The 72089-nt window shown below is 42.9% G+C and overlaps 1 protein-coding gene across 2 annotated transcripts; it reads left to right on the plus strand.

Annotated features, from left to right (window-relative positions):
• Nucleotides 1-6590: 6590 nt before the first annotated feature.
• On the plus strand, nt 6591-57184 carry RBM27 (RNA binding motif protein 27). Of its 2 annotated transcripts, none has more exons than XM_077326973.1 (21): nt 6591-6756; nt 13450-13568; nt 14703-14827; nt 19255-19346; nt 20827-21038; nt 21734-21991; nt 23334-23564; nt 32875-33009; nt 37384-37533; nt 39560-39737; nt 40973-41126; nt 41507-41776; nt 42046-42189; nt 43755-43877; nt 45100-45174; nt 45309-45473; nt 48856-48960; nt 49529-49720; nt 51888-51974; nt 52476-52586; nt 53939-57184. In XM_077326973.1, exons 1-21 carry the CDS (start codon nt 6698-6700, stop codon nt 54023-54025), a joined length of 3072 nt encoding a protein of 1023 aa, XP_077183088.1. In that variant the 5' UTR covers nt 6591-6697; the 3' UTR covers nt 54026-57184. The 2 variants fall into 2 exon arrangements, with proteins under 2 accessions (XP_077183088.1, XP_077183089.1); XM_077326974.1 differs by having other exon boundaries at nt 39590-39737.
• The last annotated feature ends 14905 nt before the right edge of the window (nt 57185-72089 follow it).

The following is a 72089-nucleotide window of genomic DNA, read 5'->3' on the forward strand; positions in this document are numbered from 1 at the left end:
CTACTCCCATCAATTTGTGATCCAAGAAAAATGAATTATTGATGGCATTTGATCAATTTACTTTCAAGAAAGTTATTTCACAGCTTCTAGTAATTACAGGCTTTTCATTCAGATATTAGTTTCCTTATATTGAGAGGTTTTTTCACAATGTTTATACCAAAACACATTTGCTTCATTAATTCCACTATCTTCTGAGGTGACTAGAGCTGTACCTTGCAAACAGATATCCAAGGATCCACTGATTTCCTTTTTCTAATTAGATTTGGTTCTGCCTTCTCTTCCTTAAAAGGATTCACCTGACTCTTGGGCCTAATTTGGGAATATACACCAAACTACCCAAATTCTCAGTGCCAAATAACTGCTCTAGACACTATGTGGTTTAGCTCTCAATAGAAAACATTTTTTCAGTAGAGTTTCTCCTCAGGGGTATGTTTCAGCTAAATTTGGTCAGAATCAGAATCACACCTCTCTCAACCAGTCTCAGACTGAACTCTCAACCAGACTGAGTTCTCTTGAGCCACCCAGCTGTGACTGGCCAGCCATAGAGCTCAGAGCAGCCTGAATCCCTAGTTCAGTCTGTCTAGTGAGAATTTTTAACCCCTCACAGACTGTTGCTGATGTTTCAGCACTTAGAGGTTTATTTTTTAAGTGCTGTCCATTACAGTGGTCATCAGATGAGCTGCTGTAGTTAAAGAATACACATTTTAATATTTATAATAACACATGCTTTCTATTACAGGAGCAAGTGTAAAACAAAACACTGTCCTACCTGAAAGTTTCTTCTCTTCAGTGGGGAGAAGTCCTCCATACTGATTAGGTCACACCTCCTACTGCTCCTTGCAGAGCTATCCAAATTAGAATGCCTTTTGGGATTAAGCACCAGCTCCTACACCAGTGAAAAAGGTCTTTCTGATACATCAAATGAACAAATATGCATTGCTGCAGGTGTTTTCGGGTTTTTAAAAAACAGTTTTTAAAGGGAAGCACGAATACAACAGTTAATTGGCTGTTCTGTTTGGTTGACAGCCAGGAATGGGAAGAAGCGTGAAAAAATATCACCTCCTTTGTTGCGATTTCGGTGAGACCGGAAACTTGTGCATTATGAGAACAGCGCTAGTGAGAGAGACGTTTTTCCAAGAAAAATGGCTGTTTGCGCTACCGAGACCTGCCGCTATTGATTGCAGCACTTATCAATAGCGCTCAGATTTAGCAACATTGCCTGTTGTGCAGAATGGCCCCCACACTCCAACCAATAATGGTCAAGCCAAAAAAATGTGATGAATCATTTAACATCTCTAATGGTTGAATTTATTAACAGGAATATCAACATGAAAACCAACTCCTTTTTATAGCAGATCTGCTTTTCTCTTTCTCTTTGTAACACAACATTTTGAGGAGGGTAATATATATTGTAGAACTTCGCCCCACTGAAGAGAAGAAACCTTCAGGTAGGACAATGATTTATTCTCCTTCAGTGGGGGAAGTCCTCCATATTGGTCATGTAACCAAGCTAAATACGGTGTGCTTATATATATATATACTAGCAAGAAAGCCCATTGCAACCAGGAATACAATGTGTTCTAGGACCCAGGGGACACTGGCAGGCACAGATCTCTCTCTCTGTTGCAGCAGGAGCCATAGGAGGTAATCAGGGCTGTTTGTAGCAGGGAATGAGGGCTCGTTTGGGCAGCTTTCTCTGTCTCTCCCTCGCTGCAGGAGCCATAGCAGGTAATAAGGACTGCTTTGAGGTTTGGCAGGGCTCTCTGTGTCTTTGTCTCACGCTTTGGGTCCTGCAGCATCTGAGAGCAAAGTGGCTAGTGTCCAGGGAGGGAGGGCAGGAGCTGTAGGTGCAGGGCCAATCAGGCTGCACCCTGATTGGCCCTATTCCAACTCAGACAGCCAGGACACTCTCCACTCCTAGGGTTGTTTCACAAATATTAAGAGGAACAATGGATAAGGATATCTTACAGATTCAGCCCAACACCTGTTTTAAGACTCGTCTGCCAAAGATTCTTCCTCCTGAGCCTCAATTTTGTAATGTCTCACGAATGTAGTAAAGGAGGACCATGTCGCTATCCTACAAATTTCCTAAATCAAAGCTCTGAATTTAACGACAGCCGAAGTAGCTGCCGCTCTGGTTCAGTGTGCTGGGATATTTTTTGGATGGCTCAACCCTTGTGAATCATAAGCCTGCTTGATTCACAGTCTGATCCAATTACATACTGAAGACTTTGATACCTCATTACCAATGTTTGTTGTGCCATACGCCACAAATAAAGCATCTGTTAATCTAAAGCAGGGGTCCCCAACTGAGGCCCACGGGCTGCATGTGGCCCCTGACCTCTTTCTGTGCGGCCCACCAACCTCCTTGACTGCTGCTATGACCCTCAGGACATTTTCCCCTCAGACCCATACTGTTCTTCCTGCCTCAAGAGGCTCCATCTACTGCTGTTCATCCTGTCCCTATCTTGCAAAAAAGACAATAGCAACATTGTTTGTTTGGGTCTCCATGGTTCCTTCTATCAGCCCCCTCTTGTTCTTATATCCTCCATAATAGCATTTTGGCCATTCTAGGTGCTTTGCTAGCCTGCAAAGCTTAGGCACCCATACCACTCAGCCCCCTCTCCATGAATTACCATGTTGAAGCTATGTATAAAAGGAAGGTAAAGTCACTATGCAAATGGGTTCATAAGATGTCAGGTATGCTTTTGCAAAAAAAAAAAAAAAAGGCAGGAAAAGGACAGTAAAAGGCCTGGTATTTTTACAAAAAAAAGGATACAAAGTGTTTTGCATAATGAACATTTCTAGAGGCTCCACCCATCAAAGCAAGTGGCCTCCAGAGTTACTGGTGAGGTTGCTGCTGCAAGCAAAAGCATTCCTCCTTCCACAACAAGAGCTGGTTGTTCTGACTTCTGGCCTTGCTTGCCTCTCCTCCCATCTTCACTCCAGTTAGGAGTCTTCTTATACATTTATGATTGCAGGAGCCGGTGAGTGGCCTCCTAAGTACTCTCTTAGCAGGGAAGCTTATGGCATTCCCCTTCTCACATCTTCCTCTAGCCGAGTTCCCTCCCTTCTCATGATTGAGGCTTGGCTGGCAAGCAGTGATGTATATGTGCACCCTGCATAAATTTGAAGACAACTTAATGGCATTTCATGTGTTCCAGATGGAAGGCTTGCCCACATTCATTCTTTCTGTCCACTTACCCTTCTTTGGAGGGCCCCCAATTTTTAACGTATTAAAATTAAAACATATTAGCAGGTGTATACCTAAATTTCAAGGGACTGTGCTTATTAAGAAATATAGTATTCAAGAATCATAGAATCATAGAGTTGAAAGGGGTCATGCAGGCCATCTAGTCCAACCCCCTGCTCAACGCAGGATCAGACCAAAGCATCCTAAAGCAGTGGTCCCCAACCTTTCCGAGGCTGGGGACCGGCAGGGCATCGGGCCGCGCCCCCGCGGACCGCGCCCGTGCGGGCCACGCCCGCGGATCGGGCCGCGCCCGCGGGCCGCGCCCACGGATCGGGCTGCGCCCGCGGGCCGCGCCCACGCCGCGCCCGTGGGCCGCGCCCACGCCGCGCCCGCGGATCGGGCCGCACCCGAGCCGCGCCCACGGGCCGCGCCCGCGGATCGGGCTGAGCGGGCGTGGCCCGCACAGGCGCGGCCCGGCCCTGATTCCCTCTCCCCGCCTCCCGCAGTAAGAAGCTTCCCGGGCCGCAAGCTTGCGGCCTGGGAAGTTTTTTACTGCGGGGGGGGGCGGGGAGAGGGAGCCGCGGCCCGGTGCCATGGCCTTTGAGGCCCGGCACCGGGCCGCGGCCCGCAGGTTGGGGACCACTGTCCTAAAGCATTCAAGGTACTTAGGATTGCAGCTCTACCATATGGTCAGCCAGATTCACAATAAATTTTGTTTTAAATTGTTCCTAGCCTGTGTAAGGAGCCCAGTGCTTATAGAACCTTTGAATAAAGACTAGCTTCTTAGCACCACATGTGTCTTCAGCAGTTCTGTTCGAGAGGGTCCCTTCTAATAGAGCAGAATCAGTCATGGTTTGTGACATATTGAAATTAAATAATACACTTCCAATGCAATTTCACTGCATTATCCATCAGGAAGCCTTATGTTGTAAGAGGGGGAAAGCGTGATGCGTATTGTTGTATCCAGCATTGATTACATCATGGCCTTGCTTATCGTCAGTTTCAAAATTTTCTCTCACAGCTAGATGCAGAATATGGGGATGTATCTTACCACACAGAAGTCAGGTGGCTTAGCAAAGGCAAAGTCCACAATTTTTTTTCAGTCTTCATCATAAAATTGATGTCTTCTTTAAGGAGAAAGGAAAAGGTCAAGAAGCAGTTTCTGACCCTGAATGGATTTTTGATTTTGTTTTCTTAATGGTTATCACAGAGCATCTGAACACATTGACTCTAAGGTTGTAGAGGCAAAGAAAACTTGTGTGTGACATATATACTGAATTGAAAGCTTTTGAAGCAAAACATTTTTGTGTGTATCTTCAAACCTCTCGTGCAGCAATGGACTAAAATTTGAGAAGGATGGGAATTTACAATTCAGTGATGAAAGACACATCAAAGCATTGAACCTACTGCAAGAAAGGAAATAGGAATGTTTCAGAATCCATTTGCAGTAGCACCAGAAAATGCAACTTAGAAAATGCAATTCAGACCAACACGGGCTACCCACTTGAATCAGAAAAGGCAAGTAACTTTTTTTCAGATGGAACTAATTTATTTGCAAGTCAGTTACCATCTCAGGGACATTTACAAAGAAAATAGTTTGTTAGCTTTTTATTCTGGTCTAACTGATATATTTATCAACCTAAAGAAATTTGCTGCAGGATTGTGTTCACAGTCTTTGGCGCCACATATATATGTGAACACACGTTTTCCAAGATGAAAACTATGAAATTGAAGTGTAGGTCAAAGCTTACAGATTAACATTAAAATGACATTGAAGTGTAGGTCAAAGCTTACAGATGAAGATTAAAATGACATTTTAAGAGCGTCTGTCACAAACCTTGACTTGAACATTGGCTAACAGCCACAAAAATCACACTGACTAGGTAAGCATGCGTACCTAAACAAAAATAAAATAAACCCATCGTTCCAAAATTGATTTCATTAAAGTTAACATTTCTTCATTTACCTTTGAATGTTTACTTTTGATCTAAATACATAGGTTAATAATTTTGTTTCATTTTAGTTTAAGATGTGACCCTCTTTAGGCACTGGGCACGCTAATGCGGCCCCCATGTGGCAAAAGGTTGGGGACTCTTGTTCTAGAGAATCAGCTGACATGTTGACATCACTTCTGTTTCTTGTCTTATTCCTGACCTTTCAGGGATGCCAAACAGTGACCTGACACCCCTACATAGCCACCTGGGAACAGAGTAAGGTTGCTAACTTTTGGGAGGACAATTCCTAGAGAGGCCCAGCTCTAGGTGGATTGCAATTACAGTTGCCAGCTCTGGATTGGGAAATATCTGGAGATTTGGGGGTGGAGCTTGGAGAAGGTGGAGTTTGGGGAGGGGAGGAACCCCAGAAGGGTATAATGCTGTAGAGTCCAAAGCAGCTATTGGGGGGGGGGGGGGGCGGGACTGGTCTTGGTAGTCTGGAGATCATCAATTGTAATAGTGCAAGATCTCCACATGACACCTAGAAGTTGGCAACTCTAACTGCAGAGATGCAGGTGGGCAAACCTTCAAATAGGTAAGAGAGCAGGTGCAGTGGACAGCGCTGAATATGATTCCTCAGATGTAAGTCCCATTGCAAGTTATCATAGAAGCTATTCCAATAAATCCTTATAGCTTTTTATTCCAAAGCTGATTTTAAATATATATGTTGCTTCTCCTACATACAAAACACCTTCCAAATATACTATAAAACAAAGAGGAAAAGAATTACAACATAGGCACACACGATTTCAAATACCGCATGCTCCAGTCAGGTTTACGAAATGCGACGGAGTTTGCAGTGTGATTGATCACATTCGATGCTCATTTGCTCAATGAGACTTGGTACTAACTAAAGGCACCCTTCATGTACGTTTTAAAAGCGATCTTTTATTTACTTTGAATAAGCGATGGGAAACACTACGGGAAAAACGATTGTTGTGTGCAAGAAACTGCAGCCCTGTACATGGCAAGTATGGAGGGCGAACCGTTGCGAGAAAATACACTCTGCACGTGCTCAGGGGTGTTCTATCTTTGCACCGCTTCCTCTGACGCACAGCCATTAAAACTCGTCCAGGCAGGGGTTGCGCAAGTCCGGTCTTCCTTTCTAGGCACCCCGCGCGAGAGCTCCCTCAACTCTTCCCCCTCTCACTTTGGCGCTGCTGCACCACAAGGATTTCACGCAGGCTTGACTCGACCTAACCTGCTGAGGCCTTCTAGCTGTGACCCCCGCCCCTTACTCCTAGCAGCTTCTGATTGGCTCGAATGCCTAAGTGCACCGTCCTGCGATTGGCTGCGTCGTGAGACCGGGTGCCTGTCCCCTCTCCGGCACCCAGCAGGTTCGGTTGCGCCCTCGGTTGGCTAGTTCCTGGTCTGATTCTGGGCCTACGTTCAACGAAGCGGGGGGAGGGGCGGGGGCTGTCGCTGGTAACCAGCAATTCAGCGGCGCGGGGGAGACGGGAGCGCAGCGGGGCGATGCGGCCCGGGGTGTAGCCGTTGCGGCGCCATCATCATGATCATAGAGAACGTGGACGCGCTCAAGTCCTGGCTGGCCAAGTTACTGGAGCCAATGTGAGTGCGGGGTGGGGGTGGGCGGGGGGGACGGTGCTCGTGGGCGGAGAGGGGGCTGGGGGCGAGGGGAGCGTTGAGCCCCCGAGGGAAGGAGGGCTGGGGGGGGGGGGCAGTTGGAGTTGGCGGCCACGGGGGCGAGGGGACGCCTGGCCTCGCTGGTGTGTATGGAGAAAAGCACGCTTGAGGAATTGTTGCGTCTAGAAGGTTGGGGGTTGTGGAGCAACTTGGATGTGTCTGTATGTGAGGGAGAGGGAGAGAATGGCTGCTCTGCGTTAGACTGTCCGGAGTGCGGCTTGGTAGCTAAGGCAGGAGAGGGGATGGGGGAAGCACGTGAGAATGGGCGACTCAAAGTTGGGGTTCAGGGTCTTGAGAAGCCACCTCGCATTTCTCGGAGCGGCTGATCCTCGTCTTCTCTGTGGGATTTCACCCTGACTCCTCGCTCTTCGGAGAGCTGCCGAGTAACTGATGGCTCAATAAACACGTAAATACGGTCCTGTTTGCCGCTTTTCAAAACTTCTTGGAGCACAAATCGTTGGGCTAATGATGTCCCACTGCTAGAATTCTGTTGTCAGGACAAATTATTGCCCCTATGCACCCCTCCGTAATATCAGAACTAGCTGTGAGTTGTAGGAAACTAAACTGTTCCCAGAATAGGTTGCAGTTGATATTATTTTCCAGTTCTGAAATTCACGGTTTTGTAAGGCATGTGGTGGGTTTTTGTGAGCCCCTGTCTCTGACCTTGGATGAACCCTTGTACAGTCTTCAAGGGTGCACTTTGAGTCTCCTTTGACAGGTGTCAAGGCTTCTGAGACATTATTTCAGCGTACTGAAACCAACTAGACTAGTATCCTGCCAGTCACTGCCTAATACAATGCATCTCAGTTTTAGACAAACAAAGGACCCGCAAAAACTTTGAGGGACTTCTTATTTTCCTCTTCTGCACTCTTCTCTCCCTCTTCCAGGCAAGCGTCATTATTTCTCCTTTCCCTGCCTCATTCTGCCTTCTCACCCATTTGTCAACTTTTGCTTTATCTGCCTCCCATTTTCAGCTGTATTTATTATTTATTTACATTATTTATTTATATTATACCTTTCTTCATAGAGAAGGCCAGAACAGCTTGGTGTTGTGGTTAGGAGCACTGACCTAATCTGGTGGGCCAGGTGACCTTGGCTCATCACAGCACTGATAAAGCTGTTGGGCCCAAGCAGTAATACCAGGGTTCTCTCAGTTTCACCTACCTCACAGGGTGTCTGTTGTTGGGGAAGGGAAGGTAATTGTAAGCCACATTGAGACTCCTTCTGGAAGACAAAAGTTGCACATAAGAACCAACTCTTGTTCTTCATCTCCACTCCTTTTTGTCTTCACAGGTACCCTAGAGAGTAGATTAAGCTGAAGGCATGCAACTAGCTCATGGTCATCCAGTGACTTACACAGCCAACTAGTGATTTGAACCTGGGCCTCAGAGACCCTAGTCCAAATCGCTAGCCACTGTGGCTTTTGTAGGGTGGCTACTGTTAAACAATAGCAAACAACCAGGCCTAGGTCATTCTTGCCAGTTGGGTGATAGCAAGTTGCCTGGTGATTGTGATTGCTGCTGGGCCTTACCCCAATGAGTCTTTCCTCAAAAGCCAAAACAGCCCCCCCTACACACTTTTAGTGACACAAACCAAGACTGGAATGTTGTGGTTGCTTAGCAACAGCCATAGAGGGCACCCCTTTTTAAAAGTTACCAGTATACCTTTTATTGTTTTTTAACCTCCCAATGTATTTTTTAAAATTTCAGTTTTTTCTTCAACTCTGGAGCATTTTTCAGTTCTGGGTGCCAGTCACTGGATTTTAAGTAGCCTCAGGTTTTTCTGGGTTGAGAATTAGAATATACAAGTGGGGACCTATATGGGGTCTACAAATATTTGTGAGGGAAAATATAATTTCTTTGTTATTTCCTCTTTCCCTTCCCTCCCCTTCAACTATTTCCTTCTCTTCTTCTTGCTCAGCAGCCAAACCTACCTTTAATCTACCGTCCCTGTCTTGATCTTTCTCACTTTCTCTCCCCCAACAGCTTCTGGCCAGGAAAACCCCAGCCCCCACAGGTGTGGGCCATATTGAGAATTAGATATGTTGGTGAGAGGGATTAGGAAAAGTGCCTATATTAATCCTGGGGACAAATCTGCTGATTATTAGACTGACAAGTCGTTCATAACTAGAATTATGGCTGTACAGTTGTCATAGTGTCACACTAGTCTGGAGTTTGTAATCTGATACTTCTGTCAAGCTGTCATTTAAATATCCTAAGCATCATGGTATTGAACTTAATGGCAAGTTATAAAAAGTTCTAGACAAGATCAGTGTTCCTCTAATTTTTCCCTCCTGCAGAATGGAGCAGTTTACCTCCTGAGCAGAATATAACTGCTATAATCTTAATATGGATAATGGGCAGTGCAAGGCCCTGTGAGGCTCCAGATTACTATTGAGCAGCCACTCTTGCAGTATAGACAGAACATTGGATAGGATTTGTAAATTGTCCTGATTCCTAAATTCTTGCATCTAGCTAAATTCTTCCTCTGGTTCTTAGATTAATATTCCATTTGCTTTCAAGTAGGTTCTGATTTCAGTGAATTAATCTTTCTACCAATACTTTTATGGCAAATGAAATTACTTCCCTGAGGAAAAGATGATCCTGAATTATATTTATGTGAACAAGTAGCCTTGTTTGCATTTAATTTGTGGATTTTGTTATGTATTTTTTTTTCATGTAGAGATATAGAAGATTAATTTACAAATGTTTACATAGTTCTCTGAAGATAGTGCTGATTACTCAATATTTGTGTGTTGTTGGCTTTAGTGTGCATCATATTCTTGACAATGTTAATTTATCACTCAACAATGCAGTAGCATATATTATGCTAAATCTTTAGTTGAGAAGCTACTGTGGTGTAGTGGTTAAGAGCGGTGGTTTCTAATCTGGACATCCAAGTTTGATTCCCCAGTCCTCCACATGCAGGCAGCTGAGTTACCTTGGACCAGTCACAGTTCTTTTAGAGCTCTCTCAGCCCTACCGACATCACAGGTTGTGTATTGTGGGGAGAGGAGGGAGAAATTATTTGTAAGCCATTTTGAGACTCCTTTGGGTAGTAAAAAGCAGAGAATGAAAAACGGCTCTTCCAACATCTGAATAATTTTGACACTTCATAATTGTAGGATATTGCCATACCTAAAAAAGTCATTAACTACTTTATAGTATATTTAATTGTGCATAGTAGTCATAGGACAGAAACACTTGGTTAGAATTTGCTCAGAAGGATATCAAACTAAAAGTCATAGTTAAGAGTCTTGCTGAAACCTACTTTTTGATCATTACATACACTTTGTACATTTACATCTTCAGTTTTTGCTTTAGGACTAGAATCGAAGTAAGTTTTTTTTTAAATACAAGGTTCACAGACGTATAATATATGCAGATATATAATATATGCATATGGAAAAAAGTACTTTGTTCCCATTCATGGAGGTTTAAACTGTCTTGCATTGGTTCTTATACTGAATTTGACTGTTGGCCATTACTGTGCCTTCTGGCTGGCAGTACTTCTCCAGGGCCAGCACTTTTTAAACTGGAACAAAAAAGTCACTTTATATTAATTTTATATTGCATTATATTAGCAGAAGCATCATTTTGGATTGCTTTGAAATTACTTTCAAGTACCTTTTGGAGATGAATGTTCTTGGGAGGTTTCAGGAGTAGCTTTCTGTGTAGAATGGCTGCATGGTCTGAATTTGCTAGAAATCAAATGTAATTTCAGTGTCTACATTCTGTCATATATATCTCTTATCCCTTAATGGCATATAAAACATTAAAACATTCATCAAGTAGAATACAAAAAACAATACTAACTTGTGTCATTTATCATAGTAGTAATTGTTTTATGATATTTCCTACTGTTACAATATTTATTTTAATAGAAACGGGGCCTTTTCACAGTGTTGTGTTATTTCCACTAATAATTTTCAAAGTTACTAGAATCATAGAATCATAGAGTTGGAAGGGGCTCCTGGGTCATCTAGTCCAACCCCCTGCACTGTGCAGGACACTCACAACCCTATTGCTCATCCACTGTAACCTGCCACCCCCTTAAGCCTTCACAGGTGTTGTGTGGGTCAGGATGTACTGACAGCAACCTGGACAATCACAGGTAGATAAACCATTTGGTCTACTCCACGTATGCATCTGAAAAAAATGTATAGGATACTGTAGGATATTTGAAACAGGTGACTTGGCAAGGCTGGAAAGTATCAACATTTGTACACATGCTTTGGGTTTGAAATCTGTATGTTTGAAACATGTTTATGTAGATTATTTAAATGCTTACACTTGAACAAAAGATAAAGTAACACTGTTAATGAGAAATTTCTTACCCTACAGAGCAGCAATATCTCTCCATCCTTCTGTATGTGATGTCTGTCCTCTCTTGTGCTTGTGGTGCTTAAATTATGGTAGAGATGGGCTGAGTTTGGTATAGTGTATGAAGTAATTCCGCTGAATGTAGGAAACTAAGCTTTTGGGAATCCAGCTTCTGTGAGATGAGAGCAAGGATTCAGTCTGAGTAAAACCTCCCACAAGTTGTAGGCTGAGAAGAGGCTTCTGTTGAGGTAAGGACACAAGAAAGCAAGCAAAATTTACAAAGAAAAAGCTGAATAAGAAATAGGTGGAGGATCATGTTTGAGGAAAAGAGCAAAGAAATTTTAAAACTGGGACAAAAAAGACCTTATCAGAGAGAAGAAACATCAGTCAAATGAGTTGTATGCTGTTGTGAGGTAATATTAGAGAAACTCATCAAGGACAGAGTTGTTAAATAAGCCAGAACAACAGAACCCTGAAAAGTTAAAGCTTGAGAATATAATAGATGGTAGAAGTATCAACTTGAGAGTGGCTCTGAGACAAAACTCTAGATGGGGCCCAGCTATAGGATGGGCTGTGCACTTCTGGCAAAAATGCAGTTGGCAGGCAAGGGGAAGAACAATAGGGACCGGGAAGATAATGTTTAGATCAGCCTTTTTCAACCTTTTGACAAATTAGAAACACCTGAAATATTTTTAATGTTTTAAGGCAGCGGTCCGCAACCTTTCGGCTGCCGCGGACCGCTGCTCCGGAGTGGGGCGAGAGGGCGGCCCGGGGGCCCGCGCACGTGCGGCAGCCCCAGCAGAAACACGCATGCGCGGACTGCCGCGCACGCGCGTTTGTGCCAAGCAGGGGCGCAAACGCGCTTGCGCGGTAGTCCATGCACGCGCGTTTGCGCCGCCGCCATGCTGGCAGCCGCAGCTCCCCCTCACGGCCCCTCCGGGCCGCCAGCAAATCGGCCGCCAAAGCGGCCGATTAGCTTGCGGCTCAGCAAGCTTCTCTTCCCCCCCCTCCCGAAACAAGAAGCTTGCCGGGCCGCGAGCTAATCGGCCGCTTTACTCGCGGCCTGGCGAGCTTCTCGCTTCGGGGGGGGGGGAGCGAAGAAGGAGCTGCGGCCCGCGGGTTGGGTACCACTGCTTTAAGGAACCCTGGAAGTGGTGACATGTAAGATGCAGGAGCCAGCCAAATAATCAATTGATCATTTACAGCAGCGTTCCGCAACCTTTTTTCGTTTGCGGACCGCTGCCAAGGGATGGGGGGAGAGGGCGACCCGGGGCCTGCACAAACGCGCATGTGCAGACCTGCTGCACACGCGCGTTTGCACCGGGCGGGGCCACAAACGCGCATGTGTGGCAGTTCTAAGCATGCGTGTTTGTGCTGCCGGCGGCCACGCTTCTCTCCCCCCCCCCCCCTCCCACAGTAAGAAGCTTGTCGGGCCACAAGCTAATCAGCCGATTTGTCGGCCGATTTGTTCGCGGCCTGGCGAGCTTCTAGCTACGGGGAGAGGGAGTCGTGGCCCGCTGCCAAGGCTCTCACGGCCCGACACCAGGCCGCAGACGGGGGTTGGGGACCACTGATTTACAGTTTCCATTGTGGAGAAAGAGACTAGGCCTGTAAAGCAACAGGGGAACTGGACTCCAGTGATGTCTGGTGATGTCAGCAGCCATCCAAACTTCTATGAATGGCTGTATAACTCCTGGGGAGTTCTTATGTAACCTGGTTGGGAATCCCTGATTTCTGGTAGGGAATTCTACCTGTTGGGGTTTCTGCTATGGTTCCTTCATTGTAGCATTGCGACGTAGCAGCTCTAAGAAGACTGTAAGAGCCAAAGAAGCACTGGGGTTAGAGATGCTGAATTTCGTCATCCAGTTATTTGACTGCAAGGTTTTAGTCTACTAATAGACTTTAAACTCTTAGCAGCTATAAACTAAAAATAAAATTACAGCTTCCACTTATGAGGAGAAAGTGTGCAGAGCCTTTGAATCGCACTTTCTGTCCTGTGATATGTCATGTCTTGGATTTATGTTTGTATGGTCTTCCAGTTCTGTAATCCTAGTTCTATTATGTTTATTGGATAGTTTATGCTGTTTGAACTTTTTTCAGTATTTTGTAATCCATCTTCAGTCTCAGCAAGAAAGGTAGGTCATTAGCACTCCGTGCCAGAGTCATAAGCTTTTTCCCACCCGGGGACTGCATGCTCATGTGCTTTGATGGTAAGCAGGAACATTTAGATGTAGGTTTTACTAAAATTATTTGAGGCTCTTAAGAAACATATTCATAAAAATAACTTTTTCCTTAGATGTGATGCCGATCCCTCAGCCTTGGCTAACTATGTTGTGGCGTTGGTCAAGAAAGACAAGCCAGAGAAGGAGCTGAAGGCTTTCTGTGCTGATCAGCTAGATGTCTTTCTACAAAAAGGTATGTACAAATTCGTTAATGGCAGCATGTTGTTCACATGTAAATTAGGAAGCTAGATATGCAGCTGAGTTGTAGAATGCCAAATGCTTCAAAGTTTTTTCCTCTAAAGCATGACTATACTATAGTCATAAGGAAATTTAACAAATGTAGGAGTATAAAAGATCATTTTTTGCACAACACGGAAAGTTAAATTCATTCATTCATTCATATTTATATACCGCCCTCCCTGAAGGCTCAGGGCGGTTTACATTTAACTGAAACTATACATGAAACCATAAATATAATAACTATAACATTCATATTATTAATTGATATAACCAGGTAACAGTATAACATAACAGCATAACAGTATAACCTTACAGTAGTAACTCAAACAGGTCCAGGAGTCTTAGTGGGATTCTGGAGGGTGGGGGGTGGGCAGGGGCCCTGCAGATGTTGGTTGGTTGGCCTGGCCTCAGCCAAATGTCTGGTGGAAGAGCTCCCTTTTGCAGGCCCTGCAGAACTGTTTTAGTTTCATCAGGGCCCTGATCTCCTCTTGGAGCTCGTTCCATCAGGTTGGGGCCAGGACAGAGAAATCTCTGGCCCTGGTCAAGGCCAGGCAAAGTTCTTTTGGGCCAGGGACCATTAGCCAGTTGGTGGTGGCGGAGCGTGAAGCTCTTTTGGAAATCAAAAGCATTGAGGAGGCATCTATAAATTGCCGGAGGGGTAGCTGTATGGCAGCAGTAAAAGCAAAAAGTGCTATAGTAATTTAGAAGTTAACTCCTACTGTGCACAAATTAGTTAATCTTTAAAGTAGCACAGAACATCTTGTAAATTATGTAATAAAAATAGCCCACCAAAAAGTCTAGAATTTGATTGATGGTCACTACTTGAAATATTTTAGAGGTAATATACTGTGACTGACTTGTTCTTCTTAATTTCCATAATATTTAACTCTGGTATTAATATTTTGTTATCTTTGTGCTGAAAATACTTTAGCCGTCATTATAAAATGCAAATATTTCATAATGGTGTTCACATGCCTCCAAAACTTCTCAAGTGAAAAAAAACAACCCTGACAAAATGAGCCGAGGGCAGGAAGTTTTCTTAATGAGTTGACCTTAATCAATCTTTTTTGCATGCTTTTTCTGCCAGAAACATCAGGTTTTGTTGATAAACTGTTTGAGAGCCTATACACCAAGGATTACCTATCTCCCAATGAACCAGCAAAAACAGAACCGAAGACTGCAGGACAAGGAAAAGAAGAAATCAAAGAGGAGGTAATAAATTTCTCTGTATCCTGCTTGTGAGTTAACCTGCCTTTATCTGTAACCACTCCCGTGGTATTAAATAAAACGGTAAGGGCAATGTGGGAGGAGAAAGGGCGGGCTCTGTCCGGGATAAAAACTCGGAGGGCCCAATCAGGAGGCATGAAGTGGCTCCTGCATGGATACTCCGAATGTCCATCCAGGGCCAAGTAGCCAATGGGGAGCCTCGCAAAGCGCGGCTCCCCATTGGCTGATTGGCCCGGCTGGGGAGTCACTGCGCAGACACAGAAGGATGGCCGCGCGGTGAGTCCTCCGCCCGGGTTCTGCTCCCACTAGGGAAAGGAGCAGGGATGCCGCATCGAAAACGCGGCGTCCCTGCTCGTTTCCCGCCCCAGGTCCCTTGCTCAGGAGCCTTCTGTTGGCCCCAGGCCACCTTCACAGCGTCCACCGCAAAGAGCCTTCTGCCGGCCCCAGCCACTCCCTCGCAGCCTCCATGATGCTGCGAGGGAGCGCCTGGCCATGGCAGAAGGCCGCGCTGCCCGCTGCCACAAGCCTTCTGCCGGCCCTCCCCCCACTCCCCCTCCCAATTCACTCGCGACTCCCCCCCACGGACCCTTCAAATACCCCTCTCCCTTTCCCCCACTCCCCTCCAAGTCCACCTACCTCCCTGGCTGCCTTCCTTCCTTCTCCCTTGCTTCCTCTATTTCTCGATCTCTTCCCCCCCAACTCCCCCTCCCAGTTCACCCCCCCTCATGACTCCGCCCCCTTATGGACCCTTCAAATACCCCCTCCTTTTCCCCCACTCCCCTCCAAGTCCACCTACGTCCCTGGCTGCCTTCCTTCCTTCTCCCTTGCTTCCTCTATTTCTCGATCTCTTCCCCCCAACTCCCCCTCCCAATTTGCCCCCCCTCGCCACTTCCCCCTTCACACACACCCTTCTCCCCTCCTGCCTGCCTTTCTTCTTCCTTCCTTCTTTCCTTCCTGACTTCCTCTACTTCTCCATCTACTTCCTGCCTCTTTCTCCCTCTCACTTGCTCTCTTTCCCCCTTCCTCTCTAACACACTTCCTGCCTTCCTTCCTGTCTTCCTTCTATTAATTCCTTCAACCACCCCTTTTCCTCCATTCTCCCATCCCTCCTTCCCTCTTCAACCTTCCTTTCCTCCCTTATTCTTCCCTGTGCTCTAGCGCCTGCTGTATTTCAGCTACAGCGGGCTTAATTTCTAGACTATATATAATGTACTGGATATTAAAGCAAGCATGAAACAGTTTGAAAAAGTGTGAATATGTTACTTAGGTACTGTATTTAAGCCCATGATTAAGACAGACTTTAGCAACAAAATACTCATACAGAGGCCAGGTTAATTGCTGATTTTTAAAAAATGAAGCAAAATGAGCTGTTCTTGTTTGTGCTTGAATCAGCATTGGGGTCAATGGACTAAGTTGTCGACTGGGCCTGTATCCATATTAAACTAATAAAGGTAAGTGGCTAAAGTTAGAGCCCTTGCTGACAGATATTATCTCTGCTGCTAAGAAAAGAGGATGACCATGCTGTCTGACTTCAGATCTTCAGTTGTTCAGCCCCTGCTCCAAAACCCAAAATGTAATGTTGATTCTGCACGTGGTCATGTCTGTCGCCCTACAGTGTTTTCATGGCAGACTCAATACAGGGTGGTTTGCGAGTGCCTTCCCCAGTCATTACCGTTTACCCCCCAGCAAGCTGGGTACTCATTTTACCAACCTTGGAAGGAGGGAAGGCTGAGTCAACCTTGAGCTGGCTGCTGGGACTGAACTCCCAGCCTCATGGGCAAAGCTTTCAGACTGCATGTCTGCTGCCTTACCACTCTGCACCACAATAGAGATGCAAAATTTAGGAAATTGTGAATGAGTAGGTCACCAGGAGGCAAATTACTATTTCTTTGTTTAGAAAATTTATATTCTTGAATGAAACTAAAACAAAGACATGTAGGGGCATAAAGGCATAAAATAAACATAGTCTACAAGAGTATTAATTTAAAATATCTTCAGGCTCTGAGCTGATGATAAAACCCCTTATTTAAAAGCCAGGCTGCCTGTCTGCTATGGAACTTCCTTCCCTAGAAAGACTCACTTAGGCCTGAAATTCTTCCAGATACTGATATGTTTATGGGCTTTCAATTACCAGGGTTTCAACAGGTAGTGAAGGTGTGTTATATTATATATATTATATTATTTATATTTTGTGTGCATTATCCTAAAATATTTTAACTCTGCTCAGCATTTTTACATAATGCAAAAGAAAAAAAAGCTAAAGTTCTTTATTGGTAATCTGTAAAATTAGAATAGTGCTATGGGGACAGTTTTCATTGGGAAACAGTAATATTTTCTATGTAATCTTTGTTTAAATATTTACATCCTACTTTTCTCCCCAAGTGTCTTACAACTTTTCCCCTCTCCCATCTTCCCCTCACAAAAACCCTGTGAGGTAGGTTAGACTAAGAGGTAGTTACTGATCCAAGTTCACACAGCAAACTCCCATGTCAGAGTGGGAATTTGAGCCTGGTCTCTTGGCTCCAAGTCTCAAGCACTGATCTCTGCATTGTTAAATGTCACTTTACAATAGCAAAAAGAAAGTGCAGAGACTCACTGCATCTCAGGACAGAGTTTCTCTTTCTCAATCTATACAGTGCAAAGCACAGTGGTTGTTAGTCTGGGAGTAGGTACACTGGAATAAAGTACTGTAGTGTAGTATTCTCTTAGCTTCAGATGGGCTGGCCTGGTTTAAGTGATGCACACATTACTTGTAAAGAACTTTGCTATACTTAGATAAGGTCAAATGAGAGATGATATCTTTGCTTCATGCAGTTCTGCCCCACCCCCATCTCATAGGCATATATATCCTGTAACATTAAAGGGGAGTTCTTATTTCTAGTTCTGAATGTTTTCTTTACTATAAAATGACTAAATGAGGAATACTTCAGTTATGTTTTGGCTTTTGGTCTTTCTGTGGAATTGTTTTATATCCTCTGTCACTGTTTTGCTGTGTCCCCCCCCCCCCACAAAGATTATGAGCAGATATGACTTGCATTATACGATGAAAGTTAATGGCTTTGAGATTGCAAAACTAAATTACTATAATGCATTCTCTATAGAACTACTATCAGTGACTGCAACTTCTCTGTTTATGAAAACTAATAACCCTGAAATATCAAAGCTATTTTTAAAAATTCTGTATAAAAGCCAGTTTATTTAGTTCAGAGACTAGGGAAGCTGTGCACTGTGTAGGGAGGGAACAGGTTTTGTTTGGTTGTGGACAGTTGTTAGATGAGGATTAGAATGCTAGCTTTGATTTTTTAAGTCTACTGAAAGAGTGGCTGCAGTGTTGATTCTAAATTGTGCAAATTCTCCCCATGACAATCTGAGTTTGCACTGGCCCATCAGTACAATCCAGAATCATTCCATTAAGTACATTATAATGAACCAGCTGTGTTTGGTAGAACAGGTTTAGCACTTGTAGTTGCAGAGTTTCAGAATGTGATAGCAGAATGTTAAAAGGGAGAAAATAAATATGTAAATTAATAAAATAATCCAAACGTAATTTTTAGTATGCTTTTCCAGGGCTGACTTCTACTTTTTTATATATAGTACACAATGTGCATTTTCTATAATCCCTTATTCACAGTGTAAAGAAAAATAATGGACATGCTGTCGTTAAGAGCAGATTCTGAGAACACCTAGCATAATTTCACATCTCAATTGAAACTGTTCTGGGTTTGCCTACATGGAATATGGATTTCTATTTTGAGACCGTGTAAAGAATAGATGACCCCCTCCCCAGCTTATAAATGGGAAGCCATGTGACAGAAAGAGGGGGAGCTAATGTTATGATCTCACAGGCGTCATTGTGGACAGTAGAATAAGAGAGACATGAGCAGGAAGCACAAGTCACCAGGTGATATGCCACAGTAAGAAATAAGCCAAAGGTCAAATGATGAAAGAATCCTTTCTACCACTGAAAGACCTCCCAGCATCCTTTTGTTCCTCAGCATGTGAAAAATAGGAGCAAAGAGGCAGAGTACCCCTGCTTTCTATGAATGCATTCTAGCAACAAGTCCTCCCAAAAGGCCACAAAAGAGGTATCAACTCTATAGGTACTTCCAGCCCACTTGAGTGACCTAATCCAGAGGCAGTCAACACGTGGTCCTCCAAATGTTCATGGACTACAATTCCCATGAACCCCTGCCAGTGTTTGCTGGCAGGGGCTCATGGGGATTGTAGTCCATGAACATCTGAAAGGCCACAGGTTGACTACCCCTGACCTAATCTACAGGATGAAGACTACTGTTTTTTTATCACATTCCTCCCACTTGTGAATTTTAGTATCAGATGAAGTGTCCAAAACCTTTTTTGTATTTCTGTAAGGGACAACTGGTATGAGATGTTGGTTTTCTATTTGTCCTTAGACATTTCAGGAATCTTTTGAAGAAGATCGAGAGGGCAAAAAGAAGAAATATACTAGCCCGCAGAAAAATCGTTCTGATTCTAATGAACAAAGGTTAGTGTTATTTCATAAAGTAACCTGGGTTGTGCTTTTTTTTGGGGGGGGGTATTCTGATTAGAAATTCTTGCTGTTTTTTTTTCTAAATCCCTTTAAGAAGAAAGTTACTGTGGAAATAATTTCCCTATGTGGATCTGCTGCGCCCAGAGGACCAAACGACTCCCATACTTTGCAACCTGTCTATTCCTTTGATAGAGCACTTCCAAGAACAGGCAGTCTTCCTAGTTGTTTTTGATCCTTGTTATGTTTAGTCATTTTAAATTAATGCATAATCATACAAAAATAGATTCAGTAATCAAACAATGTATATTATTAAAAGTAAGATTAGTAATACTGTTAGCAGAGAACAGTGGCCACATGAAAGTGCTTTCATGGCCTGTTACTGAAAGCTGCATGAGGAAGCCAGTTTGGTGTAGTGGTTAGGAGTGCGGACTTCTAATCTGGCATGTCGGGTTCGATTCTCCTTCACGTGCAGCCAGCTGGGTGACCTTGGGCTCACCACGACGCTGATATAGCTGTTCTGACTGGGTAGGAATATCAGGGCTCTCTAAGCCTCACCCACCTCACAGGGTGTTTGTTGTGGGGAGAGGAAAGAGAAAGCGATTGTAAGCCGCTTTGAGCCTCCTTCGGATAGAGAAAAGCGGCATATAAGAACCAATTCTTCTTCTTCTCTTGGATGATCTTGCTGGGGTGGGGAATTTTGTAATATAACTGTAATGTACTGGTGCTGTCAAAGCTTCTTTGAAAAGTTCTTCACAATGCCAATCTGAAATTGAGGGCATGGCCCAAGAGTGCCTGGACAGAATGTAGGTTCCTTCTTTATCTTCTTCTGCCTCATTTGAGAGTTCGTAAGAACTGAAAGTGATTTCTTTGTTCCAACCTTGGTCACTCTTTGAAATATGAAAGCCCAAGTATCTGTGGTGCTTATTGGTTTTGGAAATGTTTTCAATTTACACATAATGGCTGTGTGAAACCTCTGCCACTCTGTTGTCATTTTGCATGTCTCTTCACAAAAGTGCCTTTGAGATTTGAAAATTAATCCCAAATTTCTTGTACTTTAGGAAGTCAAGAAAAGTACCACCTTAATTTACAGGCATGGATAGGTGTCTGGGGTGCATTGTTTAGGCCCTTGAGTGAATATTACTTAATGTTTCTGATGTCACAGAATTTGACTTGAAAACTCAGTATTTGAAGTAGTTGTCTAGCTATTCCAGCATAAATTCACATGGTTGGTTTTCATGTATCAGTGAGTATCTTTTGGTGGTAAAAAGAACTCAAGGAGTGTAGTGGCTCTAGGACTTTGGTAAGGCTTCTGTCCAGGATAATTTTATTCTATTTGCTGTTCAAATTTTTTTTAGATCTTCACATGAACAAGTCTTGTTCTGTCCTGGTTTTGACTTTACAAGGGCAAGTTACAGGTATTTCAAATTTTTTTGCATTAAAAAAATCAGTTTTGCTTTCCTTTTTTTATGAATAGAATGCGAGAAAGAAAAAGAGATGATGGCAAATGGAGAGACTATGATAGATACTATGACCGGAATGACTTGTACAGAGACAAATATGATTGGCGTAGAGGAAGAAGTAAGAGTCGCAGTAAAAGCAGAGGACTGAGTCGAAGTCGGAGTCGCAGCAGAGGTAGAAGCAAAGACCAGGATGCAAACAAAGAGCGGGATACAAACAGAAATGTTGGTGAGTTGCCAGCATATTATAACTGATCCTAGTTTCATAGCAGCTGAGTTAAAAGCAGTTGGGAGAACCCCCCCCCCCCACACACACACACACACACCGGTAACTCTTGCTTTTGAAGAGAAGTGTGTCATTTCCTTGATCTGACAACTTTAGCACAATACTGGAATTGACGTGGAGAAGTAGTGATTTCTGTCTTCATTAAAGCAGGCTTAAGGCTTTGTTCTGTAGAGTAAGCTAGTCAAGGGATTTCTCTCTCATTCTTAATTTGTTCTCAAGAGTATTTTGGTACAACTATGCCTTCTATTATACTTTGCCTTGCTGGTAGAGACGAGTGCTGTAAATTGCTGTGTTCTTTTTAGCAAGGAAGAGGTTTGTGGTTTTGATTTATTGCTGGATTCTATTAGAAGTATTTACAAGTGCAGCAGGCTTCTGGGGAAAATCTGTTAATAGAAATTATTTACAAAAGTGAAATTTATTTTTTCTGAAGGAAGGTGATTAAGTTGTTGTGAGTATTGCAAACAGACAACATTCTCTTCTAAGGATTATACTGATCTAGCATTGCAACCATTAACCAGACTTTTTAATAAACCAAGCAGACAATGTGGTGTTAGTTTCTTAATGTACAGTTGTCTTGGGAAATATAAAAATGCTGGAAAAGTATAGAAACTTACCAAATTTGGGTTTTTTACAAACAGAACACAGAGAGAGAGCCAAATTCAAATGTGAAAGGAGTGACATGGAAAGCTCTTATAACCCAGTATCTTTGGCTGCCACTAACTCCACTGAGCAGTATTCCTCTGGTGCACAGTGTATTCCCAGTGCTGTTACAGTGATCGCACCTGCTCACCATCCTGAAAACACAACAGAAAGCTGGTCAAATTACTACAACAATCATTCTTCTAATTCGTTTGGCAGAAATGCTCCACCAAAAAGACGTTGTCGAGATTATGATGGTAAGCCTTCCTTCTGTATTCTCTTAGTGGTCCTTCTGTTTCTAGTTTTACGTGGGTGTTTCACTTTATATCATCTTTTCAAGCCATTCTTGTATTGTCAGTTACTACTACAAATTAAATTTAAGTATATAATCATCACATTTGTTTTTAAATAATACTACATTTCATAGGAATGGGGCCCTTTTTTGTTTGGTTTGTGATTAGATTATTTTTATTTCAGCTTTTTACCCTAACTGGAGTAACCGTTACTCATAAAAATGGCAGATAGTTTAATTAGTAGTTATGCTGGGTAAGCTTTTATTATCTGCAGGGGGATAATCTGGTTCCCTCACTTGGAGTCCTGTGTTCAGTTTTGGGCACCCCAGTTGAAGAGGGATGTTGACAAACTGGAATGTGTCCAGAGGAGGACAACAAAGATGGTGAGGGGTTTGGACAAGACATATGAAGAAAGTTTGGGGGAGCTTGGTCTGTTTAGCCTAGAGAGGAGATGACTGAGAGGGGATCTGATAACCATCTTCAAGTATTTAAAAGGGTGCCATATGGAGGCTGGAGCAGAATTGTTCTCTCTTGCCCCAGAAGGACAGACCAGAATGAATGGGATGAAATTAATTCAAAAGAAATTCCATCTAAACATCCGGAAGAAGTTTCTGACAGTTAGAGCAGTTCCTCAGTGGAACAGACTTCCTTGGGAGGTTGTGGGTTCTCTCCATCCTTGGAAATTTTTAAACAGAGGCTAGATTGCCATCTGACAGAGAGGCTGATTCTGTGAAGGCAAAGGGGTGGCAGGTTACAGTAGATGTGAGTGTCCTGCATAGTGCAGGGGGTTGGACTAGATGACCCATGAGGTCCCTTCCAATTCTATTATTCTATGTCTATACCCCAAGCCTGCTTTTGGGCCATTCTGTGGGACAGGCATTTTGCATGTTTTCCATTTAGTTCCTTCCAGTTTGGTGGAGTGGTTAGGAGTGAGGACTTCTAATCTGGCATGCCGGGTTTGATTCTGTGCTCCCCCACATGCAGCCAGCTTGGGTGACCTTGGGCTCACCACGGCGCTTAGCAGTGATTCTTCTTCTCCTTCTCCTTCTCCTTCTTCCTTCTTCATTTATTTAAACATGAGCTGTTGCACATTTTCGCAGAGCTTGACTCACTTTATTTAAAAAATCCTTTTTGAATTATTCTGAACTTAATCCTTTAACTAGATGGAAACAATGATATTCATGTCACATGATGGGAAAAACCTTCTGATTTATAACTGCAGCCTTCTGACAATAACTGCAGCCAATCACAAAAGAGAGTTTATTACTGTTATTACTACAAATGATGATTGCACTTTGTTTCACAGAGCGAGGATTTTGTGTACTTGGTGACCTCTGCCAATTTGATCATGGCAATGATCCGCTGGTTGTAGATGAAGTGTCTTTGCCAAGCATGATTCCTTTTCCTCCACCACCTCCGGGACTTCCTCCCCCTGGAATGCTAATGCCTCCCGCACAGGGCCCTGGTCACAACATGAGAATGCCAGGGCCACAAGTACATCCTCGGCTTCCACCTCCTGTCAGAATTCCCATGCCAAGTAAGATTTTTTCCCAAAAGGAACTCTTAACAATGACAATAATTATTGTTCCTTTATATTATGTGCTGTTGAAATGTAGGGCACTGTTAAAATGGTAATTGGGAAGATGGTATAAAAATTGTTGTAAGAATCAAAACATATATACACTAATACGGTTGCAGTCCTGTACATCTTAACTAGAGGATTCTCATCTGTATTTGTTCTACTCATGCTCAGCCAAGGCTTTCTATTAATATTATTTTATATCTGTAACCGCTCAGTGAGCGGTATCAAATTTGGTTAAGGGTCTGGGGGGCAGAGAGTGGACGGGGCCGGTCTGGGTGAGGCACGAAGAAGGCAATTGGAAGGCACAAAGCTTTGAACCTAGTTATGATAATAAAGTAGTAAATGGGTACAGTGGTTGAGATCAAATTGCATAATCCATTTTTGGATCTTGGCTACTATCTTTACTTGAGAAGATTTTGAATATATTTGTAGAATGTAGGATCCTTATTCAGCACTTCATTTTAAAAAGGTTCTCCCCTGCCCCCCAAGCAGGATGTCCTAAGTGTAGAATTGGCTATCTTTTTGGGAAAAGGGTCATTTGAATGATAGAAGGATGTCTGAAGCAGGGGGGGTGGGGGAAGACACACAAGGAAAGTGGTCAGAAAGAGATCCCTGAGCCAGGTAGTATAGAAACCTAAATAATAAAATAAATTAAATACATACATACATACAGTTGGCAGCAAAAGAAAGATTAAAGTTTGTGCTTAAAGGAAGAACAGGATCTGTCCATGGCATGGTCAGTTGGAGCAGAAGGGTGCATAGTGTGGGACTCCTAAAATTATCAATATTATAATCCAAGCTCTGTACTGAGAAAAGGTTAAGACAGGTATGAGAACTGCAAAAGAGAAGAGTTGCAAGCATAGTTGTAGATGGCGACATTCTAACTGTAACATGATGCAGTTACAATTGTAGTAATGGCTTTAGAGGAGCAGAAACCTACTGGGGTACAGTTTCAAAGCATACTATCATCAGTCTTCTGTACAGTCCCATATGGGGACTGTGCATGAGCAGGCTTGCCAACTAAAAATCTCCAAGAGCACTCTGTGCCAGAGTCATAAGCTTTTCCCCCACCCAGGGACTACATGCCCTCAGTTCCTCTTTTGTCACCACAAGAGAAGGTTGTGTTTTTGGAGTCACCATCGAGAGTTGAGAGAATGTTGTCAGATTTATTGAAGTTAAGTCAGCTTCTTCCATGGCTCAGAACCCTTTTTCAAGAAGTGCTTCTGATCTGGAGCCAAGATGATTCAAACTGACAAACATGACCTGTTCGGGTGAAGAACATAGTGTCTCCACATGGAAGGACCTGGTAGCACTTCACCCCTTCAAGACTAGGGGGAATAGGGAATTAAAACCTCAGCACCCTCATCCAAGTTGGTCCCAATTCCACATCTTTGGAATCAACATATTCAACTCCACTTCCCCAATCTGCATCTTAGTGGATCTGACCTTGATCATGCTTCCCTTGGGCTCATTATCCCTCTTCTTAGCTACCGGCTAAGAAGGCTAAAGGCAAGACAAAGGAAAAGTATAAATCATCTCCCCAGTGGAATGTTTCCATCTATGCTCCTGGGCCAATGCCAGCCTTGTGGGAGAAGCTGAGAACCCCATCTCTGAGCTGGAGGTCAGATATCTCCACCCATTTCTATCTCTGATGGAAACATGGATATGGCTTACCATATGGCCAGGTTCTGCCTCTGATCCAGAATGACCCCAACCACCTATGTAGTGGCCTTCTCATCCCTGAATGATGTTCTCCAGGATATTTGGATGAATGGGGTGACAACTTTACAAGCTCCAGGAATGTGAGTTTGTATCATTATCCTCATCGAGTATTATTGTATCCACTTTCAGTGACCATCTCGCACCGGCTGTGTTCTCCTGTTTTTGTTAAAATATGTTTTTAGATTTGCACGACAGATATTTTAATCGTCCTGACAAGATTTGTTTGTTTATTTATTTACCGCCCTCCCTGGAGGCTCAGGACGGTTTACATAAACGTAGAAAACGATACAAGAAACAATCCATAACATATAGATAACCATAACATTAATACTATTAACTGATAATTAACTATGGTTACAATGTAACAGGTCCAAAAGCAGAAAACATTGATGGATTTCTGGGAGGGAGCAGGGGCCCTGCAGATGTTGGTTATGCCTGGTCTCAACCAAATGCCTGGCAGAAGAGCTCGCTTTTGCAGGCCCTGCAGAACTGTTTTAGCTCTGTCAGGGCCCTGATCTCCTCCGGGAGCTCATTCCACCAGGTGGGGGCCAGGACAGATAATGCTGTAGTCCTGGTAGAGGCCTGACAGGCTTCTTTAGGGCTAGAGACCATTAGCCGGTTGGCGGTGGCGGAGCGTGGAGCTCTTTGAGGGGCATAACCAGAGAGGCGGTCCCTCAGGTATACTGGGCCCTGACTAAAGGTAAAGGTAAAGGTATCCCCTGTGCAAGCACCGAGTCATGTCTGACCCTTGGGGTGACGCCCTCTAGCGTTTTCATGGCAGACTCAATACGGGGTGGTTTGCCAGTGCCTTCCCCAGTCATGACCGTTTACCCCCCAGCTAGCTGGGTACTCATTTTACCGACCTCGGAAGGATGGAAGGCTGAGTCAACCTTGAGCCGGCTGCTGGGATTGAACTCCCAGCCTTATGGGCAAAGCTTTCAGACGGCTGCCTTACCACTCTGCGCCACAAGAGGCTCATGGGCCCTGACTACGTATGGCCTTAAAAGTAATTACCAGAACCTTTAGCCTGATCCGGAATTCAACTGGCAACCACTGTAGTTGTTGAAGAATGGGCTGGATGTGAGACTTCCATGTGTTGTTGTGAGGATCCTGGCCGCTGCGTTTTGGACCAGTTATAGTTTCCAGGTCAAGGCTTAGGGCAGGCCTGCCTAGAGCGAGTTACAGAAATCCAGTCTAGAGGTGACTGTTGCATGGATCACTGTGGCTAGGTGTTCCAGGGCCAGGTAGGAAGCTAAAAGCTTGGCTTGGCAGAGATAGTAAAAATCCAGCCATGCTACCTTTGCAACCTGGGCTTCCATTGTGAAGGAAGCATCCAAAATCACGCTCAGATTCCTGGCAGAGTGAGCCATAGAGATCTGCACACTGTCCAGAGTGGGCAGACATGCTTCCTTACATGGACCCTTCCTGCCCAGCCGCAGGACCTCTGTCTTTGAAGGCTAGAGCTTCAGACGACTCTACTTGAACCATCTTGTCACTGCTTCCAGGCAGCTGGCTAATGCTTCTGGGGGAGAGTCAGGGTGGCCATCCATCAGGAGGAAGAGCTGGGTGTCATCTGTGTATTGATGACAACCCAGCCGAAACTGCCATACCAGTTGTGCAAGAGGGTGCATGAAGATATTGAATAGGATAGGAGAGAGGACCACTCCTTGTGGGACTCCACAAGTAAGTTGTCGGTGGTTTGATGTTTTCTCTTCTATTGCATCCCTCTGTCCATGGCCCCAGAGGAAGAAGATCAGGCATTGAAGGGCTGTCCTTCGTATTCCGGCATTGATGAGGCATGTTTGACTGTGTTGAATGCTGCTGAGAGGTCTAGTAATATCAGCAGCGCCGGCCCACCTCGGTCCAACTGGTGACGGAGGTTGTCTGTCAGGGCGACTAGCGCTGTCTCTACCCCATAGCCAAGCCGGAAACCTGAATGGACCGAAGCTTCTTACAGGGATGTCGTTAATTGGTTTACCCTTTCTACCATCTTCCCCAGAAGCACTAGGTGCGAGACGGGTTGGTAGTTGTCATGCTCTTGCGGGTCTAAGGATATTTTTTTCAGTAGCGGACGTCCCACTGCCTCTTTCGGTCTCTCCAGGAATTCTCCCATTGTGAGAGATAGGTTGATTATCTTTATCTTTATATCAGCTGTTTTTTGAAGTCACGATGGGCAGGGGTCTAGTGGGCAAGTGGTTGACCTTGCTGTTGCTAGCATCCTGCCCCCTTTCATTCAGTGTGAATTGTCTGAAGTTACTCAGTGTTTTCACCAAAGACGGCCAAGGGGCCTCTAGTTCACTTTCTATATCTAAGGTTGAAGGGAGGTTGTGGTGGAGTGTTGAGATTTTGTCTGCAAAATGACTCGCAAATGCCTCACAGTTGATATAGCAGTGAGAGATTGAACTACCTTGAACAATTGAGCTGGGCGTGGGTCTGTAGATGTGATGGTACCTGAGTAAAAATTCTATAAGATGTACTCGAGGCTTTGTTGTGAATCATCCTCAACTCTATCAGTTCCCATTTCTTACTGCGAAGCTCCTCAGTGTACCTGGGGGCGTGCTTGAGACAGGGGCGGAAAAGGTGTCAGCAAGCTATTTCATCAATGGCAGTCAGTAATCTGTCATGCCAGTTGGTGACCAGGCCATTGAGAGAAGTCCCACGAGGCAATGTTTCCCACATTCTGGAGTCAAGTTGGATCCATATGTCTTCATGGGCGAGCTAAAATTTGCTCTGCGCCCAACTGAGGAGGGGGTGGTAGCCTTATCCGAGCCTGCAGAGTGTAGTGGTCTGACCATGAAATGGCAGTTGCCATGACGAGATCCACATTCAGACCCATGCTGAAAATGAGATCCAGGGTGTGGCCTGCTTGATGGGTGGGGCAAACAACAAACTGTAAGAGCCCTAGTGTTGCCATAATTGACACCAGGTCCTGCCCTAATTCTATAAAATGGCAGCTCAGCATGGACATTAAAGTCCCCCAGAACTAATAGTCTGGGGAACTGTAGCATCCAGGCTGTCACCGCCTCCAGCAGGGCTGGCAGGGCATCTGGAGGTTCATTGGGCATGTGGTACACTAACCAGATGGGCGCACTCTCCATTGATCCCCATCTGAGGCTAACACATTCAATGCCTGGTATTGACACCCCTCCTCCCCGCCCTGCTGTCTGAGACTGGTGGAGGACAAAGAACCCATCAGGAGCTAGGTCTTTAAGGGCGACAGTTTTGCCCTCCCTCACCCAGGTTTCTGTCACGCAAGCCAGGTTCACTCTTTGTTCTGCAAAGTAATTTTGCAAGGTAGAGTTTTGGTTGTTTATTAACCTGGTGTTTCACAGCACTAGTGTCAGAGGTGGGTTGTTTACTTTTGCCTCCACCCTAGTATTTCAAGGGATGGGGCAGAGTTTGGAGGCGGCCCGAATATGGTTAAATTTCAGACCTCTTGATTCGATGCATCTCCACTCTCTGCTGTCTCTGCCTCTGTCCCTGATTATTGGGATCCCCGACCCTTTTAGGGCCCCTCAGTTCCTTTAAACTTCTCCCTCAGTTCCTTTAAACTTCTCCCTCAGTTCCTTTAAACATGATGTGCTCCATATTTGATGTTGTGTTTCTTGGCCATTCTGTGTTCCTGTGGACACTGTTGATTTTAGCTCTTAGTTTCTGTGGTTTAGCTAGGGTTGCTCTCGAACCCTGGTTCTGTGCTTGTTGGGTATTTGGTTTCTAATTTGTGTGTTTGTAGAAGGTTAGCCCTGATCGCTGTTTATGGCATTTCAGGGCTGCCGGGTTCCAACTGTGTGCAATTGTGTGCTGTGTGTAGGGTGTGATTGGTTGTGTGCGGTTTGTTTGCATCTTGACGGGCAGCCCACTGTGGCATCTCGGTTGCCCAATCCAGAGGTATGTAGTCTGTATGGTGTATGTGTAAATTGGGTGATAATTCATGTTGGGGTTTGGGAATGGGGAGGTTTGCGGATTGAGGTGGGACTGGGTTGGACAGTTAGGGTTTAGACAAAGTGGAGGGCAAGTTGTTAGTGTTAGGGAGGGGGGAGACTGGTTGAGATGGGTGATATAGGTGAGTGAGTAGTTTGAGGTGGTTGGTTTGGGATAGATCAATTAGTTAGTTAGAAACATTAAAATTCAGCCTCACAATTGTTTGCTGGTTTAGGGTTTTGGAGGGGAAAATATAAATTCTGCTGCATTGGAGATCCAGATAAATAAAGTGCTATACCTACAAAAATATTATGCTCTATAAATTGGGACATTCACTATCACCATAACCAAATTAATAATTAAAACAAAGCAAGAGCCCTGTTGGATCACACTTAGGGTCTATCTAGACCAGTGCCAGTTTTCAACAGGGGTCAAGTAGATGCTTCTGGAAAGCCCCAAAATATGAAGACACCAGCTGCATTCCCTGCAATCCCTGCAATTCAATGAGTGGTAAACTCATTGAACATGAAGATTCCATTGTGCTGAGAGAATATGAGTGATTCTTTTTGGATGTGAAGTTTAGTTTCTTTGTTGTTGGTCGTGGTACTGAACGTAATGTGCTTGTGTTTTGTCTGTGTTATCATGGAAGAAGCTTCAGTGAGCTTGACTACTCCTTTGGTAACTGCACATCCACCTGGGACTAAAGGGTAGGTAGAAGCAAGTAGCTGTGATACTCTGGTTATAATTCAGAACACAGCTGTCCAAAAAGGGATTTGGAAGGCTTTCCAGAAAGGAATTTGGAAGGACCTCAAATAACAGGAAGCAAAATTAAATCATATGCGAAGTGCACAGTAGTGGAGAAAAGAAGTGGAGAGACATAGCTAGGCTTTGAATAAGCCATGTACTTGGAGAACAGAAGATGTAGTTGGGCTACCCGGTAGGGATAATTATTGCCATAACTTTAGATCCTGCTCTTTTACCAACAGTTTTATCCCTCTGTTGTGTGACTGGACTAATTTGAAACTGAAAGCTAGCAATAGAGGACTCTGTTACATTTCTGTAGTAAAACATTTAAAAACTAGCTAAAGTAGCCTCCAGAGGAAACAGGGCTTTTTGTATTGTGGTCTAGGAACTCTAATATGAACTTTTGAAAAATGTCCATTTATCTCACTGACTTTGGTGAAGGAACATTAAGGAAAGCAGTACAACAAAATTTAAGTCTAATTGCACCTTTAAGACCAACAAAGATTTATTCAAGGCGTGAACTTTGGAGTGCATGCACTCTTCCTCAGACTAAAGGAACAACCATCATAAGTGTAGAGATATAAGGTAAAATATATTGTGTCAGATTAGTAAACTGTCATGATATCCAAATTAAGCCATATGAGATTTTTTTTGCTAAGACAGCTAAGTTTGAGTTCAGTTGTAGTCCACAAAAACACTGAAGAAATAAAATTATCCATGTTGGTAATTAATGGCAGACACTGTCCCAGTTGTGAAAAGAAATTATTAAAAGAGGCTGGCCCCATCCGTCTCCACCCAAGCATGGAAGCATCCCTGCAAGTGGCAAGCTGTGCTGGCAAGTTATCTTGTCCTGAGACCAGAGAGTTAGATTTGAACTTACATTACTTATAACTAACTATGCATTACCGTCATATTGTCCCAAATAAAATAAATTAAAAAGAAGAGGGGATTGTAAGGAATGTTCATTTAAGAATTGAATGAGGTTAGCATGCATAATGAGATAAAAATCTATGCATTTGTTGAGTCCAGGGTATGCCATTGTTTTGAGTGTTTTAATAACTTGCATTTCTGTAATCTCCCTTTTTAGTCTGTTTTTAAATTCCTTTGCAATAAAACAGCTACTTTGAGGTCCCTTATTGTAGCAATCCCCAACCTGTGGGCCGCGAACCACATGTGGTCCGTCGACTAACTAGAGGTGGGCCGTGAAGGACACCTTCTCCCTCCCGCCGGCCCTTTACTTCATCCACGATCTGGCAGGCGCACATGGGACTATCTCGTTGCAGAGAAACAAGCTCAGGGTTCCCATTGATTTGTCATTGTCATGAGTTAAAATTTCCATGAAAATAAAATGTTCCTTATGTTCATTGTTGTGGCGTGTCTGTATTTTATTTTGAAGGGATGTTTAAACATTACCATAGCGACCAGAGCCAGAGAGCGTTAGGGCAGTGGGCCTCAGTAAAATTGTCAAGTGTTGAGTGGTCCCCGGTGATAAAAAGGTTGGGGACCACTGCCTTATTGAATGTCCTGGAAGGTTGAAATGTTCCCCTACGGGTTTTTCAGTCCTGTAATTTTTTATGTCAGACTTGTGCCCATTAATTATTTGGCGGAGGGTTTGACCTGTTTGGGGCATTGTTCGCATTTAATGGTATGTACTGTGTTAGAAGATGAGCAAGTTGAGCCTTTGATGGTGTAGGTCAGTGGTCCCCAACCTTTCTGAGGCTGGGAACCGGCAGGGCATCGGGCCGCGCCTGCGGCCATGCCCGCGCGGGCCATGCCCCCCTCATCGGGCCGCGCCAGCACATGGCGCATGCACAAATGCGCCATGCGCGGCCGAATCGCAGCCCGGCCCTGATTCCCTCTCCTCACCCTCCCGCAGTAAGAAGCTTCCCAGGCCGCAAGCTTGCGGCCTGGTAAGTTTTTTACTGCGGGGGTGGGGTGGGGAGAGGGAGCCGCGGCCCAGCACCGGGCCACGGCCCGCAGGTTGGGAACAACTGGTGTAGGTCATGTTGTTAAGTCCAGTGATTGTGTTATTGGAGTGTATGTGGCAATAAAGTTGGCATCAGGGTCTGTTGCAAGCTCTAGTACTCCGCGTTCACATTGGATGCTGCATTATTGTCGGTGAGACTGTTTGAGATTGGGGGGTTGTTTGTGTGCAAAAAAAGTTTGTTCCCCAGTACTTGGGAACTGTCATTATCCAGTAGAGGTTGTAAGTCACTGATGTACTATCTTGAGCTGAGAGCTATATGTAACCAATAGTGGTATTCTGTTATTGTCTCTTTTGGGTCTGCTCAGGTTTTCTTTTAGTATCATTCTGGCTTTGTTCAACTGTTTCTTGACCTCAGTGTCTGGGTACTTTAGTTCCAAGAAGTTTTGTTGTAGATCCTTCAGGTGGGAATCTCTGTTTGTGGGATTGGAGTAAATGCAGTTGTAATGAAGAGCCTGGCTGTATACAAGGGTGTGTTTAGGATGGTAGCTAGAGGCATGCAGGTATGTTTGTTGGACAGTAGGCTTTCACTATAAGGTGGTCTCTAGGCATCCATGGTTTATTTTTACAGTAATGTCCAGAAAATGTGTTTCTTGTGTAGATTGATTATCAGGTTGACAGTGGGGTGAAAGTCATTGTATGCCTGGTGGAAAGTATGAGGGCTTCTATCCTCAAGGAAAGCAGTATTATTCCATTGTAATGTTTTGAAGTACCTTTTTAAAGCTATAGTGCTTTCTGCTGCTGTTTTAAAACAACTGGGAGGTACTAATATATGTATTTTTAATTATTTTATGAACTTGTTTTATGGTTCCTGTATGTGTACTACTGTGTGAACAAAACTGGGCATGAAAGTTAATAAATCAGTCTGACTTGGTTTTTATCATTTCATTACAGGACCAATTTTGTCACAGTCAAGTTTAATAAACAACCGTGACCAGCCAGGTACAACAACAGTGCCTAGCCTTGCACCCATGGGAGCTAGACTACCTCCTCCTCTACCCCAAAACCTATTGTACACAGTATCAGAACGTAAGCAAATGTAATTCTCTTTTTGTAGTAGCGTAGTTATGATATTGTGCATCATAATTTCTTTGCATTATTCATAGTGGTCATTATACACATGATAAAAAAGTTAACATTATGTATATTATTACATGTGCCACATGTACCAAAGGCAAATGCCTTATTTACATAGGTATACAGTTAATCTACTTAGGAGCTTCTGCTGTGAACATACCCTAAAAGAACATGTCATGTGTTTTATGTTATAAAGATTGCTTGCCATACATATCAAATATCAGATTTCTAACATTTCTAGTCTGCCCTTCCCCAGAGGTTCAGAGTGGTTCATAACATTCAAGCATAAAATATAAATTTACAGAATTTAAAATTTTAGACTCTTAAATTTTAAAATTTCCTTAATACAATGTTAAAAATACATATACAAGTCTCCCAGTAGGTAATGGGGAGAGAACCAGGATCAGCAGCGAATATAATAGAACAGGGGTGGGCAAATTGTGGCCCTCCAGATGTCCAGCTAATGCTGGCAGGAGCTCATGGGAATTGCAGTCTATGGACATCTGGAGGGCCATAGTCTGCCCACTCCTGTAATAGACTATGTAAATAAATTATTTAAATACAACTGTGTGTCTTATGTCAAAGACCACAGATAGATTTTATGAGGTGGTATTGCAGTTTTAGATTGAAGCAGAAAACCTTGCACATCAGGAAAAGACATGTGATGCACCAAAAGAAAAGATAAATTTAAATGCATTCAGAAGAAATAATGCAAATTGACACTGTTCTGCATATCTGTCTCAATCCCCAATTGTATTCTTGGTGTAGTTTAAAATTTTAGCTTTCTTGGAATTTACATTTTTCAGAAATGTATTTCATTTATGGGTATTGTCACTATCCATAAGGAGTCTTAAAGCAGCTTACACGTTTCCCTTCTCTCTGCAACAGACACCCTGTGAGGTAGGTGAGGTTGAAAGAGCTCTGAGAGAACTGTTACTAACCCAAGGTCACCCCGCTGGCTGCATGTGGAGGAGTGGGGAATCAAACCTGGTTCTCCAGATTAGAGGCTTACCACTACACCACACTGACTCTCCAGTGATCTTGTGGCAGGAGAGAAAATTACAACCAGGTGTGATTGACCTATATATGAGGAGCTAAATCAGACACTTTCACACTCATGATGTGAAGGAGGTATGTCATCTGCACCACGCTCATGACATTGATAGAGGCATATGCAGTGAGCTATATCATCCAAGTAAACTTATTCAAAAAGGTTATGTGAATAGAATAATTTGGCCCTCAATGTGGGGCTTGATTACACACAAGGTTGAATATGGTGTTGTAGTATCAATCAATCAATATTTATTCACGGTCATTCAGACCAAAACCCAAATACATGCAGTTAAAACCAAGACAATCCAAAAAGCAGGAAAACTGCCAATACTATAAAAATGTTAAAAGTCTGACATCATAGTCAGTATTTAAAACATACTTTAAGTTACCAGTTTAAAAAAAAATGGCTTTGTACTTATAAGGTTGGATCATAAATAATTTTTTTGATCCATATACCGAGTACGCAATTTCATGGCGGCGGTGCAAAATTTAGCTGTGCAGAGAGATGTTTGCTTATCTGCGTCTTGAAGCAGTACCTTGATTTTCTCCTTTGTGGAAGATCTCAGGTAAGTGTTCAGAATTGGCTGGATAAAGGTGCGTCTGATAGTGTCATAAATGGGGCAGAACAGAAACACATGTTCATCTGACTCTATCCATCCGCTGGCACAAGGACAGAGTCTCTGAGCAAGGGGTTTCTTTTGGTAGCGCCCCTCCAGCACGGCAGTGGGTAGAGTTGAGCATCTTGCTTGGGCGAAGGCCCTTCTATGGGTGATAAGTTCTAGGTCTGACAGGTATGGAGCTGGAACAAGCGTGTATCGGATCCTATCTGGACACAGAAATTCTGGTGTTTTGGCTAGATCCCTTTGCCGGCTGATGTCCTTGACCCTTTGTTTAATTATGGATTTAGCTTGATCTTGCTGTATGAAGGCTAGCTGTTGTTCCATAAAGCCAAGCTGTGATAATTTGCATTTCACAGTTTTTAGCCAAATTGGCTGAAAGTTGTCTCTTAAGATCAAGGCAGACAATCGCTTTGGGTCATAGGTTAGCTTCAGCCAATATAGGATCGATGACACATAGATCTTGTCTTCCACACTTTGCATACCTGTTTCCAATCTCACTCTAGCATTTGATACGCACTTAGGGAGCTGGATGATCTTCCTTAGAAATATTGACTGCACCCTTTCCAGTAACATAACACTAGATGTTGGGGTTCCTGAGAAGAAGCCATAAAGCAGCTGAGAAAGTGTCTTGGCTTTGTAGAGCTCTAGGGCTGCTGGTACAAAGTATTTACCCTTGGTTCGATAGAATTTGAGAATGTTGTTAGCCGATCTTTGGGCTTGCTCAGCAGCATATTGACAGTGCGCAGTCCTAGCACATGAAGATTGTACTACAATTCCCAGGTACTTGAATCTGTGAACTTCTTCAATTTTACAGTTGTCTAGTTTCCAAATTTTTGGTTTGGTCCTCTTGCCGAAAATCATGACCTTAGTTTTTTTTGTAGTTTACTTGTAGTTGTTCTTCTTTACAGTAACTGCTAAGCCTCCTTAGGTGTTGTAGTATTCTTTTCATCATCACAGGAACACAGTCTTGGCCTTAAGAGCTGTATCATAGATGAAAAGCCCTTTGTAGATATATACGCATACTGATAATTTATTGATTGCATTTTTATGCAGACTCGTATAATTGTTGCTTTAGCATTATTGTGCTGCCTTTAATGCACCATCAAATTGCATTTCTTTGCAAATTATTTATATGCATTGAGACAAACATTGAATTTATAGCTAGAATAATTATTTGCATCTATGCATCATTGACAGATATAATTAACTGTATATAAATCATTTTTGCAAAGGTTTTTTTTAATCTTCTGAGGCTTGACAGTTTTTTCTTTAGGCATGGGTCTTGCTCTTTCTTTGCTTCTCTATTATAGGTTGAATAACAAATGTTCCAAAGTACTTTCTAAAAAGATCTTGAAGATTCTTTCAGGTCACTAATTTAATAACTGAATATAATAGAATGCATAAATCATGTATTTAAATACAACTATGTGTCTTTGGCACAATCAGATTCTTTCTTTGGTAATATGAACTGTTAAGGAAGATATATTCAAATAGGTAGCCGCATTGGTCTGAAGTAGCACAATAAAATCAGAGTCCAGTAGCACCTTTAAGACCAACAAAGATTTATTCAGGGTGTGAGCTTTCGAGTGCAAGCACTCTTCGTCAGACTATGATCTTCTTACATGACAGGGAATATATAGCAAAAATCAATTACGTTACATCAGTAGACTGTGTCACAACCAAATACAGCCAAACAATCCCCGTGAATTCAGTGTACTTTACACAGGGAGAACCAAACTGCCTTTTATTAGTGATCAAAGATTCTCACCTCTCCATATGTTGCTTGCTCCATCCGTCTCCATACAACTGCTGATTGCTGGTCACTATCCCAAGGCCAGGGAGTCAAACTCAAAATTCCATTACATTGTCATATCTTACAGTCACATTATCACAAATAAAATAAATAGTGAGGAATATGTATACACAAGTTGAACAAGGTTAGCATGAATAGTGAGAGAAAAAAACTTTGTCCCTGTTAAGTCCTGGGTATGTCATAGTATTGAGTTTTATAATAACTTGCAGAAATGCAACAAGGACAAAGGTGCTACTGGACTCTGATTTTATTGTGTTAAGGGAGAGTTATAGTCTTACTTTCCTATGCTCAAGTGAAGAACCTAGTATAGCATTTATTCATTTGATTTTTTTTTTTTGCAGTCTCACCCCAGAAACCAGTCCATGTTGTCTGAACCCAGTAATTACATCCAGTAGTAATTTTCTCTGGAACCATAAGCTTCAGGACTGCAGAAATTCCTGAAGTTGGACTTGAAACTTTGTATTCTAATAATGTATTATTTATTTATTTGATATGGAGTTTGTAGTGAGGCAAGATGCCTCAGAATCGTCTGGCAGTCAGGCAAGGGGCAATTGGAGGTGGTTGGCCATTGCCTGCCTCTGCATCCTGCCCCGCAGTGGTCCTTGGAGGAACTCCATTCAAATTCTTAGAAGTCTCCCATCCAAATATTAGCCTGGGTGGGCCCTACTTAGATTCTGAGATTTGACAGAATTGGGCTTACCTGGTCTTGTCAAGGTCAGGGCTTTTAATCATGTGCATTTCAGAAACCCTAGCATAAGAGTATAGAATTGTTCACACAAAGTTTTTTTTTTAACTGATCAGAAATCCATCCCACATTTTCTCTTTTCTATCTTACAATAGATACATATGAACCAGATGGCTATAATCCAGAAGCTCCTAGTATTACTAGTGCTGGTAGATCTCAGTATCGACAATTCTTTTCAAGAACACCAATGCAGCGGCCAAATCTTATTGGCTTGACTTCTGGTGAGATGGATACAAATCCAAGAGGTAAGATCTGGTCGTCTTTTTCAAATTTTCAGGCATCTGCTTTAGGAGGCAGCATTACAGTCCTTATGATCCTTGGAAGATAGACAAAGTTGTAATGAAAGTCACTAACTTGTTTTCTGTGTACTGTTTTTCTTTCCTGTTAATCTTTAATCTGACAAAGGTGAACAAGAGAATCATACTTCTAATCCCCAGAAGAAATTACTGCAGCCAGTGCTGCTTGTTGGCTACTAATTTTCCACATAACCCAAATTGTCCGGTATGAGATTGATGTATTTGAAGTCCTTTTCACAGAAGAATACTGTGGTAGCATATATAACTAGAAGAAGAAGAAGAGGAGGAGTTGGTTCTTATATGCCACTTTTCCCTACCTGAAGGAGGCTCAAAGCGGCTTTCAGTCGCCTTCCCATTCCTCTCCCCAGTCTTTGAGGTGCAGCATTTCCATGTGAGATCATATCTATCCCCCATAGTTCAAGCTTGCCTGGGAAGTATGGAAACTGCAAAATTGTTAGGCCAAAAGATTATCCCATTCATTCTCAGTCAGTCATCTTCTAGAGCAGTGGTCCCCAACCTTTCCGAGGCTGGGGACCGGCAGGGCATCGGGCCGCGCCCCCGCGGACCGCGCCCGTGCGGGCCGCGCCCGCGGATCGGGCCGCGCCCGCGGATCGGGCCGCGCCCGTGGGCCGCGCCCACGCCGCGCCCGCGGATCGGGCCGCACCCGAGCCGCGCCCGCGAGCCGCGCCCACGGGCCGCGCCCGCGGATCGGGCCGAGCGGGCATGGCCCGCACAGGCGCGGCCCGGCCCTGATTCCCTCTCCCCGCCTCCCGCAGTAAGAAGCTTCCCGGGCCGCAAGCTTGCGGCCTGGGAAGTTTTTTACTGCGGGGGCGGGGCGGGGAGAGGGAGCTGCGGCCCGGTGCCATGGCCTTTGCGGCCCGGCACCGGGCCGCGGCCCGCAGGTTGGGGACCACTGTTCTAGAGAGTGTTTGACCTACATTTTGCAAACAAAATGCAGTTTATTGAACTGCCATTACAATTGGCCCACTTTATATGGCTGAATTTAAAGCCCATGAACTACAATTCCGATGAGGCTCTGCCAGCAGCATTTGCCAGTCAAGTGACATTGCTGCTGACCACAGTCTATCAATGAGCTCCTAGTACGATGGCTGAAGGACCCTCCCACTTGAAAGTTTTCTCAAATGTATAATCATTCACTATGTTATGCAAAAGAAACACGCATGTTTTAAAAGGGGGTGATTTAACAGTATCAACAAACTGATTTCAGTGAAAAACTGAGTGCATAATAGCCCCCTACCTGGTGGGATGAGCTCCCAGATGAGCTGAGGGCTCTGATGGAATTATCACAGTTCTGCGGGGCCTGCAGGATGGAGCTGTTACACCAGGCATTTAGTCAAGGCTAGAGCCCCCTCACCTCCCCTTCTGATAATATTGCAATTACCATCCTCTGTTGCGTGGTCTAGGTCATGAAGACTCTGCCGGCGGGGGGGATTTTGATTGGTTATACGCCTTCCGACATTTAGTATTTTGCTTCTGTACTGTTGTAAGGGTTAATGGGTCTTTTATCCTGCTTTATTGTAATTCTGACAGCTTTAATCATTTTATTGTCTGTCTGATCTTGTGATGGCTTGGAATAAAGGTTAATATGGGGGTAAAGGCCCTTAGAGGCCCCTTTGGGTTATGTTCCACCATTGGGCCACTCAGCTTATTACAGTTTAGAGCACATGAGATGGGCTGAGCTGTCTGTCTTTGAGAGACAAGGAGCATACTCTCTGTGGTAGAGAGTTCATGCTGTTTCAACTTTTGAAACAAAGGATTAAGATGATTTCAAGTCATGACAAATTTCTGCTCTCAAAGGAACAAGTGTATGGGGCCACATAACTGCACATTATCTGTGGGCCACAGTAAAATCCTCTCTCAATTTGCTATTTGTATATGTTTTAAGAGAAGCATGTATGTGTCTCTGAAAACTGCTGCTATTCACTTTACCATTTTATAAATATTATTATTCCAGTCCACTACAGAAATATCCTTTCTCCTTCAGCTGCTAATATTATCATCCAGACTGAGCCTCCAGTTGGCATTTTGAGTAACAACACGAATGTATCCAGAGTAGTGCTTGAACCAGACAACAGGAAGCGAGTTTCAAACACTACAGAAGGACCATCTGCAAAGAAACCCTGGATTGGAAAGTAAGAGTTTGTGTTGGTGGACAAGGGATACACTGAAATTAGGTCTGTTCAGTTTCAGAATTATTTCATGCAGAGGGCTATTTATGGAAAACAATTCATGCATATTAAAATTAACATGGTTCCGTGATTACTGTGACTGCATAGCATTACTTAGCTCTGCCAGCTTAATTTAGATCTGATTTCAACCCATTTTTCAGGCTTAAAGTGGGTTACTGTATACCTTTATATTATTTTATATTATATTGTTTCTGAGGCACATGAAATTCACAAGAACACTTAGGAGTCCACCTGGGTAGACCTTCCATCACTTTTGAGGACTACTGAAGAGTGGATGTATTCAGAGAGGGTCCAAGCCAGGGAATTCTGGATATGTTCTTTCGAAGAAACTATGGCCTAAAATAACTGTACTGCTTGCTTACTTTCTTTATTGCATCTGTTTTGAGTTCTTTTAACTCACCTTGAATGCACTAACAAAGAGATGGCACATCCTCAGTGTTAGAACTTGGAGGCTTTTCAGTGAATGACAGCTGACAGGTTTAGGATTACAAAAGGAAGCAATTTGTCCAGCAACAGAGTTTATTGCCATAGACCAGTGGTCCCCAACATTTTTTTGGCTGGGGACCGGCAGGGTGATGGCCACGCCCACGCAGCACGCATGCGCGGCCGAAATCGCGCATGCTTTTGTGCATGCGCGAAAGTGCCCGCACGCGCTATTTCGGCAGCGCGCATGAGCGGCCCAGCCGCGCATGCGCGATGCGTGGCGCAGCCCTGATTCCCTCTCCCCCCCCCTCCCGCAGTAAGATGCTTCCCGGGCCGCAAACTTGCGGCCTGGGAAGTTTTTTACTGCGGGGGGGGCGGGGAGAGGGAACCGCGGCCCGGCGCCCTGGCCTTCGCGGCCCGGCACCGGGCCGCAGACCGCAGGTTGGGGACCACTGCCATAGACAGTTATAGTTACTGGTCTGAATGGTTTTAAAAAGGGCTATATATGAATGTATAAAAGGTGTATTTATCAATAACTGCTTGCTATGATGGCTAAAACTGGATTATTTGAGTAACAGGGAACAAAAGTTGGTATTTCCTTTTTGCCTCCTTGTGGGCCTCTGAGGCCATCTGTGTGTTCTAGATACTCTGCACTTGATTAAATGAACTGTGGTTTGATACAAGCTGTTATTAGGGTAGTAAATAGTTTCACAGAAGCAAGCATTCCTTTAATACCTATATTTTTATTTCTTCAGACAAGCTAATAATAATCAGAATAAGCCAGGATTCCCAAAGAAAAACCAGTATACAAACACCAAGCTGGAAGTTCGTAAAATACCCCCAGAATTGAACAATATTACGCAGCTTAATGAACACTTCAGCAAGTTTGGAACAATTGTCAACATTCAGGTAAACCATTTTGGGGGAGGATAAAACAAAAGATTCTGTGACTGCTTGTAAAGCATGTTTTGTTAATCACTTGCTGAATTTCACTCTATAGGAGCTGATAGGAAGTACATGTGGTACTTAAAACATTTTTTTTTAATTGGTATTCTGCCATCTCAAATCTGAAGTTGTTTCTGAAGTTCATACTTTCAGGAATGGTGTTTCTGGCAGCACAGGTGCATGCCTGCTTCCAGAAAAGTGTATTGGAAATACAGTACACTAGTGGAAATCATCATTTGGCATTTAGATTGGGGATAGGAAATATTTTTTAAACTACAAAATTATGAACTTTGAGGTTGACTTTTCCACCGCTGGTGATAGTAATTTTAATGCATATTCCTTAGGTTGCCTTCAGAGGTGATCCAGAAGCAGCTTTGATTCAGTACTTAACAAACGATGAAGCCAGAAAAGCCATTTCCAGCACAGAGGCGGTATTAAACAATCGGTTTATAAGAGTTTTGTGGCACCGAGAAAACAATGAGCAGCAGCACCAGCAGCAGCCATTGCAGGCCGCCCAGCAGCAGACCTCGCTACCACTTCATCACCAACTTCACCTGCAGCAACAAATGCTTTCACAGGCTGCAGCGGTAACAGTACACAGCAGTGTGCCAAAGGTGTGGTGCCCATGTACAAATTAGAGTGGTTTTCTCCCTCTACTCCCTCGAGCAGGGGTAGTCAACCTGTGGTCCTCTAGATGTCCATGAACTACAATTCCCATGAGCCCCTGCCACTGTTTGCTGCCAGGGGCTCACGGGAATTGTAGTCCATGAACATCTGGAGGACCACAGGTTGACTACCCCTGCCCTAGAGAATACTTTGTTTCTAATTCTGTACATCAAAGTATGCACAATAACATTGTTCTGTTTTATGCTTATTCTTGTAGGTAACAAATAAAATGCTGACATCGGGTTCCTATGTCATTAACAAGGTTCCAGTTAAACATCGCCTTGGAGCAACTGGTGGAAATCAGCTAGATTCTCAACATTTATTGCTTAACCAGTCCAGTGCTGCAGCAGAGGATGCTCAGGTAAGTACATATGTATATTAGCATCTAAACCAGGCTTTCTCAACCAGGGTTTCATTAAACCCTGGGCTTTCCTGACAGCCATGGAAGGGTTTATCAGATTGGGTGGGAATTAATTTTTAATACATTTTTAAATTTAAAAAAAACAGGTGATATGACCATATAAGGTCATGTTGACCTGCCCCAACTTCCCAAAATGGCCAGTGATGGCCCTGGAGCGGGGTGGGAAGGGAAAAGGCCCAGGCCAGATAAATTCTTGCTCACCTGGCAATGTAACTTCTAGTGACATGTGACTTATGGGCATGACATGACAGCAAGGTGTGGCATGCTGGCAACACTTTCATGGTTTCTCAAAGTCTGAAGAATGTTTCAGGGGTTTCTCACTGGTAAAAAGGCTGAGAAAGGCTGATCTAAAGAGAACATTTTGTGTAGGGTTAGTAATTGTGTGTTAGTTTCTGGCATAAATATTCCAGGTTGTTTTGAGCAATCATAACATCTGTGAAATGGAGTGCTTAGATTACAGATCCAGCATAATTTTCCTCAGCTTTTTCATATGTTCCGAAGGAAGCATATCTGGCCTCAACCAGGGCCAGGATGGGTTCTGTCCTCATCCCCACTTGGTGGGATAATCTTCCAGAGAAGATCAGGGCCCTGCCAGAGCTAGCACAGTTTTGCAGGGCCTGTTAAATGGAGTTCTTCCACCAAGCTTTTGGTTGGGGTCAATGAGCCGAAAACATCTACTGGACCCCCCACCAAATACGCTCACCAGATATATTGCAAGGTGTTCTGCAGTCCAGCCATTGAGTTAAGTAATAGTTACATGTTAAATGGTTAATAGTTAAACGTTTGATAGTTTTAATACAAATTGTTGAGTTATTTCTTGGAGTTTTGTGTCTCATATTATCCTATACTGTAAACCACCCTGAGTTGCAAGGGGGGCAGTATAAAATGTAATAAATAAAATAAATAAATGACAAGGATTTGTTTTGCAGAATATGGGCTATTCTGTAAAATTGACAAGGATCTTGTGGTGTGATCTGTACTTGTCACCAAATTGAATATTTGTGGGGTGATGAATAAAATACCCAGGAATCCAAGAAACTAGCCTTTTAGATTGGCCAGTAAAACCCTTCTGTATTCCAAAAATGTCATTTGTTTATGACATGAGTTTTTGTTCTGCGCATGTAAGAGTTGAGAATGCATTGTACTAGCCATTTAAGAAACCCATTCTGCCAAGAACAGTAGCTAGACTTGACCACTCTCCCTCTATCTGTTTCCTTTCCCGTCCAGCATTGCAACAACGCTTAATAAACTGGGGTGTTTATGCCTCTTTGCTGTAAATTGTGTACTGTGTGGACAATATTTCCCCATATGCCCATAAAATAGTCTGGACTCTAATTTAAAAAACGCCTCATCCCCACATAGCCTCCAAAGTATTGGAGAATTTTGCAGTGTGATTCCATATTTTAAAAGATTGGTTTTTTACAGGATAGGTAGGTATTTGCAAAAGCTTCATAGTGGCATAATATATATATATATATATTATTATCCTAAATTACTGTTTTCAGATGTTTCCTACTTCTACTGCCCACACAAAAATGGTGTACAGTTCCTCCAACTTAAAGACATCTATAAAGTCTAGTACAGGAAGTAAATCCCACGATGTCCAAGAAGCTCTGAAAAAAAAGCAGGTAGCTGTTTATATACTTATATATATTTGTGCTGTATTTGAGTTAGGAGTAAAATTGCTCTTCGTTTCTGTCCATGGTGTTCAGAACTGCTGATGAAAAGGGGTGATTTGAGGCATTTTCTGCCTCAAGAAAATGTCTCATGTCATAGCAATTTTATCCATGTAAGTCTTCCAGCCCTTGTTATTACTTTTTGCAGCAAGCAGTTGAGGCTGGTGAGTGAAGGGGAAGGTGGAAGAAATCTGTCTGCACCTCCCACTACTGCTGTAAGAATTCACCCCAATATGTTGCCCATTTTCTGACTGGTGCTACACATAGTCTGAAATGAAATGCAACTTTTATTTAAATTTGTTTTGCATCATAATCAAAGCCATGTTCTTCAGAAGCGGGTCAAGTACAGAGGTACTGGGATACCAATATGGCAAATCAAATGTACAAAAATGATTTTTATGGAGTCTTCAAACTTCCATTCTATATAAATGCCAACGCGTTTCACTCTTTGGCTTTATCAAGGGACTTTAATTCTTAGGAAGAATAAAATTACAATAAGTAATTGTTAAAAAATGTTTTTATGTTCTTCAGAAGAGCAGTTTCCAAGAGTTCATATGAGAAATGTTTCTTTCAGGCTTCATATTGAAGTCGAAAATATTTTTATGTGTGATGAGTCACCTTCTGAGTGGCCTTCTAGAATATAGATAAGTTTCATCATGTATTCCGCCATCTGCAAATAGATAAACTTCGCATATAAGGAGAGAGGCTCTTCAGCAGTTTATTTCTGAATTGAGTTATTTTGTGACTCCAGCCAGGATCCAGCAAATTTCTTAGCTATTTTAACACTTCCCTGATTTATTTACTAATTTATTTATTTTACATTTATATACCGCCCTTCCGTGAAGCTCAGGGCAGCTGGGGTGGTTGAGAGGTGGTAAAAGCCATGTTGAACTGGCTGTGAATCTGGGTGTAAAAAGTGTTTATGTGAAATTTGTTTGACTGCGTGCACAGGAGAGGGAGGCAGCAGCATAGTAGGGAGCCATAGCTGAGGTCTGAGCCTGATGCTGCCACCTGATTCAATTGAAAGTATCTAATTGTGTATTCCACTAAATAGCTGTGTTATATTTGGTATCTCTTTTTAAAAAACTGATAATGTTTACAATATCAGCTAAGAAAAAAAATCTGATCAATAGGGCATGCTTATCTGTATAATGTAAAATGTTTTCTTCGTTAGGAGGCAATGAAGCTACAACAAGACATGAGGAAGAAAAAGCAAGAGATGCTAGAGAAGCAAATAGAATGTCAAAAGGTAAACTTGGATTTTATCTTATTAACGTACAGCCTGTTAGTTTTCAGTAGGTACATAACATTTGAAGCATTTCATGGAAGGCTTGGATGAAGTTAACTTAATCTGATATGGTTTTCATATTTTCATTTAAATAGATGCTGATATCAAAGCTAGAAAAAAATAAATCCATGAAGCCGGAGGAGAGAGCAGAGATCATGAAGACATTAAAAGAGCTAACAGGAAAAATCTCTCAGGTGAAAGATGAATTAAAAACTTCATCTGCAACTTCTACAATATCAAAAGTGAAATCTAAAACTGAGGTCAGTTCTTGTCACACATCGGCTATAATAACGTTAGTTAAGGAAGATATTGGGTTTTATTTAGTGAAGACATCAGTGGAAAGAGTATGACTGTTTGCCACATCCCCCTCCCTCTCAGTAGATGTGTTTCAAAAAATAATCATTTTCATGGTCATGGGCTCTGCATAGAGCTTTGAGGAGGTTGAAGGGGGCAAAAATCATCTTTTTCTTTTGAGGGCACAAGTCCTGCTCTGAGAGAAAAGGGACCGTTGCATTCCTTTGTTTCTCACATTAGTCCTTTGACCTGTATGGTAATCATCTTTTCTGGGATTGGAAAGGAATGCTGGCAGAGAGGTGAATTAAACAAAAATCTGCAATCTGCCAATACCTATTCCATTGCCACCAGCAGTGTGATCTATCAATTGTGTATGTGAAGCAAAATCATTCTCCACGTTTTTCTTTTAATTGACTATCTGGATCTGAAGATAGGTGATTCCTTTTACTGGTTGCTTAGTTATGCCAGCGTACAAGGCATCTCCTTGATTTAAAATCAAGGTGATAAGTTCTGAGTGTGAAGATATAGATAGTAAAGATTAATGTACCACTTGTTTTTAGCTCATTTGCCTGTAAACTAATTCAAAACTTTTCACTATCAAGAATACGGTGAACCAACACTTTATTTCTGTATTTCCAAGTGGAGATACCTAGTGGATTGGTATAATGATATTGAGTCCATTTGTGGAAAAACACGGGAAAGAAATGTGTAAATATTAATTTATTGTGGGACAGATTTATCTATAAAAAGTAAATAGGTTGTATGAATGTTAATGTACTTTAATTACATTTTAAATTAATCTGCCTTTTACAGTTCTTGTTCAGTGTTAACGTATTTTTCCAAGGAATTATAATTCAGTAGGAATTATAATTTTAATCTGCTGTCATCGTCACCCCCTCCCCCAGTGCACTACATCATAGCATTATACTCAGCATGAAACCAGTGCTGAAATTCTATCATGCTCCAAAAAATAGACTAGCAAAATTTTAGTGCTGTATATACTTGAGTATAAGCTGACCCGATTATAAACCGAGGCCCCTCATTTTACCACAAAAAACTGGGAAAACTTATTGACTTGAGTATAAGCTGAGGGTGGGAAATGTAGCCACTACCGATAAATTTACATTAATTGAGGAATCAGTAGATTAAATGTTTTATTAAAGTTATTGTTGATATTGGTATGGTATTGTTGATACCATATTGTTCTTGTTGAATATTTAAAAGAAAAACAGTAAACTAGCTCTGTAAGTGCAAAAGAGGGTCAACAAAAACAATATGGTATCAACAATAACTTTAAAACTTAAAAAAACTTGATAACTCAATCAGCAACCAAGCTAAAACACAACAGTTAAAATCTTTCAAAACTGGATTCCTCATCATCATCTGTATGTCCAAACAGAGCTTCAGCTGCAGCTGGTGTCAGGTTATCAGCATAGACTGAGTTCTCAGTCATCACCATCACTGCCGTCGTTATCATACAAAGCGCTGTCTTCACTGCCATCCATAGCATCCGAAAGCAAGGAGGTAGTGTCACATGGACACCTTTCTCCTCCTCAGCAGGATTATCACATGAACCTTCCCTACTGACCTCCAGTGGAGGAGTTCAAGGTGGCCTAAGCACTTAATCCATGCTCCATCATCACAGGCTCTCCCATCCAGCCTCCCTCCAACAAATGCAGAGAAGTCAAGAGGATGAATAGCTGCTGGTTTTTGTACCCCGCTTTTCACTAACCAAAGGAGTCTCAAAGTGGCTTACAATCACCTTCCTTTCCTCTCTTGATGCCAGACCCCCTGAGAGAGCTCTGACATAACTGCTGTGAGAACAGCTCTGGTAGGAGAACCAAACAGTGCTCCCCAGGCCAGCAATCCAGAGTAGAATAACAGTGCCCGAAGTTGGCAACCTACTACAACAAGTACAACAGCTACCAAACTAGGAAAATGGACAACTCTAAATACAACTACAGTGCCCCCCCCAGAACAAAACACTGAAATAAGGAACTGTAAAACTGAACAGTGAATGAAAGAACTGTCAAAATCTACTTTTAAAAGGAACACAACCCCAGGAAGAAAAGCCAAACAATGCTGCCCCTCAGATAAAAGAAGAAAGAAACACTAGGAGAAAGAAACAGTACGTAAATCCCAAAGCACCCCCAAAACCCCACCCACAGAAACCAAAAGAATAATTTGGAAGAAGTGATTAGGAAGAGGAAGAAGGAAAAGTAAAGTCAAGAGCAAAAAAAGATCAGTCCCTGGTCAAACCTTTGATGTCCTAAAAGCTGCCAGAGCAAGCTCAGCTTGCAATACATTTGCAAAATGTATTGCAATGTTTGGCTGGCATTCCACAGGCTGAGCGGGCTGTTTAAAAGAATTTATTTCAATTACTGTATATACCTGAATATAAGCCGAGGGGGCCTTTTCAGTGTGACAACATGTGCTGAAAAACTTGGCTTATACTCGAGTATATATGGTATCTTGTTTCCTTTAACATAATATGTGGCAATTCATATTGATAAGTTTGTTGTACTTAACTAAAGATGATTGTTCTGAAATAATTATTCATAAAATGAAATTGATTTTTAAGCACAGTGAAATTGAACTTAATAAAATACAAACAAACACTATCCACCATTTATTTATTTGTTTATTTGTTTATTTATTTATATTTTTATACCACCCTTCCCTACGGTTCAGGGTGGCTTACATAGAACGTTGTGCGAAATTACATAGAATATTATGGCATTATACTCTGCACCAGAGCCAGTTTGATGTAGTCATTTAGAACAGTGACCTGAATTCTGGAGACCTGGGTTTCATTCCCCATTCCTCCTCCACATGCAGCCAGCTGGGTGGCCTTGGGCCAGTCACAGTTCTCTCAGAGCTCTCTCACTCACCTACCTCACACTGTGTCTGATGTAGGAGAGGAAGGGTAGGTGATTGTAAGCAGCTTTGAGATTCCTTTGGGTGGTAAAAAGCAGGGTACAAAAAAACAGCTCTTCTATTTCATCCCTTTAGAATATTTTGCATCTTTATTAAAACATTTTCCTGCAAACATGAGTGCCCCTAAAGATTTAAGAATGGGATCCTTGGTTTTCTAACAAGAACCTGTGGCACATCCAGGGGTCATGTGTGGTCTGAGTTAGCATTTCCTATGCTTAGTATCAGTGCTAAGAAATTACTGTGGTGTCATTTTCTTCTCTTGTGTGTCCCCTTTAAAATGCATGTTGTGAGCACTGAGGTAGGTTGGGAGTGAGAATTTGTTCCATAAGAGCCTGTATTAAAACCACTACTGAAAGAAAGAAAAGCCCCAGATGCAAATATATTTTCTTTACACTTTTCTTCCATTTCAAGGCACAAAAGGAACTTTTGGATGCTGAACTAGACTATCACAAGAGATTGTCTTCAGGAGAAGACACAACAGAGTTAAGGAAAAAGCTCAACCAGTTACAGGTGGAGGTGAATTTGCAAAGTTATCTGCTCTATTTGTAATAATATTGGTTTGTATCCTGTGGCTTGTTTCATGTGGTTGACAGACATTGCCATTGGGAAAGATTTCTACCAGTTTTCTTTCTTTCTTTCTTTCTTTCTTTCTTTCTTTCTTTCTTTCTTTCTTTCTTTCTTTCTTTCTTTCTTTCTTTCTTTCTCTCTCTCTCTCTCTTTTTTTCTCTTTCTCTTTCTCTCTCTCTCCCTCCCTCCCTCCATGGTTGGGGAGAGTAGCTGAAGTGGGTGGAGTTGAGAGTTGTGTTGGGACAGATTTCTACCAGTTCTCTCTCACGCATGCACGCACAGTCACTCATGCACACATACATACATATATTGTAAACTCCAGCTTACCCTTTATGTTGTTGATGGAAGTCCCCTGACCCTCAGGAGTAAGGAGGGGGCTCAATGCAGTAGGATGGTAGAAGAGAGAAGTCTCTTTCCCCAAGCCTCACATTGCAACCTCTGTTCCCTGATGGATCTCAAAGCAAATCCAATAAAACACCATGTACAGGCAAGCTGAAACAGTTCCTCTCTTCTATAGGCTGCACGTTTAGGTATCTTGCCTGTTGGTCGTGGGAAAGGAATGTCTGCTCAAAGCAGAGGGCGAGGACGAGGTCGTGGAGGAAGAGGGAGAGGTACAGTGAACCATATGGTGGTAGATCATCGTCCCAAAGCACTAACTATCGGGGGCTTTGTGGAAGAGGAAAAAGACGAGGTGTTGCAGCATTTTGCAGTAAGTCAGTAATTTGTAACAAGGATTTAATCTAGCCTTCCTAGTTTCTGTTCTGTATTCTAGAATACTCTAAAGATGTATAGGCAATAAAAATGAACACCATCACTTTGGGTTGTATTGATCTTATTAGTTCTGTATGAATCTGATCTGTTCCTTTTATAGGAAATAGTGGTTGGATTGCATCCCTTGTCTCCAGGCACTCAGTGACAGATGAGGCCTTCTGAGCAGCAGTTGTCCATAGCTTCTAGTCGGATAACCTTACCTGATACGTTCATAATTTTCTTATCCAAACATATTCCCAACTGAGAGCCAGTTTGGTGTAGTGGTTAGGAGTGCGGACTTCTAATCTGGCAAGCCAGGTTCGATTCTGCGCTCCCCCACATGCAGCCAGCTGGGTGACCTTGGGCTCGCCACGGTGCTGATAAAACTGTTCTGACCGGGCAGTGAAATCAGGGCTCTCTCAGCCTCACCCACCCCACAGGGTGTCTGTTGTGGGGGGAGGAATGGGAAGGCGACTGTAAGCCGCTTTGAGCCTCCTTTGGGTAGGGAAAAGCGGCATATAAGAACCAACTCTTCTTCTTCTTCTACATTTATTTAAAATTGTGTGTTAGGGCTATCATCAATCCAAAGGATACTTTTCAAGCTAGGCATCCCTCTGCAGTGACTTCTTAGCACTTGAGTGAGAGTGGCCCAGACTGTTTGTACACTCAAGCAGTGGTTCTCAAACTTTGTGAAGTTGGCCCCACTTTTAAATCTACGGGTTTGTATCCAAAAAGATATGTGGGGCTTTCTTGCTATTACCTCCTGCTGTAGCCCATTATAGTCCTCAAGTTTTGTTCCCTAGATGTCACTGAACCCCTAGGGGTCAAAGTGGGAGTCTGCAGTGGAAGGTAAAAGCAGAATTTGCCACCTCTTTGGAACTTCATGGTTGGATACATACCAATGTACTCTTTGGGGACTCATGTGCAAAGTAACTCCGCACTACATTAATTACTTAGAAAATATGTATGCTCCCTCTCCAGAGATCACACTTGCAGTGGGTCACAAAGTGAAACATGATACTTTGTCCCACCGCAACATAAAATGCAGGAATACTTCACATATGTTTACCATTTATGTAGCATTATTAGGCAATAAACTATGCTTTATGGTCGTTTTGCAGATCAATATAGCACAGTTCCAAATTTGCCATTGGGCTTCTCATGGTGTCCTCTCTCACCCTGCTCCTCTTCCTTCCCCCTGGCATAGCAGCTTATTTGTGAAAAGTTGTGGCCCACTTGTGAGTCCCCACCCACAGTCTGAGAATTAATGCAGTAGAGAGAGCTCCTTTCTTTTTTTATGTGCAAGCACAGGCAGGAAGTCTCCTAAAACAAGCTGAGCATCTACCTGCACTGAACTCTATCTGGTTTTTCAACACTTGGAAGTGATTTCCCTTTAAACAACTCTCACACCAGCCTTACAAACTGCTATTTCAACCCACACCTGTGAAGCCAAGATAATATAGTTTTGGATGCTTTGTTTTCCAGTCAAATAGCAGCTGTGTTCAGCTAGTAACTATGTCATATATTTGAATTATGAGCTTTACAGAGCCAAACTGGGGTTAAATAAATTTGCCACTTGATGATAATTTTGTCTCACTATTCAAATTGGCTTTTTAAAATAATATTTTCTTAAAAGGCAAGTCATTAAGAAGTCATCAGTTTGGTGTAGTGGTTAGGAGTGCGGACTTCTAATCTGGGTGAACTTGGGCTTGCTAGGGCACTGATAAAACTGTTCTGACCGAGCAGTGATATCAGGGCTCTCTCAGCCTCACCCACCCCACAGGGTGTCTATTGTGGGGAAAGGAATGGGAAGGCGACTGGTAAGCCACTTTGAGACTCCTTCGGGTAGAGAAAAGCGGCATATAAGAACCAACTCTTCTTCAAATCGTTTCAGGAATTAGCATTATGATGGTATGCTTATTAATATGCAAATGAATTTTCAGGTGAAAATCCATACTTTAGCTTCCACTAGTACAGTACTGCTTGTAACATTGTTCTCATTCCCTTCTGCACATTCTTTCCAATCAAAACAGTCTTCAATGAAACATGTAACCTTTCGTTACGGTATATTAGCATGCTGCACTGTAAAATATGCATGATCCTTATTCATATAATATGTCTTACAGAAATTTGGAGATATTGAAGGCCTTCACGAGGAGGACTCTCCTTTAAGTATTGTTCTGACATTCAAATCCCGCTCCGAGGCTGAAATTGTAAGTAACATGATACAAATAATCTGCATGCTCCTCTGGTGGAAGATGTCCTAAAGCAGGCAGGACTAGTCAGTTAATATTGCTGTTATTCTGAAGAGATGGTGCTTGCTTAGTATTTAACCAAAACATTCATATTGAGAAGTGATTAGGTTATTGTCAGTTACAAGATGTTATTGGATGCTGCTTGGTGAAGAAGAAGAGTTGGTCTTTAATATGCTGCTTTTCTTTAACTTAAGTAGTTTTCCTTTTTGGCTTCAATACAAAGATTTTAAAAACATCAAGTGTTTAAGGCTGTTTCCAACCTGACTCAAATATTTAATTCATCCAATGAATAGTTAAGCACTTTGGATTTCAGAAAAAGGTAACATTTGTTACAAAGACTTCTGATGAAGACTAGCATATGGAGCTTCTGTTGGTGCTTAAAAATAAATGGCATATTGTCACTGATTTTCTCAGTATATGACATGAATAGCTGTCATTTTCTGAAATATCTTACTTTAGGCTGCCAACCAAGGATTAAAGTTCAAAGACAGACAACTTCAGATATCATGGCACAAACCCAAGGTACCCTCTGTGTCTGCTGAAACTGAGGAGGAGGAATCTAAAGAAGAGGTATTGGAATAATTAAATTGGAGTGCTGAATCATTGCTTCTGGACTGGAATATACACATTTTAAAAAGCTTGTTGGCTGATTCAGTTGTCTATTTTGTGGCACTAAATACTTCTAAATATAAATTTGGTAGAATTTAGTGAAAATTTAGTGAACAACAAAAGAGGGAATAAAATTACACAAGTTAGGAACCTAAAAGGTTGAGCAGCAGAAGAATATATCCTTATCTATTGTTCCTCTTAATATTCGTGAAACAGCCCTGGGGATGGAGAGTGTCCTGGCTGTCTGAGTTGGAATAGGGCCCTGCACCTACAGCTCCTGCCCTTCCTTCCTAGACACTAGCCACTTTGCTCTCAGACGCTGTGGGAGCCAGCATGTGAGAGAGAGACACAGAGAGCCCTGCCAAACCGTGAACCAGCCCTGATTACCTGCTATGGCTCCTACTGTGAAGGGGAGAGAGAGAGAGATGGAGAGAGCCTCCCAAATGAGCTCTCATTCCATGCTACAAATAGCACCTCCTATGGCTCCTGCTGCAAGAGAGAGAGAGAGAGAAAGAGATCTGCACCTGCCGGTGTCCCCTGGGTCCTAGTGCCCATTGCATTCCTGGTTGCAGTGAGCTTTCTTGCTAGTTATATATTAAAATGCAAATATTTATTATAACTCATGTGCACATATAAAACATTGAAACACCAATATTAGTCACTCACCGTTGCACAGATCCCAAACATATTGACACATGGATAAATGACAAGTGCATTTCAAACCCTCTTAGAGTCGTCTCAGTGGTCTAATGCTTAAATACAGTCACGTGATGTAATAATGGGGACTATAAGATGGTAAAATATATATGAAGAGGCTCCCACACTTATAAAATGTGTCCAGATATCTCTCTCTTGGAGCCTCCCAATTAAAATATTTATTCTTCAAAGTTCAGAACAAATAAAAAGAAATACTTCTTTAACCAGTGAGTAAACTGTGGTTTCACTGCCAGTGGGCATGAGCTTTAAAGGTAGCTTTAAAAGGGGATGAAACAGTTTCATTGAGGATAGGTATGTGAACAGCTACTAGCCATGTGGGGAGTAAAGACAACCACCTTGGTCAGAAGCAGTGAACCTGTAGGTTTGCTAAGCAGTGATGAATTGATGGATAAGTGTGATCACAGTATTTAGAATCAGTTGTCCACGTCTGTTTATCATCTGCTCATCATTTATTGTGTGATTTGTCTTTGAGATACCTACTGTTTTACCCAAGTTAAAATATACTGAGAAAATTAATTTAGACAAAAATTTTGGAGCTTGTATCTCAGTGTCATTTTTTTTTTGTAAAACCACATTCCCTTTTTGTCTTTACCCAGGAAACAGAAACTTCAGATTTATTTTTGCCTGAAGATGATGACGACGATGATGAAGATGAAGATGAATCTCGTTCTTGGAGAAGATGAAACTTGAAATTGAATCACATAGTTTTAGAACTGTTCAAAGTAAAACTTTTAAAAATTATTTAAAGGAAGTGAATGAGCCAAAAATCTGTTTTTTTTCCTTTTCTTATATACAATAGAGCAAGTGTGAGTTTCATATGTGAATTTGACAAAGAAGTAGCCATGACTTTAGATCAGCCAAAGGCCCATACAGAGCTATAAGGATGGTTGTGATCCTCTGATAACATTTCTTCTTGAATGTTTCAAGCCCAACTTGTTTCCATTCTGTTTTTAAAATATGGATTATATTATTCTCAATAATTATTACAGGCTTTATTTAATAATACAGTCTCCGATGAGAGATGCAAGTGAAATTCATTTATATATAAACATTGCCTTGAATCTGATAATTCAAAGTTCATTAATTTGAAAACATACTGTTTAGCTTTAAGTCCATGTCACTTATATGTTTATAAGCCATTAAGAATTGCATGTAATGTGATTGTGGAAGAGGTCATAGTGCAAGGCTGTCCACCCCAAGTCCCATTGCATTCTGTCCAGTCATTGTGAACACTGTGGAGTCCTATCATAATATTTTAGTTATTTTCAATTTAATCCTCAGAATTGATTCAGTCTGTTTTGGGGTTCAGTTGGTCAGCCACATTCATTTTGATAGAACAAGGGAAGATATCCTGTCTAAATTGCATTAAAGGAAACAGAGTTCATAGTTTTTGATGAAGAATACCCTCTACCAGTATTCGAAAATGCATTTAGACCTTTTAAGTGCTCTCCAACCATTAGAACTCATTCTCATAATTCGAGGATTGATTTAGCTATTTTTAAATTTTTTAAAGTCCAAGTCTATGCAGTATTCCAAGAAAGTTACTGTCTGTAGCTCACAAAGACTAAGCCTTGCTCTAAGAAAGCACTTGGAATGATATAATGCTGAAGTCTCTGCAAAGCAATTTCTTAAACTGGATGGTAAACCTGTTAAGAGACATATGTAATGATGAACTTAGATGCCTTTTGTGTGTGTTTGATTTCACCTTACCTATTGTGTTGCTCTGAAATCTCAATATTTACCCCATGGGTCTTTCCCCTTAATTCTTAGTGCCTCTGTACTATACTTTATCCACAATAGCACTGTTACATAAGGCATATAATGCCATTTGCTTTCTGAATGTTTAAACTGGAAAGAGCAGAGCAAACATTACTCTATGAACTGTCCTGATACTAAAACATAGGTGCAAACAAATCAGAAAAAATATATTAATTTCATCTTTAAAAAGTCTTTGTTCAAATATAAATGTGGTTCTTGATTAACTCTTAAATACCAGATATAGTAAATTAACTAAGTCTGGAAGTGATGTCACAAAGTAAGGCATATTTTTTTCCCTGTTCTTCCTCTCAGTTTAGTTCTTGTGGTGGTTTGTAAGAAGCCGAACCAGTATCAGTTTAAGTTCTAGTGAGATTTGGAGTTTAATTTTAAAGAGATTTTTCCCCCTTCACATGAAGGCCTTTGTTTTCTAGATTGCTACATTCCTACTACTGTTAAATCTCAGTGAATGAAGCTTAAAAAAAAATATTGTTGCACATCTAATATACAAAACCTTGCTCTTCTGTCACCTGTAATATCTTTGGAATGTCTGTGGCTCAGCTTGCAGTTAGAATGACCCATTACAGCAAAATGCTTGAGTCTGGACAGTTTAAGCGAATGATAGAGGGAACAAAGGATTTCTATATATATATTTTGTACAGGGTTTTTCTTAAAGCTGTATAATTTTGTAAATATTTTGCTTTTTTGTGTACTAAAACTACCAGCATCTAGATTTCCATAAGAATTCTTGTATTTTTGTATCCGGAAGATTACAAGGAATAAGTGAAGCTATAAGAGAAATTTCGGTAGCTTTTGACACAGACCGGATGGGATTCCTTTTCATATGGTTTTAAAATTTTGTTAGCACACTGGTCAAAGGAGGACAAATGTCCTTTCTCATAAATGTTGGCTTTTTTAGTTGTACGTGAAATACAGGGGTTGAGAGGAAAGAGGTTTTTTTGGGGGGGGGGAGTAAGGGATATGTTGGCTTACATAAATCCTCTAGTGACATCTTAAATGTGATTTCTTTACCCAGAAGCACAAAAATGAGTTGTGCCCCTGAACTCATGTATTGAAAGCATTCTATTGTGTTACTGAGAATGTAAGTAATGGGCAGCAGAGTGGTAATTCAGTTAATATAGAGGAGAAGGCAAAAACTAGTTCAAAGTGACCTTCATTTTGACATTGTTATGGATCTGCCTGTATTAGAACTTCATTGGACATCATTTGTGTGTTTTGGGTAGGTGACTTCAGGTAACACTTTATTTTTAGTTGCTATGAAAATATAGCTTCTACCTTCACAAACTGTAATGGACTTAGCATAATTAATGTCAAATATATCTTCCAAGTAACTTCAGAACTCTAAATCAATCTTAAGATAAAATGTTACCATTTTAGAATTATGCCTTCCTGACCACTTAGGAGTGTATAGAACTGATAGAAAATGAAAAGAGTGTGACTGTCAATTGGTCAGTGAACCACCCCCTATAACTTACAGGTATTACTGCTGTCTGGTGTGAAATCTTTTGTGTTTTTTATTTTGTTTTATGAATCCTGAAACATAAAAAACAGCATCTGAAAACTGGTTTGAACATATATGGCCACATACAATAGAGATGCTTCAGTGGTTTTTAACAAAATCATGTGAAAAGGAATATTAAATTCCTCTCAATGTATAGTAAACCTGTATTATAGTTTTTACAAAATTGTGAACGTGTAATAGTATATTAGAAGATGTTGAATTTCTAACTGTTTATACATTTAAATTCATACATGTAATGTTTTGTTTTATTGACTACAATCTGAATTTCTAAGATGCATGTTGTCTTTTTGCAATAAAGAGAGAATATGGAATGGTTCAAAATTAAACAAAAAAAAGCATAAACAATTTAAATTCAAATTTGGAAAATTTAATAACCATTCCAAAAAAAAAGTTACCACAAAAAGTTGTATCACTTGGTTTCTTTTTAGGATGTGTATTGACTTGAGTGCTTGTACTGTCTTATATCCTGTGTGTGTGAGAGAGATAAAAAAAACATGTGCGTTGTAAAGTAATTGAAAAAATATTAGTTCTCCAGTGATCACTACACGCTCAGGAGTTGGGTATTTTTTATAGAAAGGCAGACGGTTGAGACTCATTCTAAATGGATATGTATGATTTTGTTGGTTTTTTGGGGAGAAGAACGTCTCTAAAGCAAACCCCCCCCCCCCCCTCTTGTCGTTTGGAAATTCTATGGAGGCAAATCCCTCCAGAGCACTTTTAGGAAAAAGCCTTCTGCACCTGCAACCCCTTCTGCAGTGCTACTTCAGTTATTCAGGGCCAAAAAGGATAGTAATGCTCACTTTAAAACAAAGGTATGAATCCTGTACTGTGTGCTATTGTCATTGTCAGAACATCATTTTCATCTGTGGAAAAGATGCAGTTGATTTCTTCTGTAGATATCCACTTTGGTCTACTGTGCTGGAGCAACACAATTTCCAAGATTAGAGAAAGCTGCAGTGGGAGGGGAGAAGTTAGAAAAGTTGCCTTCTTCAACCATGAAGCTCCTCACTCTACTCAGAATCCAAGCCCAAACTGCCTAAAACCATGCTTTCCAACAAAAAAGAATCATTGCACTTTACTGCATATTGTAACTTTAATGGTACCCAGTTATTAAACAGAGGAGGGAGAGCAATTCTTACAGAAGTAATTAAAGGAAATTATTTGCAATCTCTAGCTATTTTAGTTAACACTGAAGGTATTTAGTACAGTAGTTATCATTAAGGCTTAAATTTGTTGGTGATTGCTGAATAACTCCCTTTAATTCTTGGATGAAGTGATATGCTTGAAACTTTTCCATGTGGACTTCTGGGTAGCTATGGAGCTCAAAAATCTCAGCTCCTTGGCCGTTTAAGTCAGTGGTCCTCAACCCCCAGTCCGGGGACCGGTGCCGGTCCGCAGATCAGTTGGTACCAGTCCGCAACTCCTCCTTGTCCTCCTTCCTGGCTGCTGCCTGGGGGGCTGCCCTACCACTCTGCCACCAGCTCACCTTTGGTGCTCTCTGGCGGCCATCATGGCTGGGGCTCCCCCTGTGCAGCTGCTGCAGGCAACTGTGGCACTGTGCAGCTGCTGCAGGCAACGCCCCCCAGCGGACGGTGGGAAAGCAAGTGGAGCAGGGACTCAGGCTGCAGCGACATCCCTCGGCAAAAGACTACCCCCCGTCTGGGCCTCAGTAAAATTGTCAAGTGTTGACCGGTCCCCGCTGATAAAAAGGTTGGGGACCACTGGTTTAAGTCACACGGGATTCCATCTTGTCCCCCATGCTCCTTAACAGGCACGTGAGTCAGCTGGGCTTTCACTCTTATGATTCCACCATCCAAGAGAGCTTGTAGAAACTGAAGTGGTAGTTTCAAGATGGGTATGAGCTGAAACTGAAGTTTAATCTTCACAGAAGTAATGCTGGTGAGTGGAAGAACTGATGTGGAAATTGAGATGTCTCTGCTCTGGATGGGGCTGCACTCCCCTGAACAGCAGTTGAAGCTGAAGGGCTTTGTAAATGAGATGAGCAGAAGCCCCCAGGTGGTGCGTCTGTTCCTAGGCTATATACGCTGCAGCAGGGAGAGTGACTGTTTCTGCCAAATGACAGGGGTTAGCCTGTTTTAAGCTGTTAATTGCTTTAAAACGTAACTCTCACTTTTACATTGTTCGCTAGTTCTGCAATCCTGGTCCTATTGCATTGCTTTCAAAGGACTGCTGTCATTGAGGTGTGTATTCTAACTTCATCTTTGGCCCCTGTGTCTTACATTCTTGGGTTCCTGTTGCAATCAGGAATATCTACTGAGCACAGTCTTTAGCTTCATAAGTATACCAAATTATGCCCAAAAACAGCCAGTACACAGTGCTAAGATGGAAATGAGCCTCACATTTATTAAATATTGAAACAGCCCAATAGTTTGTCAACTAAAGGGCATGGAAATGAGTGCTAGCATAAGGGAGAGACCAGTGCAGATTGTGGCCTGGACTCATTCCGCTGATGTTGCAGGACACATTTGGGGCTGGGATTTTCCAAAACACCAGCAGCATCAGGCTTCCATTTGGTGATGGGTTTGGAAGGGGGTTTTGTGCAACAAATATTTAATATTTGCCTCGGTTCCCTGCTACAGGAATTTTGAAGAATAATCCAATTCATTGTCGCCTCCTGCGATCCCACATGGGTACTACACGGGCCGCCCCCCAGAAGATTTTTCACTAGCCTAGAAACAGACAAAGGCAGCTCCTCCAATCAGGGCACTGCAGCCATTTCCCGCCTAATGTTCATGTGCCAAGGGAGTGGCCACTCCACAAGCCTTAGTTCTCACTTTGCTGCCACCCTGAGAGGATCCTACTTACTGGTGTACATTGTTTCTCCATCATCAACTAAGACAAGGGTGTCCTTGTTTAAGGAGTGCAACCAACATGATCCGAATGGATGACCACTTCATATGTTTATGGCGTCTGGGGAAGGCTCATAATGTTGCCGCTTGTTTGGTCTGTTAGGGCTCTACACCCAAGGCTTGTGCTGATGGCACCACTAGGCTGAAAGCTGCCCTCCAGCAAAAGCCTTATCTGTATCGGCTCTACCAGCCGTATGGCCTTCCGCACCCCCTGAGACTTTGGTCTTTTTGATGCCAGAATTACTGAAGAAGTAGTAAGATCTGAACAGACTGAAATGGGAGTGCAGGTAAAGGTACCAGGTGTTAAGAAAAATACACGGGTACCTGTCATGAAAATTCTTTTTAAAAAATATACATGCAGCATTTTAATAATTTTGTGCCTTTTAATAAAAGGGTGCAAAATGGTTCACGGGAAGTGAAGAAATGCACCTCTGTTGTTCAAGCACAGTGATTCATTTATGAGCTAGTTGTGTTGACTTGAAAATGTGGATAAGAATCAACATTTATTAGTTCTGTGAGGCAAAGCACCTCAATGCCCCTCAATGGCATTACAGTGTGTTGCAATAGTTCAGCTTGGAGGTGACTGTGGCATGTATCACTGTAGCCAGGTCCAACTGAGAGAGATGGGTCAGCTGATGAGCCTGGCAGGGACAGAAAAATGCTGACTTTGCCACTGGACACCTGTTTCTCCAGAACCAACTTAGGATGTGAGATATTGTATACTTTGTTGTTGTTTTTTGTCTAAATTTTATGTTTGTAATTGCTTTAGACCCCCACAGGGGGGAAATGAGGAAGAGGAAAGTAAAGACTTAAACGGAATGTGAATCTAATATTCTCTCCCAAGTACTTGTATGTAACTATAAGACCAACAAAGTTTATTCAAGGTTTAAGCTTCCTTGCGCATGCATGCCCACTTCCTCAAATATAATGAAATATGAGTTACCTATTGTATCTGAGGAAGAAGAGCTTTTTTTTTGTATCCCATTTTTTAAAAAGCCAAAGGAGTATCAAAGTGGCTTATAATTGTGCCTTTCTCTCACACAATAGATGGATACCCTGTAAGGTAGGTGGGTTTGAGAGAGCTCTGAGAGAACTGTGACTGACCCAAGATCCCCCAGGAAGTGTGCATGTACATGAAAGCTTATACCTTGAATGAAGCCGCTAGTTGTAAAGGTGCCACTAGACTCAGAGTTTTTTTCTGTTGGTTCATACCAATACAGCTACCACTTGTATGTAATTGTTTAACTGGAGCTGGATAACAGTGGGCATTTCTGTGAGATTTTGGCCCATTATGCATGGAGTGGAAGGTCCGCATTCGGGGTGGAATGGTGGTGGCTAAAATCACCAATTATGCATGCTGCAGGCAGCAACCGGGCGCAGAGTCAATGTATGCCGCCGGAAAAGCCGCGTTAGCGAGATGCGGAAGAAAGTGGAGCTTCCCGGGACCAGGATGCAACCAGAAGCGGCTCCGGAGTAGCTGTGTGCACAATTGGATACTCTGGGTTTTGCCGCCGTTGCATTCCGTCCCGTGCGTAAGCGGTTTGCTTCGCTTCTTCCTCCGCGTTCTCCATGCCGCCGTTTCAGCGGCCATGCATGATAGGCCTTTTTGGCACATGGCCTGTTATGCACTGCCGCTGAAACAGTGGCATGGAGACGCAGAGGAGGAAGAACCATTCAGTCATCCTACAGTTGTTCTTGCATATTCTTGTGTATTCCTCCTGTTCTTGTCTAGCTATTATTCCTAAATATCACTTGCAATGTACCTGATACTTATAGGTGCTGCCCTTAAAAGGGTGAGGTGAGAGGAAGTTACCTTGCAATTTCCAAAGCAATCCTGTGGAGGGCATGATTTCCCATGCTACAATCTGAATTTGCAAAGCAAGCAAAAGCTTTAACTTCTCCATCACAAAAGTTCCTTCAGTATCAAAAATCAATGGATGTCTTTGAAGAGCATTTGAACGCTTGATAGGATAAAATATGTCTAGTGCCATTACACATATTTCTGTGTTAATTCTTAGTTTGGTACATGTTTTATTTCCATCCATTTAGTGCAGCACTGAATTTCCTTCCCCCTGGCAGCCTCATGTTTTATTTTTCAGGGCTTGAAAATGTTTGTAAAATAAACCTAAATTCTGTTTTGTTTTGTTGCATACGTTTTGCTTCTGCATTACTTCCTATCTGCAGCGGTTGGGTATTTTTAACACCTTTACTGTGAGATCACATAGCAATCAGCCAAACAGGGTCATCATGTAGTAAGTATGATGATGTAAGGCAGGGGTAGTCAAACTGTGGCCCTCCAGATGTCCGTGGACTACAATTCCCAGGAGCCCCTGCCAGCATTCGCGGACATCTGAAGGGCCGCAGTTTGACTACCCCTGATGTAAGGGTATCACATAGCCAGTTATATGTCGGTATTAAGTGCGACCCTATGAATGAAATGTCCTCCAAAGTGTCCTATTGAAAACTGAGGGTTGTAGCTTCCTTAAGTCAATCCATCTCTTGTTGGTTCTTCCTATTATTGACATTTCCAGTGACCCTTATCTTCTCAGAATGCAACCAAAGTACAATAGGCAGAGCCAACTTATTTATCTCTTCAGCAGTCTATGGTATTCATAAACCTCTCAACAACCATATTTCAAATGAATCAACTTCCTGTCTGCTTCCTTCATTGTCAACCTTCCCACATATATGTAGTAATGAGAATGCATAACCTTGATCTTGGACACCAACAAGTTATATTTGGTTACAGTACTCTTTCACTGAGGATACAAAAAGTCCTCATGTTGAACAATGAGGTAGGGCAGAAGTAAAGGTGTGGCCCAGGCATTTCTGCCCTGTGGCCTTCCAAAGCAGCTCAGATCAGTAGAGAAAAGCAAGCCCAGGTCACAGACATTATATCACACAAGGGAAGACTGGAGGGCAAAGATAACAGTTACAATTGGGCCAGGCTGATCTTACCTTGCTGATGGATCTGTCTTCCAGACCTTAACCTCCGGACCATGGACAGAGGCCAGAGAGTTCTTTCCTGAGTGTGGAGGCCTTTTTCCAGCATAAGAAAACATTGCTGTGCAGTATGGTGGGACCCAAGCCAAAAAAAAGCTAATGGATTTCATCCAGACTAACAGAAGGAGAGAAGTAATTGCTGCCAATTAACCATTCCTGCTACAGACCTCCAGTTTGCCCCTTGTGTCATATCTGTGGGTCCCCTGTTCCCCAGGGGCAGCATTGCAGGGAGATCAATAGACTTAAATAAGAGGGACAGAGGGGCAGGACAATTCTGATGCACTGGCCTTTCACCAGCAGAAAAGCTAGTCTGGATCTAACACAATGTAACATAGTGGATATGAGAATGAGTTTTGAGGTGAGAAGTCTCTGGTAGAAGAATTTTTTTTTGTATCTGGCTTTTCACTACCCAGAGGAGTCTCAAAGTGGCCTACAGTTGCCTTCCTCTCACCACAACAGACACCCTGTGAAATAGGTGAGGCTGAGAGAGCTCTGACAGAACTGCTCTGTGAGAATACTCTTTAGAGAACTGTGATTGGCCCAAGATCACCCAGATGGCTAAATGTGAAGGAGAGAGGAATCAAGCCTGGTTCTCCAGGTTAGAGGCCACCACTCTTAACCACTGCACCAAGCTAGTAGCTAGCACCAAGCTCTCACCTAAATCATGAATCCCCTCAAGGAACTTTGGATAAACTACTGGCTCCAAACATAAACCATCTTTTATAATAGAGAGATCATAACAGTGATGTAACTTAAACGGTTATTAAAAGGTAACTGAGATAATTATGTGAACTTGTAAGCACTTACAGGAAAAGCAGAAAGAACATTATTTTCCTTTCCCTTCAAAGGTACCTGCTCCAAGGAGGTGTGTCTGAGCGTGCAATTGCCACTTCCAGCAGGCCAATTTATTTACGTCTGTCAAGCTTAACTTCATCCATCTTCATCTGCAACTTGAATTTGAGCTCTGGTCTCCCGGGAGGAAGGTGAAGCACAGAACAAATCTCTTTTATTGGAAGCCACACGGAACAGTGTTTATGTTAATCCATAGATAAACATATTTAAAAGCAATATCAGCTGTGACCCCAGCCATGTTTGCCCATGAAATTGATGCACTTCATAATATTTGGGCTGTTTCTTATTTTATTTTCAATATCCACTGAAATGCGCCTCTGCAGTAGCAAGATAGATTCTGATGATCTTTCAGGTTTTTTTAGACATTGAATCTTCTGATTTTTCATTATTCCTTCAGCCAGTCCTTTCTGTTAATCAGACCCTAGCATGAAAATTCATAAACTTATTTGACTTCCTGAGGATTTCAAATGTTTTGTTGGCGGCATTTCAGAAAGGAAAGAAAAGGCTGTGGCTGCCATTTTCGATTATTTGTTCTACATTATTTCTCATTCTACATTTATCTTCTGCTTACTTTCATAATAGACTTTCCATCTTTCCTCAAATTTCAATATTGATTTATATTCAAATATGAGATTAATTTCTCCATTGCTGCATATTTGACCATTTTATTATTTCAATCTTCTTAGTTTGGGCAAGCATCGGATTTCCATTCTGCTTCATACACATTTATGGAACTCCTTTTTTCCCATCCATCTGCTACCATCTCTAGTGCATTCTTCCCATTTCTTCCTCCACATTTTATGTCTCCTCTTCTACTCCTCTCTTCCCTCAGACATTTACGGTACAGATGGCTTGGACTGCAGTTGCTTATGAGATTGGCTGGCTAGGCCAGCTGGATGGCTAATCAGCCAACAGATGAATGGGAAGTCAATCTCTTTCTTCCCAATTATCTTGAGATAATATAAAAGCACTGAGTGCTTATACCTTTCACCCAAATGGATTCTGCCCTCCGGTGAGACAGACACTGGAATCCCTGCATCTCTTTATTGGTGCCAGAACGTGATACAAACTGTACCAAGACCATACTGAAACTCATTCGGAACAACGCCACTTATATACATGATGGACACAATAGACTTGGTATGGCTGCGTACCATTGGCCAGATTAGCATTGATTGGTTTAAACTGATTGGTTAGATTAGCATTGATTGATCTAAACTGTTTGGTCAGTTCCGTGTCTGCTTGGATCCTGCCTCAGACCTCAAGCTCAGTCCACATACACAATGGCTACTATCATACATTGTTTAGGGTAGTTAGATGTCTTACTGCCCTTGAGGAAGGGCATCAAAATTTAAGTCAGTTGGATGTTGGTTGTGATGCCGGCATGCCGGCGGACACAAACTCGCATTGTGATGCATTATCAAGCTTTTTCATGGATAAAGTCTTGTCACTCCACCTTCCTGCCATGATTGATACAGAAAAGGAACTTGAGGCCTGCTGGCTGCCACAGGAGGTGATGTTTGATGGCTTCAGGTGGCCCTCATTAACTGAAGTGGACAAATTGCTGGGCCCATTAAGGGCAACCACTTGCCTCCTTGATCCCTGCCTGCTCTGTGGGGGCAACCAGTGGATTGGAGGCTCTCTCGGGGATATTATCAATCTCTCCCTGTCAACCAGAGAGTTCCCTGAGGCGGGGGTTGTCAATCCCCGGTCCATGAAGAACTCGCCTGCCTCTCCCCGCCCCCGAAGCGAGAAGCTCACCAGGCCGCAATAGAAGCAGCCACCAAAGCGGCTGTTTCACTCGCAGCCCGGCTAGCTTCTTGCTGCGAGGGGGGGAGGAAGAGGCAGGAGTGGCCGCCGGCACGCCGGCGGACACAAACTCGCATGAGCGGAGCTGCTGCGCATGTGTGTTAGCGCCCCTGGTGGTGAAAACACACATGTGTGGCGCCCGGGAAGCCGGCTCTTCCCAACCCCCGGAGCCAGTCCTCAACCATAAAAAGGTTTGGGACCACTGCCCTGAGGCATTGAAGGGGGTGATGGTGCAGCCCTTGATAAAGAAACCATCGCTGGATCCACAGGACCCATCCAATTACTGTCCAGTCTCACATCTTGTATTTCTAGGCAAGGTGATTGAGAAGGCCAAACTTTGGCACTCAACCCATGCCAGTCAGGCTTCCTTCCTGGCCACATGGTGGAGATGGTATCGGTCATCTTGTTGGATGATCTTCAGCACCAGCTGGATAGGGTCGGTTTGGCCATTCTCATAATGTTAGATCTGTCAGCTGCATTTGATGTGGTTGACATGAGCTCTTGGTCCACCACCTTGCTGGGAGCAGGATTTGTAGGACTGCCCTTCAGTGGCTGCTCTCCTTCCTACGGAACCGAACACAGAAGGTTGCAGTGGAGGAAGTAATGTCATACCCCTTTCAACTCCTGTGTAGAGTTCCTTAGGGTGCGGTCATCTCCCTCACACTTTTTAACATCATTGGCCATTTGGCCACAGTGATCCATGTGGTCGTCAGCTCCAGGACTGACTTCTGTAACTCGCTCTACACAGGCCTTCTCTTGTCCTTAACCTGGAAATTGCAGCTGGTACAAATGCAGCAGCTAAGGTCCTTACAGGAATACCTTGGAGGGCCCATAATCAGCCAATGCTGGATGCCAGTTGCAGCCCGGTTTGAGTTCAAGGTTTTGATATTGACCTTCAAGGCCCTCCGTGGTCTGGGACCCACATACTTGAGGGACCACCTATCATTTTATGCTCCTTGCAGGGCTCTGAGCTCTGCAGGTACTAATTTGTTGGAGATTCCTGGTCCCTGGGAAGTTGAGGGACCTGCAGGTTTCATGGTTCCACAGGACTTGTAGAACAGAGCTCTTAAACCAAGACTCCTCAGATTAGAATGGCAGTCGGCACCCCTGGAAATCTATGCCCTGAGGTGTTGAGGGAGTGGAGGAGGATTAGGGGGTAGATATAGGATGTTCTTGATTTTTTCACTGTCAGAAGTTGTTATCTATGTTTAATATTAATGTTTTTAATGTTGTAATTGATGTGGGAGTTTATTTTGTAACCCAACATGAGACTTCTATGGTGGATAATAAATCTAAACAACAATAATAACAATAATAATAATATACCTGAACAAAAGACAGATAGTATTTTCCATTAATGGGTAACAAAAGAAAGATTAAAAGTTTCAGGAGGGTAGCCATATTGTTCTGGAGTAGAATGGTTAGAGTCAAGACCAGTAGCATCTTAAAGACCAACTAGATTTTGGGGGTCTAACATTTTCCGAGTCCATTTGTCACAGAAGAGGGTGTCTAGTCTGCGGATGAGACAGTAAAACCTTGTTGGAAGTGAAGGACTGTATCTTTTTTCTATAGGACAGACAGTAGACAGTAGACAGTAGTGCTAGTAACCCAAATAGGTAAGTTTTATTCTGTATCCTTATTCTTGTCTGCTTTGCTGCTACTTCCTGGTGCTTGGCCTCGCTGCTGCTAGCATCCTGTCCACTTCAATCAGTGTGAGTCATCTGAAGTTACTCAGTGTTCTCTCCAGAGATGGCCAAGGGGCCTCTAGTTCACTTTCTGTGTCTAAGGTTGGAGAGAGGTCATGGTGGAGTGTCTAAATTTTGTCTCCGAAATGACTCGCAAATGCCTCACAGCTGATGTCCAATTGACTAATGTTTTAGTGCCCCTCTACCAGGGCAGTGAGAGATCAAACTATCCTAAACAATTGCTCCGGGCATGAGTTTGCAGATGTGATGGTAGCTGAGTAAAAGTTGTGTTTTACTGTTTTTGCTGCCATCTCGTAGGCCTTCATCTGCATTCTATAAGATGTTCTTCATTGCGAGTCTTCCTCCAAATTTGCTCTATTCGTCTCAGTTCCCGTTTCTTGCCGCAAAGCTCCTCGATGTACTAGGGGTCTCGCTTGAGATGGGGGGGGGGGTGAAGAGAATATCGGGGAGCGTATCTCATCAACGCCAGCCAGCATGCTGTCATGCCAGTCCCTGACCAGACCATTTAGAGAAGTGCCAGGAGGCATCGGTTCCTGCAGAGCATTCAGGAATCCAGTTAGATCGATAAGTCTCTGTGGGTGAGCTAAAATCTGCTTGGTGCCCAATTGAGAAGGGAGTGGTAGCCTTAGCTGAGCCTTCAGGTCCTGGTGGTCTGATCATGGCATGGCATTTGTCATGAATGTGTCCGCATTTAAATCCGTGCCAAAAATGAGATCTAGGGTGTGGCCTGCTTGGTAGGTGAGGCCAACAACAAATTACAAGAGCCCTAATGTCATCATGGTTGAAACCAGGTCCACCAAATTTCTAAAGGACAGCATCTTAGTATGGATGTTAAATTCCCCATAACTAATAGTCTGGGGAACTGTAGTGTCCAGGTCACCACCACCTCCAGCAGGGCTGGCAGGGCATCTGAAAGTGCACTGGGCACACGGTACACCAACCAGATGGCCATGCTCCCCCACCTGAGGGAGCATGCCTGGAGTTGACAGCACAGGAAGAGCCCTGAAGGAGAAATTCTCTTGGATTAGGATTGCCACTCCCCCACCCCACCCCACAGTCTGAGACTGGTGGAGGACAGAAAACCCGGCAAGGACGTTGGCAGTGAGGCCAACCATATGCCTGCTAGACCCTTGCCTAAATAAACTGATATAAAAATAAGGGTCCCCCTCCAGAAGATAATCAACCTTTTTCTCACAACGGGAAAATTCCCAAAGGGACTAAAAGACATTGTGGTACGCCCACTACTGAAAGAACTATCTTAGGTCCGTGAGAGCATGACAACTATTGACGCAATTCGCACTTAGCTTTTCTGGGGAAAATGGTAGAAAAAGTTGCAGATCAAGTATCGGCAATCCTGGAAGAAGCTTCAATCCTAGACCCATCTCAGTAAGGCCATAGGGTAGAGACAGTGCTAGTCGCCCTTCACCACCAGCTGGACCAAGGCAGATTGGTGCTGCTGATACTACTAGATTTCACAGTAGCATTCGACACAGTTGACCATGTGCTTCTAGCTTGCCGCCTCACCAACACTGGAATATGAGAGATTGCCCTTCACAGGCTGATATCCATCCTCTGGGGTTGCAGACAGAGTGTAGCAATAGGAGAAAGATCATCAAGCCGCCGACCACTCACTTGTGGAAACCCACAAGGAGTGGTCCTCTCTCCTATTTAATTCAACATCTTCATATGCCCTCTTTCCCAACTGGTATGGAAGTTCAGGCTGAATTGTCATCAATATGCAGATGACATTAAGTTAGGTTGAGGGACTTGGGAATGTTCCGCCTGGAGAAAAGGAGGTTGAGAGGGGACATGATAGCCCTCTTTAAGTATTTGAAAGGTTGTCATTTGGAGGAGGGCAGGATGCTGTTCCCATTGGCTGCAGAGGAAAGGACACGCAGTAATGGGTTTAAACTACAAGTACAATGATATAGGCTAGATATCAGGAAAACATTTTTCACAGTCAGAGTAGTTCAGCAGTGGAATAGGCTGCCTAAGGAGGTGGTGAGCTCCTCTTCACTGGCAGTCTTCAAGCAAAGGTTGGATACACCCTTTTCTTGGATACTTTAAGATGCTTTGGGCTGATCCTGCGTTGAGCAGGGGGTTGAACTAGATGGCCTGTATGGCCCCTTCCAACTCTATGATTCTATGATTCTATGATTCTATGACATCCAGCTCATCCTCCTGATGGGTGGATGCCCTGTTTCACCCCCCAAACATTAGCCAGCTGTCTGGAAGCAGTAACAAGATGGCTCAAGCAGCATTGTCTGAAGCTCAATCCTTCAAAGACAGAAGTCCTGTGACTGAGTAGGAAGAGACCATGTGAGGAAGTGCATCTTCCCACAGTGGATGGTGTGCAGCTCTTATTGGCTCACTCCGCCAAAAACTTGGTTGTGATCCTGGATACTTTCCTCTCAATGAAAGCTCAGGTCATGAAGGTAGCGAGGCTGGCATTTTACCACCTTCACCAAACCAAACTAATAGCACCCTACTTGGCCCCGGGCCACAATGATCCATGCAACAGTCACCTCTAGACTGAACTTTTGCAATTTGCTCCATGCAGGCCTGCCCTTAACCTTGATCTGGAAACTATAGCTGGTCCGAAACGCAGCAGCCAGGATCCTCATAGTAACACCATGGAGGTCCCACATCTGGCCTATCCACCATCAACTGCAATGGCTCCCAGTCATATTCCAGGTCAGGCTAAAGGTTTGGGTGATTACCTTCAAGGCCATATGTGGTCAGAGCCCAGTGTATCTGAGGGACCATCTTTCTGCCTACACCCCTCAAAGAGCCTTGAGCTCTGCCACCACCAATTGGCTAGTAATCATTGGTCCAAAAGAAGCCTAGAGCTCCCAGAGGAGATCAAGGCCTGCAAAAGGGAGCTCTTCCACCAGGCATTTGGTTGAGGTCAACCGGAATCAGCAACACCACTGTGCTCCTGTATCTCCCTCACAGAAATGCATGCACCTGAATCTAAACCATTGTCCTATTTGATTATTACCATGTTAAACTGTTATTCTCTGTTGTTGTTATTGTTACCATTGTTTCATTGTAGTTTATTGACACAGAAACTGAGTTCAATGTATATTTCCCTATGTTCCATGTGAGCTGCCCTGGACCTCAGGGGAGGGTAGTATATAAATGTAATAAATAAATAAAAATAATATTCCAGGCTTTCTCAACCAGGGTTTTATGAAACCCTGGGGTATCTTGACTGTCCTGGAAGAGTTTCCTGAATGGGTGGGAATTAATCCATTTTAATATTTATTTTTAATTTGTTAAACATTTATTGAGTCATATGACCATATATGGTCATGTCAACCCAGCCTCCACTCACAAAATGGCCAGTGAGAGGCCTGGAGGATGTGGGAAGAGGAGGGACCCCAGATGGGCACATACACAGCTATACTTCCCAACCATATGCTGCACGATTGCACCACTTCTCGGGTTTCTCAAAGCCTGAAGAATGTTTCAGTGGTTTCTCAATGGTACAAAAGTTGAGAAAGGCAAGTCTAATCATTCCCACTCAGACCTCCTTCTTTGCCTTTAACCTATACAAGGGTCATATGTGATTTCAGAAATCTCTCTCCATCTTGGTCTACATAGAGAGCTAGACAGAGAAGTAGAGTGCTTATTCTGCCTTTCATATTCTATTATGGCATTCCTTAACAATAAAGGATTTCCATTTTTCTTAAAGCAGCAAGCCTATATTCCTAAGGTTGTGCAAAAAAAAAAAAAAAAAGGAAGCTAACAACCCCATCTGATGCCTTATCTCAGTGCCAGAAGCATTTTTCTCCCAGTCACACTTGAAAATGAGAAATCAGTCAGGCCATGGATAAAAAGGCTGAAAAAAACCTAGGGCCATTCCATTCCACATCCGTTAAATGTAGCAAATGTCCAGGCAGCAAACGGCTGGCTACATCCTCCATTTTAAAGCGCTAGTTGGGGAATTGCATAACGTGGATTCCTCACCCTAAAAAGCATGAGCTACAGGAGAGCAACCAGGAAAAGAAATGTGTGGAGGCAGAAAAGCTCTATCTCTACCTCCAATGTCCCGCCCTGGCACCCACCACCCTCTCCCTTCTCCCGGGGATGGGATTTTTTTTAAAGCAAATTGCCTGGAGCAACAAATAGGCGTACAAGTATGCAGGCAAAGCCAAAAATGATATTCCCCAAAAGTTGTCACAAAAACATGCCTCTCTAAAGTTCCCTCCCACCCAAATCAGGAACAAGATTTTTTTTAAATATCAAGACTCGTGAATCCATAAGGGGTGACAATAAAAAAGCACTAGGCATCTATGATTAGATGCATAGGTGTTTCAACAGAGAAGCATTTAATTTTTAAAAATTAGTAGGCATAGTGGGCCCTTTAAAACATTGAGAAAGGGGATTAGCTGCCTGGCTTGATTGACAGGCAAAGAAAGTAATGTGCAAAATACGTTGCTCTCCTTTACCATTTCCTGCAGACAGTGTGAAATATAAGGAGCGCGAAAAGGCAGCAGACAGGAAGCGAGACAGGAAGAAGGTGAGGAATTGCTGGAGGCATGATAATATTTAGCTCTACACCATTACACTGGCGTAACACTATATTTTTTGTGTGTGGAAGTGCCACTAGAGTTGCCAGGTCCACATTGGGAAATACCTGGAGACTTGGGGGTGGAGCCTGATGAGGGTGGGGTTTGGGGAGGGGAGGGACTTCAATGAATTGTAATGCAACAGACTCCACCTTCCAAAGTGGCACCTGGAGGTCAGTTGTTAAAGCAGGAGGTCTCCAGCCACCTCCTGGAGATTGGCAACCCTGAAGAAACTGAATGGAGTGAGGTAAAGAATGGGATAGAGTGACATGCTTACATGACTTCAATGTGATCTGGAAACAAATTTTACCATAGAGTTTTTGCCCAAAAACCAGAGTGTTGCCCCAACATCCCTGATATGCCTATGTCGCTTCAAGGTCATGCTGGAAGTGATGTGGGCACATTGATGGAATATCAGGTAAGACTCCCTGCTCTCAGCAAGTCTACTGTCCATCCTTCACCAGCTGCCCAAAGGTACCTTGCAACCCTGGCTTGTAGCTTTGAGTAACAGCTTCCCTCAATGGCTATTGTTAAGCAACAATAGCATTCCAGGTTGGGTTCTGTCAATAAAAGGCAGGGGGAAGAGGTGAGGCACTTTCCAGGCCTATTTTGGCCTTTGAGGGAGAATTGTTAGT

The sequence above is a fragment of the Paroedura picta genome, chromosome 3, assembly GCF_049243985.1.
Source record: "Paroedura picta isolate Pp20150507F chromosome 3, Ppicta_v3.0, whole genome shotgun sequence".
Taxonomy (NCBI): Eukaryota; Metazoa; Chordata; class Lepidosauria; order Squamata; family Gekkonidae; genus Paroedura; species Paroedura picta.

Bases quoted from the DNA above. Each gene is read 5' to 3' on its own strand.
- RBM27 (XM_077326973.1), top strand. From the start codon at position 6,698: ATGATCATAGAGAACGTGGACGCGCTCAAGTCCTGGCTGGCCAAGTTA. The intron at 19,347-20,826 runs GTTAGTGTTATT...TTTTATGAATAG, and splicing joins TCTGATTCTAATGAACAAAG to AATGCGAGAAAGAAAAAGAG. The intron at 21,992-23,333 runs GTAAGCCTTCCT...TTTGTTTCACAG, and splicing joins ACGTTGTCGAGATTATGATG to AGCGAGGATTTTGTGTACTT.